The sequence below is a fragment of the Triticum urartu genome, chromosome 7 (genome assembly GCF_003073215.2).
Source record: "Triticum urartu cultivar G1812 chromosome 7, Tu2.1, whole genome shotgun sequence".
In the NCBI taxonomy this organism is placed as follows: Eukaryota; Viridiplantae; Streptophyta; class Magnoliopsida; order Poales; family Poaceae; genus Triticum; species Triticum urartu.
The window spans coordinates 22037702-22109790 of NC_053028.1; the positions used below are offsets into that span (position 1 = coordinate 22037702).

General features: G+C 46.4%; 4 protein-coding genes across 4 annotated transcripts; 2 read left to right on the forward strand and 2 right to left on the reverse strand.

Moving 5' to 3' along the window:
• Positions 1-17135: 17135 nt before the first annotated feature.
• On the reverse strand, positions 17136-18260 carry LOC125520478 (histone H1-like). The gene has a single exon (XM_048685419.1). It carries the CDS (start codon positions 18117-18119, stop codon positions 17334-17336), a length of 786 nt encoding a protein of 261 aa, XP_048541376.1. The 5' UTR covers positions 18120-18260; the 3' UTR covers positions 17136-17333.
• Positions 18261-19670: 1410 nt separating this feature from the next.
• LOC125519749 lies at positions 19671-22896 on the reverse strand. Its single transcript, XM_048684498.1, has 4 exons — positions 22742-22896; positions 21562-21706; positions 21151-21477; positions 19671-20539 (listed from the first exon to the last, which is right to left on the reverse strand). Exons 2-4 carry the CDS (start codon positions 21703-21705, stop codon positions 19895-19897), a joined length of 1116 nt encoding a protein of 371 aa, XP_048540455.1. The 5' UTR covers position 21706; positions 22742-22896; the 3' UTR covers positions 19671-19894.
• An 18691-nt stretch (positions 22897-41587) lies between these two features.
• Positions 41588-45000, forward strand: LOC125523797 (ankyrin-1-like). The gene is made up of 3 exons (XM_048688870.1): positions 41588-41953; positions 42768-43253; positions 43632-45000. The coding sequence occupies exons 1-3, from the start codon at positions 41755-41757 to the stop codon at positions 44894-44896; spliced, it is 1950 nt and encodes a 649-aa protein (XP_048544827.1). The 5' UTR covers positions 41588-41754; the 3' UTR covers positions 44897-45000.
• A 2040-nt stretch (positions 45001-47040) lies between these two features.
• Positions 47041-51078, forward strand: LOC125520690. Its single transcript, XM_048685654.1, has 5 exons — positions 47041-47212; positions 47553-48730; positions 50061-50370; positions 50449-50523; positions 50622-51078. The coding sequence occupies exons 2-3, from the start codon at positions 47558-47560 to the stop codon at positions 50070-50072; spliced, it is 1185 nt and encodes a 394-aa protein (XP_048541611.1). The 5' UTR covers positions 47041-47212; positions 47553-47557; the 3' UTR covers positions 50073-50370; positions 50449-50523; positions 50622-51078.
• The last annotated feature ends 21011 nt before the right edge of the window (positions 51079-72089 follow it).

Consider the following 72089-nt stretch of genomic DNA (forward strand, 5'->3'; position numbering starts at 1 on the left):
ACCTTAAGTGTGTAGACCCTGCGGGTTCGGGAGTCATGCAGACATGACCGAGACAACTCTCCGGTCAATAACCAACAGCGGGATCTGGATACCCATGTTGGCTCCCACATGCTCCACGATGATCTCATTGTTGGAAATATGCCCTAGAGACAATAATAAATTGATTATTATTATATTTCCTTGTTCATGATAATCGTTTATTATCCATGCTAGAATTGTATTGATAGGAAACTCAGATACATGTGTGGATAAATAGACAACACCATGTCCCTAGTAAGCCTCTAGTTGACTAGCTCGTTGATCAATAGATGGTTACGGTTTCCTGACCATGGACATTGGATGTCGTTGATAACGGGATCACATCATTAGGAGAATGATGTGATGGACAAGACCCAATCCTAAGCATAGCACTAGATCGTGTAGTTCGTATGCTAAAGCTTTTCTAATGTCAAGTATCTTTTCCTTAGACCATGATATCGTGTAACTCCCGGATACCGTAGGAGTGCTTTGGGTGTAGCCAAACGTCACAACGTAACTGGGTGGCTATAAAGGTACACTACGGGTATCTCCGAAAGTGTCTGTTGGGTTGGCACGAATCGAGACTGGGATTTGTCACTCCGTGTGACGGAGAGGTATTCTCTGGGCCCACTCGGTAGGACATCATCATAATGTGCACAATGTGACCAAGGAGTTGATCACGGGATGATGTGTTACGGAACGAGTAAAGAGACTTGCCGGTAACGAGATTGAACAAGGTATCGGGATACCGACGATCGAATCTCGGGCAAGTATCGTATCGATAGACAAAGGGAATTGTATACGGGATTGATTAAGTCCTTGACATCGTGGTTCATCCGATGAGATCATCGTGGAACATGTGGGAGCCAACATGGGTATCCAGATCCCGCTATTGGTTATTGACCGGAGAACGTCTCGGTCATGTCTGCATGTCTCCCGAACCCGTAGGGTCTACACACTTAAGGTTCGATGACGCTAGGGTTATAAAGGAAGTGTGTATGTGGTTACCGAATGTTGTTCGGAGTCCCGGATGAGATCCCGGACGTCACGAGGAGTTCCGGAATGGTCCGGAGGTAAAGATTTATATATGGGAAGTCCTGTTTTGGTCACCGGACAAGTTTCGGGGTCACCGGTATTGTACCGGGACCACCGGAAGGGTCCCGGGGGTCCACCGGGTGGGGCCACCTGCCCCGGGAGGCCACATGGGCTGTAAGTGGGTGCGCCTTGGCCTATATGGGCCAAGGGCACCAGCCCCAAGAGGCCCATGCGCCAAGGGATAAGGAAAGGAAGAGTCCTAAAGGGGGAAGGCACCTCCGAGGTGCCTTGGGGAGGAGGGACTCCTCCCTAGCCGCACCCTTCCTTGGAGGAAGGGCCAAGGCTGCGCCCCCCCTCTCCCTTGCCCCTATATATATGTGTGGGGGTGGGAGCGCAGCCATACCTTTTGCCTTTGGTGCAGCCCTCCCCTCTCCCAAGTCCTTCTCCTCTCCCGTGGTGCTTGGCGAAGCCCTGCAGGATTGCCACGCTCCTTCACCACCACCACGCCGTTGTGCTGCTGCTGGATGGAGTCTTCCTCAACCTCTCCCTCTCTCCTTGCTGGATCAAGGCATGGGAGACGTCACCGGGATGTACGTGTGTTGAACATGAAGGTGCCGTGCGTTCGGCACTTGGTCATCGGTGATTTGGATCACGATGAGTACGACTCCATCAACCCCGTTCACTTGAACGCTTCCGCTTAGCGATCTACAAGGGTATGTAGATGCACTCTCCTTCCCCTCGTTGCTAGTTTCTCCATAGATAGATCTTGGTGACACGTAGGAAAATTTTGAATTTCTGCTACGTTCCCCTACACTCATCGGATGAACCACGATGTCAAGGATTCAATCAATCCCGTATACAATTCCCTTTGTCTAGCTGTATAGTACTTGCCCGAGATTCGATCGTCGGTATCCCGATACCTTGTTCAATCTCGTTACCGGCAAGTCTCTTTACTCGTTCCGTAACATATCATCCCGTGATCAACTCCTTGGTCACATTGTGCACATTATGATGATGTCCTACCGAGTGGGCCCAGAGATACCTCTCCGTTTACACGGAGTGACAAATCCCAGTCTCAATTCGTGCCAACCCAACAGACGCTTTCGGAGATACCCGTAGTGCACCTTTATAGCCACCCAGTTACGTTGTGACGTTTGGCACACCCAAAGCACTCCTACGGTATCCGGGAGTTGCACAATCTCATGGTCTAAGGAAATGATACTTGACATTAGAAAAGCTTTAGCAAACGAACTACACGATCTTGTGCTAGGCTTAGGATTGGGTCTTGTCCATCACATCATTCTCCTAATGATGTGATCCCGTTATCAACGACATCCAATGTCCATGGTCAGGAAACCGTAACCATCTATTGATCAACGAGCTAGTCAACTAGAGGCTTACTAGGGACATGGTGTTGTCTATGTATCCACACATGTATCTAAGTTTCCTATCAATACAATTCTAGCATGGATAATAAACGATTATCATGAACAATGAAATATAATATAATAAAAACTAATTTATTATTGCCTCTAGGGCATATTTCCAACAGTCTCCCACTTGCACTAGAGTCAATAATCTAGTTCACATCGCCATGTGATTAACACTCACAGGTCACATCGCCATGTGACTAACATCCAAAGAGTTTACTAGAGTCACTAATCTAGTTCACATCACTATGTGATTAATACTCAATGAGTTCTGGGTTTGATCATGTTATGCTTGTGAGAGAGGTTGTAGTCAACGGGTCTTGCCATATTCAGATCCCTATGTATTTCGCAAAACTTTAGGTCATATCGTAGATGCTGCTACCACGTTCCACTTGGAGCTATTCCAAATTGTTGCTCCATTATACGTATCCGGTATCTCTAGTCAGAGCTATCCGGATACGTGTTAAGCTTGCATCGACGTAACTCTTTACATTGAACTCTTTATCACCTCCATAACCGAGAAACATTTCCTTATTCCTCTAAGGACAATTTTGACCGCTATCTGGTGATCCAGTCCTAGATCACCTTTGTACCCTCTTGCCAGACATGTAGCAAGGCACACATCAGGTGCGGTACTCAGCATGGCATACCGTATAGAGCCAATGACAAGAGCATAGGGGACGACCTTCGTCCTTCCTCTTTCTTCTGTCGTGGTCAAGCTTTGAGTCTTACTCAACTTCACGCCTTACAACTCAGGTAAGAACCCCTTCTTTGACTGATCTATTTTGAAGTCCTTCAAAAACATGTCAAGGTGTGCGTTCTTTGAAAGTATCATCAGGCGTCTTGATCTACTTCTATAGATCCTGATGCCCAATATGTAAACAGCTTTATCCAGGTCTTCCTTTTAAAATCACTCTTCAAACAACCGTTTATGCTTTTCAGAAATTCTACATCATTTCGAATCAACAATATGTCATCCACATATACTTATCAGAAATGTTGTAGTGCTCCCACTCACTTTCTTGTAAATACAAGTTTCTAGCAAACATTGTATAAACCTAAAAGCTTTGATCACTCCATCAAAACATATATTCTGACTCCGAGATGCTTGCTCTAGTCCATAGAAGGATCGCTGGAGCCAGCATACCTTTTAGCATCCTTAGGATCGACAAAACTTTGATTGTATCACATACAACTCTTTCTTACGAAAACTGGTAAGAAAACTTGTTTTTGACATCCATCTGTCAGATTTCATAATCGAAAAATACAGCTAATGCTAACATGATTCCAACGGACTTAAGCATCACTACGGGTGAGAAATTCTCATCGTAGTCAACTCCTTGAACTTGTGAAAAGACTCTTTCCCACAAGTCGAGCTTCATAGACGGTAACATTACCGCCCACGTCCGTCTTCTTCTTAAAGATCCATTTATCTCAATGGCTCGCTGATCATCGGGCAAGTCCACCAAACTCCATACTTTATTCTGATACATGGATCCTATCTCGGATTTCATGGCTTCTAACCATTTGTCGGAATACGGGCCCACCATCGCTTCTCCATAGCTCGTAGGTTCATTGTTGTCTAACAACATGATATCTAAAACAGGATTACCATACCACTCAGGAGTAGTACATATCCTTGTCGACCTACGAGGTTCGATAGCAACTTGATCCGAAGCTTCATGATCACTATCATTAACTTCCTATTCAACAGGCGTAGGCTCCACAGAAAACATCTTTCTGTGTTGCATCACTCTCTGGTTGAAGTAAAGGTTCGACAACCTCATCAAGTTCTATCTTCCTCCCACTCAATTCTTTCGAGAGAAACTCCTTCTCGAGAAAGGACCCATTCTTAGCGACAAACAATTTCCCTCGGATCTGAGATAGAAGGTATACCCAACTGTCACCTTTGGGTATCCTATGAAGATGTGTTTGTCCGCTTTGGGTTCGAGCTTCTCCGGCTGAAGCCTTAAGCATCGCAGTCCCAAACATTAAGAAACGACAACTTTGGTTTCTTGCCAAACCAATGTTCATACGGCGTCGTCTCAACGGACTTATATGGTGTCCTATCTAAAGTGAATGCAGCTGTCTCTAATGCATAACCTCAAAATAATAGCGGTAGATCGGTAAGAGACATCATAGATCGCACCATATCTCATAAGGTTCGATTACGACGTCCGGACACACCATTACCCTGTGGTGTTCCAGGTGGCTTCAACTGTGAAACAATTCCACAATGTCTTAAGTGTTTGCCAAACTCATAACTCAGAAATTCTCATTGATCAGATCGTAGGAATTTGATCTTCTTGTTATGATGATTCTTAACTTCACTCTGAAATCGCTTGAACTTTTCAAACATTTCAGACTTGTGCTTCATTAAATAAATATACCTATATCTACTCAAATCGTCAGTGAAGATGAGAAAATAGCGATATACACCGCACGCTTCAATTCTCATTGGATCACACGCATCAGCATGTATGATTTCCAACAAGTCACTTGCCCGTTTCATTGTACCTGAAAATGGGGTCTTAGTCATCCTTCCCATGAGGCATGGCTCGCATGTGTCAAGCGATTCAAAATCAAGTGACTCCAAACATCCATCGACATGGAGTTTCTTCATGCATCTTACGCCAATATGACCTAAGCGGTAGTGCCACAAGAAAGTGGTACCATCATTATTAACTCTACATCCTTTGGCGTGAACATGTGTATTACCACGACCGAGATTCAATGAACCATTCACATAGGGTGCATGACCATGAAAGGTATTATTCATGTAAACAGAATAACCATTATTCTCTAATTTAAATGAATAACCGCATTGCAATGAACATGATATAATCATATTCATGCTCAACGTAGACACCTGATAACTAATCCCGAAGGCAGATGGAGCGTGCGATGGTGATCTCATCAACTTTGGAAACACTTCCAACACACATCGTCACCTCGCCCTTAGCCAGTCTCCGTTTAGTCCGTAGCTTTTGCTTCAAGTCACCAATAATAGCAACTGAACCGGTATCCAATACCCAGGTGCTACCAGGAGTACTAGTGAGGTACACATTAATAACACGTATATACTTTGAAGTTGCCAGCCTTCTTATCTACCATGCATTTGGGGTAATTCCGCTACCAGTGACCGTTCCCCTTACAATAGAAGCACTTAGTCTCGGGTTTGGGTTCAACCTTGGGTTCCTTCACTGGAGCGGCAACTGGTTTGCCATCCATGAAGTTTCCCTTCTAGCCCTTGCCCTTCTTGAAACCAGTGGTCTTGTTAAACCATCAACCTTGATGCTCCTTCTTGATTTCTACCTTTTGCGGTCTTAAGCACCGCGAACAGCTCCGGGATCAACTCCATCCCTTGCATGTCATAGTTCATCACGAAGATCTAGTAGCTTAGTGATAGTGGCTAGAGAACTCTATCAATCACTATCTTATCTGGAAGTTTAACTCCCACTTGATTTAAGTGATTGTAGCACCCAGACATTCTGAGCACATGCTCACTAGCTGAGCTATTCTCCTCCATCTTGTTGGCAAAAGAACTTGTCAGAGGTCTCACACCTCTCAACACGGGCATCAGCCTGAAATCCCAATTTCAGCTCTTGGAACATCTCATATGTTCTATGGCATTCAAAACGTCATTGGAATCCCGATTCTAAGCCGTAAAGTATGGTGCACTAAACTATCAAGTAGTCATCAGGATGTGTCTGTCAGGTGTTCACAACATCCACAGACGATGTTGTAGGGGTTTGCACAACGAGCGGTGCATCAAAGACGTAAGCCTTTTGTGTAGCAGTGAGGACACTCCTCGGACTACGGACCTAGTCCGCATCATTGCTTACAATATCTTTCAACTTAATCTTTCTCTAGGAACGTATTGAAACAGGGAGCTACAACGTGAGCTATTTATCTACAACATATTTGCAAAGACAATTTAGACTATGTTCATGATAATTGAGTTCATCTAATCAAATTATTTAATGAACTCCCACTCAGATAGACATCCCTCTAGTCATATAAGTGAAACATGATCTGAATCGACTAGGCCGTGTCCGATAATCACGTGAGACGGACTAGTCATCAACGGTGAACATCTCATGTTGATCGTATCTTCTATACGACTCATGTTCGACCTTTCGGTCTTCCGTGTTCCGAGGCCATGTCTGTACATGCTAGGCTCGTCAAGTCAACCTAAGTGTTTCGCATGTGTCCCGAGGCCATGTCTGTACATGCTAGGCTCGTCAACACCCGTTCTATTCGAACGTTAGAATCTATCACACCCGATCATCACGTGGTGCTTCGAAACAACGAACCTTCGCAATGGTGCACAGTTAGGGGGAACACTTTTCTTGAAATTTTAGTGAGGGATCATCTTATTTAAGCTACCATCGTTCTAAGCAAATAAGATGTAAAACATGATAAACATCACATGCAATCAAATAGTGACATGATATGGCCAATATCATTTTGCTCCTTTTGATCTCCATCTTCGGGGCTCCATGATCATCGTTGTCACCGGCATGACACCATGATCTCCATCATCGTGTCTTCTTGAAGTTGTCTCTTCATCTATTACTTCTACTACTATGGCCAACGCTTTAGCAATAAAGTAAAGTAATTACATGATGTTTATGTTGACACGCAGGTCATAAATAAATTAAGACAACTCCTATGGCTCCTGCCGGTTGTCATACTCATCAACATGCAAGTCGTGATTCCTATTACAAGAACATGATCAATTTCATACATCACATATATCATTCATCACATCCTTTTGGCCATATCACATCACAAGGCATATGTTGCAAAAACAAGTTAGACGTCCTCTAATTGTTGTTGCAAGTTTTTACGTGGCTGCTATAGGTTTCTAGCAAGAACGTTTCTTACCTACGCGAAAACCACAACGTGATATGCCAATTTCTATTTACCCTTCATAAGGACCCTTTTCATCGAATCCGATCCGACTAAAGTGGGAGAGACAGACACCCGCTAGCCACATTATGCAACTAGTGCATGTCAGTCGGTGGAACCAGTCTCACGTAAGCGTACGTGTAAGGTCAGTCCGGGCCGCTTCATCCCACGATGCCGCCGAATCAAGATAATACTAGTAACGACAAGTAAATTGACAATATCGACGCCCACAACTGCTTTGTGTTCTACTCGTGCATAGAAACTACGCATAAACCTAGCTCATGATGCCACTCTTGGGGATCGTAGCAGAAATTTAAAATTTTCTACGCATCACCAAGATCAATCTATGGAGTAATCTAGCAACGAGGGGAAGGGGAGTGCATCTACATACCCGTGTAGATCGCTAAGCGGAAGCGTTGCAAGATCGCGGATGAAGGAGCCGTGCTCGCAGCGATTCAGATCGCGGTTGATTCCGATCTAAGCGCCGAACAACGGCGCCTCCGCGTTCAACACACGTGCAGCCAGGTGACGTCTCCTACGCCTTGATCCAGCAAGGGGAGAAGGAGAGGTTGGGGAAGACTCCGTCCAGCAGCAGCACGACGGCGTGGTGGTGGTGGAGGAGCGCGGGACTCCAGCAGGGCTTCGCCAAGCACTACGAGAGATGAGGAGGGAGAGGGGTAGGGCTGCGCCAACAGGGAGATCGAATCGTGTGTTGGGCTGCCCCTTTGCCTCCACTATATATAGGGGGAGAGGGAGGGCTGCGCCCCCACCTAGGGTTCCCACCCCAAGGGGTGCGGCAGCCCTAGATCCCATCTAGGGTGGCGGCCATAAGGGGGAGAGGGGGAGGCGCACCTGGGGTGGGCCTTAGGGCCCATCTGCCCTAGGGTTTGCCCCCCTTCCCTCTTGGAGGCGCCTTGGGCCTTGGTGGGAGGCGCCCCAGCCCACCTAGGGGCTGGTCCATTCCCACTATTGGCCCATGTATGCCTCCGGGGCCCGTGGCCCCTCCCGGTGGACCCCCGGACCCCTCCGATGGTCCCGGTACACTACCGGTGATGCCCGAAACACTTCCGGTGGTCAAAACCATACTTCCTATATATCAATCTTTACCTCCGGACCATTCCGGAACTCCCCGTGATGTTCGTGATCTCATCCGGGACTCCGAACAACATTCGGTAACCACGTACATACTTTCCCTATAACCCTAGCGTCATCGAACCTTAAGTGTGTAGACCCTACGGGTTCGGGAGTCATGCAGACATGGACGAGACAACTCTCCGGTCAATAACCAACAGCGGGATCTGGATACCCATGTTGGCTCCCACATGCTCCACGATGATCTCATCGGATGAACCACGATGTCAAGGATTCAATCAATCCCGTATACAATTCCCTTTGTCTAGCGGTATAGTACTTGCCCGAGATTCGATCGTCGGTATCCCGATACCTTGTTCAATCTCGTTATCGGCAAGTCTCTTTACTCGTTCCATAACACATCATCCCGTGATCAACTCCTTGGTCACATTGTGCACATTATGATGATGTCCTACCGAGTGGGCCCAGAGATACCTCTCCGTTTACACGGAGTGACAAATCCCAGTCTCGATTCGTGCCAACCCAACAGACACTTTCGGAGATACCCATAGTGCACCTTTATAGCCACCCAGTTACGTTGTGACGTTTGGCACACCCAAAGCACTCTTACGGTATCCGGGAGTTGCACAATCTCATGGTCTAAGGAAATGATACTTGACATTAGAAAAGCTTTAGCAAACGAACTACACGATCTTGTGCTAGGCTTAGGATTGGGTCTTGTCCATCACATCATTCTCCTAATGATGTGATCCCGTTATCAACGACATCCAATGTCCATGGTCAGGAAACCGTAACCATCTATTGATCAACGAGCTAGTCAACTAGAGGCTTACTAGGGACATGGTGTTGTCTATGTATCCACACATGTATCTGAGTTTCCTATCAATACAATTCTAGCATGGATAATAAATGATTATCATGAACAATGAAATATAATATAATAATAACTAATTTATTATTGCCTCTAGGGCATATTTCCAACAATAGAATGCGAAGATGTGTGCATGAGACTTTTTACATAATTATTTGACATTTAGAAATATGTTTTTCAGAGTGGGTTCATATACCCATGGCTTCATCTATGCACTTCTCACTAGAGTGGCCCCTAAACTATACCACTATAGCAACAAACAATCACCATGTCAACGGGTACATGCCACACTTGTAATTATGCATAACCACCCGAGTTGCGGGCATATTGTACTTTAGGTCCTTGGTTGTGCGGGAAATTGGAAAAACTATACCCAAGGGCCCACAGACCCCTACCAAACCCATGCATCTTCGTCGCCTCCCCTCTCGACGTCTCCGAGGCGAACCAGGTGCCACGCCGTCATGGAGGTTGACCCCGTCGTGGAGTTCGACGCTGGTGATCGAGGGCGGCATGGAGTCGTGTCTTCGGTCGGTAACTAGCGGAGTTCTCGCCTGAATATGGTATGTAGTTATTCCATGGTTGCATTCTGTTTGCCATGTACCGTCGTGCCCGCTTGGTTAGGTTTTTGAGTCGCCAGTGATCATACCTAGTTGTTGAAAGTTTTGGCTAACATTTAGCTAGTTTGTGTGTGTATCGGTAGCACGAGTAAGGAGGAACTCCTGGTAGATATTTGCTTGGAGGATTGAGGCTATGGTTATGTGATGTTGTGAGGAGATTGAGGGGCATTTATAAGAGGGTAGTTTCCACGGCATCAATGCAGGGATGTTTTGAGGGGATTTGTGAGGGAAAGCAAGCTCATTTAGAAGGGTGTGATGTTGATTTTGAGGGAACATTTGTGTATTGTTGTGTTTATTTGTAAGTTCAGATAATGGAATGACATTTATTCAGTTATATGCATATTGGTACCGAGTGGATTTTGGAAAAAAAAACTTGCTATAATATGAGAAAATAGTAGATTTTAGTTGTTGCGATATGAGAAAAAAGTGTAATTCAGGTGATGTTCAGTTCATGGTTCGGTTTAGTGCTCTTGTCGCGCATATGGTCAGTGCATTGTCGGTTATGAAGATGTGTAGTTCATATATAAATTGGATTTTTATTTATATATCTATTGAGAGCATTGTTGATTATAATAGTTTATAGTTCATATGTTTGAAATATGTTCAGTGCATTTTCATATGTTCATATGTTGTAGTAGTTTACAATAGATGTTGTGGTGCATGCTCATATGTTTAGCACATTGTATGTTCATATGTTCAACGGGTAAATTGGTCTTTGTTATAGTGATTTACAGTACATGTTGTTGGGGAACGCAATAATTTCAAAAAAAAATCCTACGCACACGCAAGATCCATCTAGGTGATGCATAGCAACGAGAGGGGAAAAGTGTTGTCCACGTATCCTCGTAGACCGTAAGCGAGAGTGTTATGACAACGCAGTTGATGTAGTCGCACGTCTTCACGATCCGACCGATCCTAGCACCGAAGGTACGGCACCTCCGCGATCTGCACACGTTCAGCTCGGTGACGTCCCGCGAACTCTAGATCCAGCTGAGTGTCGAGGGAGAGTTTCATCAGCACAACGGCGTGATGACGATGATGGTGAAGCTACTGGCGCAGGGCTTCGCCTAAGCACTGCAACGATATGACCGAGGTGGAAATCTTTGGAGGAGGGCACCGCACACGGCTAAACAATCAACTTGTGTGTCTATGGGGTGCCCCCTCCCCCGTATATAAAGGAGTGGAGGAGGGGGAGGGTCGGCCCCTCTATGGCGTGCCCAAGGGGAGTCCTACTCCCACTAGGAGTAGGATCCCCCCCCTTCCCTAGTTGGATTAGGAGAGAAAGGAAGGGGGATAGAGGGGGAAGGAAAGGGGGCACCCAATTCGGATTGGGCTTGGGGGAGGCGCCCCCTCCTAGGCTCCCTTCTCCTCTCTCCCACTATGACCCAATAAGGCCCATATACTTCCTGGGGGGGTTCCAGTAACCTCCCGGTACTCCGGTATATGCCCGAACTCACCCGGAACCATTCCGATGTCCAAACATAGGCTTCCATTATATCAATCTTTATGTCTCGACCATTCTGAGACTCCTCGTCATGTCTGTGATCATATCCGGGACTCCGAACTACCTTCGGTATATCAAAACACATAAACTCATAATACCGAACGTTAAGCGTGCGGACCCTACGGGTTCGAGAACTATGTAGACATGACCGAGACTTATCTCGGTCAATAACCAATAGCGGAACCTGGATGCTCATATTGGTTCCTACATATTCTACGAAGATCTTTATTTGTCAAACTGCATAACAACATACGTTGTTCCCTTTGTCATCCCGTAACTAACTCATTAGTCACATTGCTTGCAAGGCTTATAGTGATGTGCATTACTGAGAGGGCCCAGAGATACCTCTCCGATACACAGAGTGGCAAATCCTAATCTCGATCTATGCCAACTCAACAAACACCATCGAAGACACCTGTAGAGCATCTTTATAGTCACCCAGTTACGTTGTGATGTTTGATAGCACACTAAGTGTTCCTACGGTATTCGGGAGTTGCATAATCTCATAGTCATAGGAACATGCATAAGTTATGGAGAAAGCAATAGCAGTAAACTAAACGATCAAAGTGCTAAGCTAACGGATGGGTCAAGTCAATCACATTATTCTCTAATGATGTGATCCCATTTATCAAATGACAACTCTTTGTCCATGGCTAGGAAACTTAACCATCTTTGATCAACGAGCTAGTCAGGTAGATGCATACTAGCGACACTCTGTTTGTCTATGTATTCACACATGTACTAAGTTTCCGGTTAATACAATTCTAGCATGAATAATAAACATTTATCATAATATAAGGAAATATAAATAACAACTTTATTATTGCCTCTAGGGCATATTTCCTTCACATGTTCCACTTATAAGTGATTGTTCTGTGAACTAAGAAGTTCATCTTCCCAATCTAGGCACTCACTAATGGAGAAGAAAGTCATCTATTTTTTTAGTTGAGTTTGAGCATAATGAATTTTTCATAGGAAAAGGCACAAAGAGACCATACATTGGCTGCACACGTGATGTGTTTGACTACTGTCATGCAAAGACATGTTTAGTGGGGACGGTTAAGTATTACTTATCTAGGCTGAACTATTACCCCGCAGATCCCTTAATCAAGGTGTATTGGTGCTTGCTAGGGAAGGACATATATAGTGGATGGTCTTGTATGTGTGGACAGTATTGAAGAAATGGCTGCAACGGTGAGTGCAAGTAGAGAAGTCAAGACATTGGAGGTCCTAGTGGATGAGAAAACCAAGATCAGAACATAGTATGATGATGTCATACTTAATGGATTCCCATAAATGCCAAGGGTTATGACACTTAGAGAAATGCCAATGTCTTGTTAGTCTGGAGAGGGAACTTCTGATGGCAATGGTCCAAATGCAAGTGAGACAGAGGAACCATGGGATGCAAAGGAAGTGGTGGAAACAGGCGAAGGGTGAGACAATGAAGAATCTTTTTGTGGGCCATTGCTAGGTCAACAAATTTAGATAATTGGAACTTGAACAGGGGCAACCTCAGGGACCAAACCTTAGAAGCTTGCAACTGGTTGGATGGCAAGGCCCCAAACTTGTGGACGAAAGCATTTTTCTCAGATTTTCCCAAGTGTGACATACTGTTGAATGCTTCCTCTCAGATAGGAAGGTGTTGAGCCCTCAAGTGCAATGGTTTGCAGCAAGCAACATTTTCCCCTCAAAATGGATGACCTCAAGGTTTATCAAACATGTAGGAGCTTTCAACTACAACCAATGATAAGTATTTGCACACACAAATACAAAACTTGCCTTGTCCCCCAATGAAACTTGTAAGATTGTTAGTCTTACTAGCCTTGCCAGTTACAAGGATTAATGCAACTTGTGTTTGAAAAAATATAATTGCAAGGAAAATAAAAGAACGAAACGAAAAGAAATTACAACAAAGTTATTGAGGTTGAATGCAATGGGAAAAGAATGGACCAGGATCCATATGTTCACTAGTGGTTTCCCTGGAAAAAATAGCAAGGTGTGGTAAAAAAATTACACTTGTGTATCGATTAAATTACAGTTTTTATGATTATGACTATAGATGGCATTATTGCATACGGTCATCATGTCCGGACATCCATAGACCATTAATCCAGCTTCATCTACAACTAATACTCCACTTCGATACTGATATCCAGCATGCATCTCAGACTAGTAAGTAAAGAATAGAGTAGTGCATTACGCATAATGACGTGATGTTGATGATATATTGTCTTCACCCTGCGCTCAAAAGACAATTACCCAATAATATTTGTGTCGTAGTGGCAACATCACAACACAAGACCTTTTCACTTTCTATCATTGGGGTAGATTACTCTCAAGATTGAAGCCAACAAACATACACAACTCTCTCTTGGATATCATCCATCAAACTAGGCCAAAGAAAGGCAAATAGACTGAGAAATTTCTAATCTTTTGTAACATTACTATAGATTAATTCATGCAATTTTATTTATACCACCAAAGCATACATATTATTTTTATCACCAAAAAATTAACCAATCCTAACTATCAATTACAATTCAACTCTTTAAAAATATATAAGTGAAGCAAAAGAGTTCTAATCATTTCAGACAGGACTACTATAATGCTCTAAGAAGTATAAGTGAAGCAATAGAGCAATTCCACAAATGCAAGGACATGGAGTGCTATGCACATTTATCATGATGTGATGATTGATCATGAGCAGCAATCAAAATCAACATACACTGCAAGAATAACACATATCATGTGTAGCGCCCCGAGACCGGTGCTATGCAGATCCGGCACTATGCAGATCTAGCAACCTTGGCATAATATCGATCCTAGAACTCCACCTTCACAAAACATACATGTGAAAATGTGCACGCTAGTGTAACTATGGCGCTCTTGCGACCGCGGAAGCGGCGGCTGGGCGTGCGCCGCCGCCGCCTGGATCTCCGGCCTCCGACCTCCGTTGCGGCCGCCGACACCGGATCTGAGCTCCCCGCGGCGTGCTCTCCCACGACGGTCTCGGCGCTGCCCCGTCTCTCGGCTCGCCCAGTGATGCCGCTGTCGCGAACGTCTGCGGCGGCCGCCGATCTAGTGTCGTCTTCCACCGCTGCTGCAGTCGCCGTTCTCCCGCCGTCTGCGTCGATCCGTCAAGGGCTCGGTGCCGTGGTCTCCTCTGCTTCCCCGAGTCCAGGCCGGAGGTCCCTTACTCGTGAGTTCTCTGCTCCGCCGCTGCCGCCGCTGGGTGCTGCTGGCGATGTGGGAGCAGCCGTGAAGACCAAGCCATGCTCAGCGTCGAGCGCTCCAGTTGCTGTCTCCAACCCGTCTGCCGGCGTCCGCCCTCGACCACGGCCGCAACCCCCAATCTGCAGATTCAGGAAGGAAGACGGGGGTGTGAAGGCCTCGCTCACGCCATATCCCAGGCCTGCGGCAGCTGCTTCGGCCCCAATGCCCACCGCCCCCGTCCAGCTCGTCGGTGCGACCTCGGATGTGCTGCTGCCGGCTCCAGTCCCGCTTGCCGGTGCCGACTCGGATGTGCTGCTGCAGGCCCTCGTTGCCCCGGCCAATGTCATCGACAAGGACAATGCGAAGGAACATGAGTGCAGCGTCGTTGGCATGGGGGACGAACTGACCCGTGTGCCGCGATCTGTGTTCTGGGCCTCCGCTGGTGATGACGACGACGAAGATGATGAAGAGGTGCTAGCTCCCCAGACACCACCGGGTGCCACCAAGGCCCTCGAGTCGGGCGGGATGTGCGTGGAGCATGAGGCGGACACAAGTGGGCATTGGCAGGAGGTGCTTCCGCGGCGCAGCCTGCGTGTTCTGACATCGTCACCGTCACCGAAAGTGGCTCCACCACGTCCCATCCCCGCTTGGCTTTATGGTAGATGTTGCAAGTGCCTCGCTCATGGGCACCATGCGGCTCATTGCAGAGATCCGCTACGGTGCTCTCGTTGTTTGGAAAACGGTCACCGTGCGCGTGGATGCCGCAATCCCTGGCGTCCTCTAAGCTCGCTGGCATGCCTTGCCATGCCGCATGTGTCCTGCCCCGCCTCCGTGCATTGTCCCGCTCCTGCTTCATGCAAGGGTTCGATGAAATCCACGCTCCCCTCCAAGTCACTTCACCGTGGATCTTGGGCGTCTGTCGTCTCTGCTTCTGCTAATTCAACAACCCAGTCTGAAGTGGTGGTGCAGTCCGCTCTGGATCAGACTATGCTGCTCTAAGGTTGTCTAGCGCGGGTTGGAAGTTTTTTGGAGCGAGCGGAGGCTGCTCTGAGTGGACTCTCCGCTGTGTCGACTATGTTGAAGACTACTCTGACGTCGCATGCTCCTTGTGCAAACGGTGTTTGCTTTGGAGAGGACAAAGGGGCGGAGTTATTCAGATGTTTCTCCCCTCGTGGTGGAGACAACTCAGCATCGATGCCTACCTCGCCCCCTATATTGTCTTCCACCGAGGGCGAGTCCATGGCCGTTGTCGTGGCTCCGATGTTGAAGATCATGCCTGAGCTTAGGGAGCTTTGTATGAGTCTGTCAGTGGAGAATATGAAGATAGACTCGTCGGCGACCTCATGTGAGGAACATGACTCCTCTTTGTCATGTGTGCATCTGAAGAATGTGGATGCGTGTGGTGTGTTGGCACCGCCTTTTGAGAGTCGCTTGGTGACTGATCGCTCGACATCCGGCAAGACAGATGTTGCCTCGTGAAGGTGAAATCAAAGAGAAACAAACGCAAGAAGTGTGATGGCAAAGAGAAGGCATACGTGATTTCATGATGGGTAGTGCTCACATTCTCGTGTCTTCGTCGTGGCTTTGATCTTCTGAGTTGTTGCATCGATGTTCTCACCAAGTGTTGAGGGTTGTGAGTGTTGTGTGTTAGGAGCATTGGGTGGGCAGTGTATGTGTTCGTGGTGCTTCGTGCTCTGTGAGTAGCCCTCTTTTGGGTTGTTTGTATCGGTTTTCGCCCAGTTTTCCGTAAATTAACTGGTCAATTCTCTTCTTCTTAATTAATCGATGAGGCAATTCTTTTGCCTCCGTTTCGAAAAAAAAATGTGCACGCTATGTGGTGAAGCGTCAATATCACATCACAGACTTCGCACACAACAACAATAATACATATATACAATAATTCATAAAACAAGGGTTTTTTAATCAAAATCCAACTCATACAAGGGAAGCAAATAAACCTTATATAGGTGAGATTGCAAATTCCCTTAAGAAGGCTCAGAGTAAAAAAAATGGCGTCCATGACCCTGCCCAGACCGCTATCACACCTCGACCTCGGCAAATATAATGTCAACATAAGAAGCATCAAACATAGCAAGAAATGGAACATTTCCACATCTCAATAGCAACAAGAACAGATAGGGAATTGCACTTGAATTCATTTTGCAATTCGCATCATAACATCAACCGAACTGATAAACAAAATGTAAGAAACAGCATCAAACATTTTCAGATCTCAGTACTGAAACTACTAAATTATTTCAGTGTTTTACTTAAGATCACAGTATGGGAACAGACTATGTTCAGGGTTGATCAGACAATTCTTAAGGAATTCGATTCAGATATAGAAAGAAACATGGACACTGGAATTTCAGATCTCAGTAATCGCATCTCCAGACCACGCCTCAATACATCAACTGTTATTTGAGGAAGACTTTCAGATCTCAGTGCAGGAACAATTATTTCAAGATAATTCAGAGCTTACCAGAGACATTTGAGGGATTTGAATCATATACAGAAAGAAGCATGACAGATTGCATTCAAGCATTTCAACGAACACACGGCATGCTGCCTCTCCGAGATCACACCACAACCGGTAGAGCCAAGAACAGGGATTGCAAATGGAAACGGGCACCTATCCATCAGTGCTTCGACCTCGGCGACGTCCTCCTTGCCGCCGGCGCCTCAGCGGTCTTCCTCTTCGGTGATGTCTTCGCCTCCGGCGCCTTGGCAGTCTTCCTCTTCGGCGACGTCCTCGCCACAGCACCAGCAGCCAGCGCCACCGCCTTCCTCTTCAACGACTTCTTCGCCGGCGCCTCAGTGGCCGGGGCAGGAGCAGCCGCAGCGACTGCCTTCTTCCTCAGCAGGGCCTTGGCCGGAGCCGCGGCCGCGGGCTTCTTCTTCCCGCCGCCCTCCAGCTGCGCGGCGGCAATGCGGTCGAACTCGTCGGAGAGCTTCCTGACGCGCTTCCTCTTGGCGGCGGCGGCGATGGTGACGAGCGGCACCCCCTCGCCCTCCGACTCGCCGGACTCGGAGTCCTCGTCGTCATCAACGACCTCGCGCCGCATCGCCTTCTCCTGGGCCGCGACCTCCGCCTCGTCCTCCGAATCGTCGTCGTCGGAGCCGAGCGCGTCGTCGAGAGTGGCAGGGGCGGGCCCGTGCCCCGCGGCGCGGACCTTGGCGGACTTGGCGGAGACCCTGGCGTCGCGGCGCGCGGTGCGGCGGAGCTTGACGAGGTTGCCCTCGATGCGGCCCTGCAGGCGGAGGCGCTTGGCGCCGAGCCCGCCCATGGACCAGTGCGCTTCGCGCGCCCAGCAGAGGAGCGCGTCGGTGACGGGCGCCGGCGGGTCGACGCGGTCGCCGGGGAAGACGCGCGGGCGCGGCAGGCCGCCGCCGTAGAACCTGCCGGGACCGAGCGCGACCACCATGGTGAGTGAGATCCGGCTGAACTCTCCTTTCTCGAACTGTTGATCCGACGATCTCTCTGGCTCGGTCTAGCCCTGTGGATCTGGATGAAGGTGAGGAGGGAGGATTGCGGCGGAGGGGATGGGGATGGTTGAGAGAGAGAGGGGCCGGCGAGGGAGTTTATAGGTGGGAGGGAGGCGCGCGTGGCGGGAAACTGAGCCGGGAGCGGGGTTGGCGCCAAGAAAATGGCGGTAAAAAAAACTTGGCGCCGGGGTCTGCGCGGGAAGGCGCCGTGGCGAGGGGATGGAAATGGCGGGAGGCGGGAGCCCCCCTTCTGTCTATGCGCCTGGGTCCCACTTGGCAGGCCGTTTCCGTTCCCATTCCTCTCTATGCGACTGGGCCCAGCTTGGGAGGCTTCCTCGCCTCTCTCTGTGCAGTGGGCCCCGCTGTCATATCCTCGTTTGGTTTACACAAGTCGTTTGTTCATTTAAAACTTAATAGACAAAATATTTCTCTCTCATAAAAAAGTAGAAAAAATATTATTTGCCTTTAGTTTTAGGGACAATGGATTTTGGGAACTTGGTTCCACATGCGCCCATATAAATAATAAAATCGAAAGAAAAAAGCTAGAAGTTCAAATAATTCTGAATTTTTTTATACCCCTAGTTACGTGTGAAGTTTCACGAAGAAATGACATATGTGGTTTTGAAGGTATGATTATGTTTTCTTCACTAAGAGTATCACAGGTGTCTTTTTTTTGTGAAATTTCACATGTGAGTATAACATTCGACCAAGTTTCGTAACCTACAATATTATTAAAATTGTTTAAATTCTTTACTATTTTTAAAATTTTACTACCTCTGTCTGTCAAAAACGTTCTTATATTATGGGACGGAGGGTGTACTATTTAGAATGGATGATGGGTGCACGTGGAACCATGCTCACCTTTGTACTTTCATAGTGTTACCGGTTAATTATTTTCCATCTTCAAGAGCATCTCCAATATCATGTGATGGCAAAAACGCTGCTCAATAGATGATGTAAGATGCAAATATTTTTACCCGGGATAAGGCGTGATGTAAAATGGTATTAAGGCACCAAGATGCTCTCGAGCAAATTTTATATCACCAGGGGACCACGCGGCTGGAGCAAAAATTGCATCACCAAATGCTATTACCAAGTGCTCCAAAAGTGTGCTATTTTACATCATCATCTATTGGAGTTATGTAAAAAACCAATTTTAGGTGATGTAAATTTTACTCGAAGCACCACAATTTGATGATGTATTTTACATCATCTATATGTGATACTACTGGACTGTCGACATCCACACACTGCTTGTACAGAACTTATATCAAAGGCCTTGTGTTCGAAATTACTTTCTTGTGGTAGCAAATTATTCTCACGATTGTGCCTTTGTAACCATTAGCAAGAAAAAATGTTGTAGAAGAAGCGTACAGTCAAGGCTTGAATTTGCACTGTTAAAACACATCTTGTGTGTGTATATATATACATATAGGGAGGAAGCTTTATTCTGTAACAACCAAGGTTTCAGACACAGCATAACAAATTGCTTGAAGGACAACCACAATATAATTGTTTCTGTGTAATACGAGTATATATTAGCATCAGATTACAGATGCATAGACTGACGACACACCATGACATGGTACTATAGCACCTTATTCCACTTGTCTCATCCCAGAAAACATCACAAGCAGCTCTGCTTTCTAGGGACAGGCAAGGCAATTACATACACGATAAATAGAAATCGGTACCTGGCCGCTAAATTCCGCGGCTAAAAGCACATGCTAGGGGTTGGTGCAGGAGCACCGGCGTTAGCAGAGCCAGGCATCTTCAGCGCAAGAGGATCCCACGCCTTGCCCTCGGCGTCGCTGCAGCTGCCGCTCTTGTCTGGATACATGACAGTGACTGCGGTGGCGGGGCCGGCGGTGCCCTTTGCAGCCAGAGTCTTCAGGCGGATGCGCTCGGCCCTAGACCCGATGGTCTGCCCGAGGATGGAGGCTGCTATGGTGAACACCATCGCGGTCCTGGGCATGTTGACAGACTTCCTCAGCATCGCGATGAACGGAACGGCGGCGTGCACGGCAGCGAACCACTGGGGGGAGAATTTCTTGGTGTGCTCGCGCCACACCCCTAGAGGGACATTCGCTGCCATCCCGAGCATTGCGATGGCTACCATCTTTGCAGGCAGGGGCTGGGGACGGAGGGACTTCACGAGGGTTGTGCGTGCAAGGGCTGCTCGTGCAGCAACAATCGCAGGCGGGCACTTCAGCTTCATACCAGCTGGTGGCTGTAGTGCCTTGGCAACAAGGGGCAGAACACCACTCATTGCCCGGTAAGACCGAGCTAGTGGGCACTGTCCATTTTCTAGCCATTCATCACTCATTGCCTCGTGGGACGGTGGGTTGCCTCCTTTTTGCTGAAAGGAATACAGAGGGGAACATGAGTAAACTAGTTGGAACATGAGCAAAATCTTGGTTACGCAGCATTGCCTTTCTGATCAGCTCTAGCACTTGACTACCGAAAGATGCTAAATATGGAAAAGGAATGATAATTATTCACTTACAAGAAAAGAAAAAAAAAACACTTGTTACAAACAACAATCATGAAATTGGAACTTGGGAGAAAACAATGCATTGTAAGTCACAGTTAGCACGGAGAAACAGTTTAGATGGAAGTGGAAGTAATGGAGCACAAAGGATGACATATGCAGAGTGTAACTAATATTACATAGAATACCAAATGAAGTTGTTTTTCCTTTGTTTATACAATATTAATACTATCTGAATGTGGTTAATGAAGTGATGAGTTAACCGATCAGAACTTGGCTTTTATGCTGTATTAATAAGTTCCTTGCTATTTCTAAATCAACTGCTCCCTTGAGGGAGTAATAACATTTTACATTTCTATTACAGTAAAGCTGTGTGCCATGTGGCTCAAGGTTTCTTATTTGCAGGACAGTTAGACAGTAAGAAATCACTCGACAATTGCAAATTAAGAGGGAGAATGAAGAAAAAACAGAGGCATTACTTTCATGGAATTCTGATCTGGCTTGTTGGGCTTCTTCTGTGACTGGTCGAGATTGTTGGGCTTCTTGTTCTGCTTTTTGCCCTTGCCATTAAAGAAGTTAAACCCGAATGGTCCAAATGCTGATAGGCTTATGGTAGCGGCTCTAGCAGCCAATGGATTAAAGGGCAGAGCAGGTTCAGGCTTGACATCAGTGCTCTCACTGCGGTTCTCATCAGGCACATATGATCTTCCTGAAAGGGGAACTATCCCATCCTGTCCATGAAAAAGCTTGAATGCCGACTCAAAGCCTGGTCCATCCTCAAAGATCGGACCTTTGCCTCCTCGGGCCTGCAGAACAACACAGGTTGTCAAGGAAAATTGCACTACCTTTGGTCACTGTAATCACAAAACAACATAAGAGGCAGATCTTACAGCTACAGGCAAAGCAGAAGAAAATGAAAAGGTTGTAGCTCCATTGATGTTCCTCAGGAATGGGCATCTCTCAACACCGGGATGACCAGAAAAGTTCTCCGATGATGCTGAATCACAGAAAAGGCTGCTGAAGAGCATTTCCATCCTGGGAGAAGCCATATAAAATAAACATTAACTACAGAACAGAGAGAAGTGATTCATCCAGGATGAGGTTCAGGAAACCAAATAGATGCATCGTAATGTACTAAAGATAGTTCCAGAGAAGCGTAACTGATGAGCAGGAAACTCACACGCGTATCTGGACTAAATAATAATAAGAATCAGGACACACATTATCATTAGGGTAGCTGAAAAATCTAAGCATCTACTTGAACATACAGCCTAGCCACACATGCATGTGAGAGGCGGGACGGTCTATTAATAATGGTTCAGTCCAAGGACAGGAGTAGGCGTTAACATATAAGGCTGGTAGGTATCGTTGCTGTGTGCTTTAGGCACGATTGGTGCCAAACAGTAAGACGATCATTATCAGTTTCTTACTGTGCGTAGAGTTTGCTATTTCAGTAGCCACAAACTCCTGCATGACATACAAGATCATGCTCCAACACATTTGTCATATTCTTGTCAAAATACATCTATAGCACGAAAGATATCCGAATAACCATTGCTCCCCGTTCCGCTGCCATGGGGGATATCCGTGCTGATCATGAGCTGGAGTCCCAGAGCAGACCAGGCATGAAAACATCGTGCAGCACCCCGAGATCCCAGATCGAATGTGACAAAATACTCAGCAACCATGCCCGACCGGCGAGAGATCTGCGCAACCACCGGAATCGGACAACCACATGCCTTCCTGGATACCCACCCCGCCCAGGCCAAAGTCCCCTACCAGCAACTGGGCGGGGGGGACGCAGATTCTTCCTGATTTCGCCTGGACCGCAGTCGCCTAATCGAATTGGATCCGAGGGCACGGGAGCCCAGATCCGCCCCTGCTGTCCAGACAGGCGGAACCGAGCGCCCCGCGCCCGCGATCCCGTGCGCCCCGCCGACGGAGGGATCGCCGCCAGATCCCGCCCGAATCCTAACGCGTCGGGCGACGAGGCTACCCCGGCGTACGGCACCGGGAGCTACTCGCGGAGAGGGCTACCGGAAGGGAGGAGGCGGCGGTGGGTGGGGTTACCTCGCCGAGTCGCTGAAGAGCTGCTCGCCTGCGTGCTTGGCTCCGTCCGTGCGGTGGGGGGAGAGAGGAGTCGTCTGGTGGGCACAGCGCGGTGATGGGGAGAGGAGAGGAAGCGCGGCCGGCACGCGACAAGGCGACCGCGGACTTCCGGGAGGACGCGTGGGCCGGGTCGGGCCGGGTTCCGCCTCTCCTGGGGAAGAACTGGGCCGGGCCTGGGCTGCCGGAGAGGCTACGGTTCTTCTTCTCCGGAAGGGCCTATTTGCGATGACCCGGCTGTAGGAAAATCCTACTTGCCGCTCGTTGCGGCAAGTTGTCGACGCTCCGCACAGGGAGGTGCGAGCGAGCGACCGAGTGGGCCGGCCCGCTTTAGCGCTACAGCAGACACCGGTTTTGGGAACTTCTATGATGTTTCCAGCCGGTTTTTTCCTGGTTTTGGGAACCTCTAGAAGGTTCCTGAACTGTTTTTTTCTTTTTTCAGTTTCTTTTTCGTTTTTCTATTTCTCTTTTTTCTTTTTTTCTGTTTCTTTTCTGTTTCCTTTTTCGGTTTCTTTTTTTCTTTTAAAGTTTATTTTCAAAAAAAATCCGAATTTCAATTTCTTTTCTGTTTTTCAGATTTTGTTCACAAATTCCAAAAATGTTCCCATTTTACAAAATTTGTTCACAAATTCAAAAAATGTTCCCATTTTACAAATTTTTTTCACAAATTCAAAAAATGTTTCTGCTTTCAATTTTTGTTCCGAATTTTTAGAAAATGTTCTTTTTTTCAAAAATTGTTTGAATTATTTTTGTTCACTTTTTTGAGAAATTTGAAAGTAATGGCATGGATTTGAAAAAATGCATGTTTTCAAAAATTGTTCACAAATTTCAAAAAATGTTCTTATTTTTCAAATTTTTGTTCATGTATTAAAAAATGCCATCATTTTTGTTATTTTCATTTCTTTGTTCACATATACTGAAAAAATAGCATTTACAAAATTGTTTTCCGTTTCAAAATTTTGTTCTGAATTTTCAAGAATTGTTTCTGTTGGAAATTTTTGTTCACCAACTAAAAAAATCACATTCTCAGAAAATGTTATGGATTTCAAAATTTGTTCATAAATAAAAGAAATGCTCCAGTTTTTTAAAAAAAATTTGCATGTTAAAAAATGTTCAAAGAATTCAAAAAATGTTCATATTTATTAACATTTTGTTCAACAATTTAAAAAATTGGAATTTCCAAAAAAATGTTCCCGCTTTCCAAATTTGTTCACATCATCAAAATGGTCATGGTTTTCATAATTTGACCCAAAATTCCAGAAATGTTCTGGGGAATTCAAAAAACTATTCATGTCTTGAAAAATTTGTTCGTAATTTTGAAAAATGTTCGCGCTTTCAGTTTTTTGTTCCTGTTTTTCAGAAAATGTTTTCATTTTCGAGAAATTCTTCTTGATTTCAGGAAAAAAATGGCGTTTTCATGCTGTTCCTTTATTTTGAATTTTTTTGAGATTCCAAAAAAATTCAAGTTTAATTTTTCTCTCTCTATGAAATATGAAAATGTTTGCACCTTATGTTCATATAAGGCAGACTGCCATTTTATGTAAGAAATACCTGGAATTATGGTGGCTATTAGCGTTGCTCACTTGTAGTAGGTTATTATTCGATCTCTGGCGCTGTTGTATGTTTCTTAAGTCTGGCGCTTCAATCTAAACATGAGAAGTTGACTGTCGCAGTGGCTACCATGGCGCGCTATTGACCATGAGGTCCCAGGATCGATCCGCAGCTCTGGCGTGCTTTGTTTTTTACGTTTTTAATATCGCGATTGTGCCAACGGAAATGGGCCGGCCCAGGTTAGCGGCTCCCTGTGCGAAACGCCGGCACTTTGCCGCAACTAGCGGCAAAATAGGAAGTCCCCCGGCTGTACGTGTGTTTGTCTCGTGGGCAGAATGGCACGTCTGTCTTTTTTTTTTGCTAGTAAGTAATAAAGCGACATATATGCTCGAAAATGCATAGGAGCACCTGCAGGCTCACCCTCTCTATATCGAGTATTTAACCAAAAACTACCACATTTGCCGGAAACGTGACAGAAAACTACCACTTTATGTTTTTTACGTTTTTAATATCGCGATTGTGCCAACGGAAATGGGCCGGCCCAGGTTAGCGGCTCCCTGTGCGAAACGCCGGCACTTTGCCGCAACTAGCGGCAAAATAGGAAGTCCCCCGGCTGTACGTGTGTTTGTCTCGTGGGCAGAATGGCACGTCTGTCTTTTTTTTTTGCTAGTAAGTAATAAAGCGACATATATGCTCGAAAATGCATAGGAGCACCTGCAGGCTCACCCTCTCTATATCGAGTATTTAACCAAAAACTACCACATTTGCCGGAAACGTGACAGAAAACTACCACTTTATGTTTTTGTGCGAAAAACTACCAAATTTTTCCTAAGCCGTGGCAAAAAACTACCAACTCGCATAATCGCTCGCTTCGCCCGCGCTAACCCCTATTCTGACCGGTTGGGCCCGCCAACAGTTGCCACGCGGGCTAACTGACGCCCGGCGCGCGCGGACGGCCGTTAACGGCCCGTCCCCTGTCGGAACGGCCGCCGTCGGTCGGGTCAATAAGTGAGAGCGAGCGAGCTCAGCCACTCGCTCATTCTCTTCCTCCTCGCTCGCTCTCACTCGTCCTCATCCTCTCCCCTCTCCCTGGTGCTCTGAGCTAGGTCAGCCTGTCGCCGTCGCCGCCGCGGCCATTGCTGCCGGTAGAAGTTGAGGATGCCATCCTGGAATGACGAGGAGAGTTCGGACGAGGACATCAACATGGTTTCAATGGATCCTCAGCTCTTTGTAAGTGCATAATGGTGGAACAGAGTTAGGGTTAGGGTTAGTTCATCCAAGTTGGAGATTCCAAGTTGCTTTAGGTTTGATTCGAAGTTTCTTTTGCAGGAAACCCCTGACAGTGTGGTGGAACCATCTTTCTGTGGTTCTTACACTGAATCTGAGCCGACGTGCATGATGCATCATCAGAGGCCGAAGAAGATGGTGGCTTTTGAAGGTGCTTTGACTGGGAGGCGATTCCTGGGTTGTCCTGTGCAGTAGGTATTAAATCTTGTTTTGCTGGTGGAGATGTGTGGTGCAGCATGTGGTGCAGAGATGTGTGATGTGCAGAGATGTGTGTTGTAGTTAACTGAATTCAATACATGACTGAACCTTAGAACACCTACATGCAGAGATCTTTAGTGTACTGTGAACTGAATGTATTAGTTAGGTGTTTACTGAATATAGCTGTTACCTAAAAAAGAACAGAGTTAAATGAATTTATATCTACTGCTAAATATAGCTGTTAACTGAATTTATGTCTGATGCTAATTCAGAGAGCATATTGATGTAGGTGTGAACTTTGGTTATCTGTACTAAGTTTGTTACTAAGTGATTTGTGCTTAATTATAAATAATTGCTTCTGTAGGATGTAGGTGTGAACTGTGGGGTTGTGGACTGGGTGGATGGTCCTTGGCCAGAGATTCTACAAAGGTGCCTAACAAGGATTTGGGACATGTACCATGAGCAGAACTTGGGGAGGGTGCAGGACAAACAAGCCCATGAGAAAGAGGTGGCCAAGCTACAGAAGGAAATTGATTTCCTGTCAAACAACTACAGCCAGTTGGTGGAAGATTTATCCAAGCTTTTTGACTATCAAGATGGCAAGATTCTCATGACATGGACTATACCAGTCAGGCAATCAATGATCTAAATGCAAAGAAGAAACAACTTGAGGATCAAGCAAAGATTGAGATAAGTATGGAAAAGATGAAGCTTGCCAAGGAGCAAAGGTGCATTCTTCAAAGCCAAGCAGATATCATTCAGAACATGAGGAAGGCCATGAAGGAAGTGGAGGGGGACAGGGACCTACTTAAGCAAGAGAAGAAGAAGCTGGAGTATCTGATTGCTGATCTGGTCAATGCTGGGCATGCCAGCAAAGATAAGCTGGAGAGGATCAAGGCAATTATGAATGAGTGAAGTGCTTGGTGTGTGGGTTAAGTAATTAGTAGGCCTATATATATAGCTGGCCTTGGAATGTCATGCATGTTAGGTGTATATTTTGGGAAAGTTTTATGTGCTTTCAGAATGGTATGAGGGAGGGAGGTACTCTTATGGTTTAAGAACTAGTTGGTTTTATCTATGATGTAATGACTTTTATGTTAAGACCTACTATGCTAAGTGAGTACTCATGCTAAGTTAATTAAGTAAGAATGTTTTATCTATGATGAGTCTGTTTTACTCTGCATATATCATGTGTGGATAACTGACAGTAGTGACATAGTTGGAAGTAGAAAGCAGCAAGTAACATATATAGCAGAGTGCAAGTAGCTTAGATAGTGTGACAAATAACTTAACATATGTAGCAAGTAGAAACTAACATATATAGATAATCTGACATAGATAGATAGTACTACCATTCATAGTCTGACATAGATAGCAACTAGTAGTAGATAGTGCCTGACATAGATAGCAAGTAGATAGTGCTGACGAAACTGAGCCTAGGAACTTACTGAACTTATGAAAGTCCAGGACTGACGAAACTGAATTTTTTTGCACTGAACTAACTGAAGGCGGCACTTCACTCCTCCTTCTTCAGCATCTTCAGGCGCTGGGAGCGGCGCACTGCAGTCACGGCCGCCCTCTTCTTCTTGCCCACCACATCTTCCTCGCTGCCATCTTGTTCTTGCTTCACCACGACGCCGTCTGGGAGATCGACCTCCGGCAGCGCATCCACGTGGATTGGGAGGTTCCTGTCCCCCTCCACGGCATCGAGGACGGGAGCCAGCAGCTGCACTTCAGGCTCGTCGTCGGAGAGGACGACGACCTCATCCACCTCGTCAGATTCGTCAGACGACTCGTCCTCATCATCTTCACTGGACTCATCGTCAGAGGACTCGTCGTCTGAAGACTCGCCGTCAGAGTTGTCAGAGGGGCCAAGGACCCATGGATTGCGCCTGTCCCAGTAGGCGTTGTTGATTGGGGCTGGGAGCACGAGGACGGCGTCGGTGACGTGGTCCGCGGCGGCCGGCGGCGTGGTGGATGAGCGGTACATCCACCATCGGGCGCGTTGCCTGGGGTCGGGGGAGCGCTGCACCTCGCGCATCGCCCATAGCAGAAGGGACAGCGGCGGGATGGTGCGGCCGGCAGGGAAGGCGCGCTGCTTTTCAGCAGCTGTCATCACCTTCACGAGGCCGCGGGCGTGGTTCCTCATCATCGCTAGACTGGGGAACCAGCGCGCGATCTCCCTGTACTGCGCGCGCATCTCCTGGTTCTTGCCGGCGAGAGCTTCGATGGCCAGCTGCCAGTCCATGGCGACGGCGGTGGCGGTGGTTGTCGGCGGCGATTTCGACAGGAGAGAGGGGGAAGCGGAGTGGGCGGTGCGAGCGGCGAGTGGGCGAGTGAGCAGAGAGCGTGGTGGAATCCGAAACGGCTGAGTGAGCAGATGGCGGCTGCAGCGCACGCTGAACAGACGACGTGGTAGGCAACATATAATAAGTTTGGCCGATGTTATGCAAACAAATCACTAGCACTAGCCCATTGGTATTGAACGCATGGTTACAACCAACTGGTCCTGGGTTCGAGCCCAGGCCAGACATTTTTTGTGCATATTCTTTTTTCTAAAATGAATTTGGCAGTCACTTCTGAACTGTAGAAAGGGCAAAGTAAAACAAAAAAACAAATTAAAACATGCACCTAAACTGCACAAATGGCAAAGTAAAACAAATAAAACAAACTTAACCCATACATTCAACATTGCACATTGCACACAAGTTCACATGTCTGAATTTAAGCAGTCTAGTAGCAGAGCACAAACTTAGTACCATACAATCAAACTAAGTAGCAGAACACATTGCCACAAATTTAAGCAGTCTAGTAGCAGAGTTTCAATGGTTTCCACTAGCACTAAAATATAGTGCAAACTTGCTAGGGGGTTTCCTCTTCCTCTTGCCTGCTAATATCCCTGATTGTGCAGTGGATGCTCTTGGTGCATTGAATGTTCTTGTTGATGCTGATCCTCTTCGAGCTCTTGTTGATGCTGATCCTGTTGGAGGTGCTGGTGAAGACCTGGCTGCTCCTGAAGAAACAGTTGATGCTGAAGCTCTCTTATCTGCTGCTGTTTTTCTGTTCCTCACTGCTTTAGGAGGTGGAGTAGATGAGGCTGGCCTCTGTGAAGTTTGGTGTTGATGTGGTGGTTCTGGAGGTGGGTGACTAGCACTAGAGGAACCCCTAAAAATTTCTCTATTCTCCTGCATGACAGAATTAAGATAGTTAGTACATAATTAAACAACTATTAACTAAACAAAGAATGCAACATTTTTAAATGACCTGGTGTAAGTTCTTTCTCATCTGAAGACTTGGGTTTAGAGCTTTCCCACAGTAAGTAAATCTATGGCCCTGTAGACCACAATTGCTGCATGTAATTGTTTCCATCCTGCTTGTGTCTTTTGGTGCAGGCATCTCAAACTGGCCCTTTCTCCTAGCTGTTTGTTTCTTCCCTGCTTTTTCTTTGAACACTGGTGGCTCAATATCCTGAGTATGGGTGTCAGGCCAGAATCCAGGACCAGGGACATGGTACACTATGTCTTTGTATGCTTCAATATATAGTGGTTTTTTGAAAAATTCATGCACATAGTCCTCTGGGTGCATGTGAATCTTGCTCATTGCTGCTATTGCATGACTGCATGTCACACCTGTCATGTCCCACCTCCTGCAGTCACATGAGTTAGTAGCTAGGTTGACACAGTACTGATTTTCCTTACTAGACACTTGCCAAATGTCAGGACCAGCCTTATGTGCCTCACAAAATTTGGCATACTTCTTATTCTCCTTTAGTATCTCTGAATAGTTGGGTGTGATCATCCACCTGCTGTTCTCTGTTTTTTCCCTGGTCTTCTGCCTTTTGATCATTTGCTTAGTCCTTATTCCTTCAAACATAGTTCTAATTGGTTTAGCCCTAACATCAAGGATCATTTTGTTGAAAACCTCACTCAGGTTGTTCACAACAAGATCAGTTTTGCAATTGTAATCCATTGAAGACCTACACCAAGTCTCCTTTGGAATTTTTGAAAGCCACTTCCAGGCATCCTCACACTCTGCTTTAAGCTCTGCCATTGCTAATTCATGGCCATGTTTGGTGAATGAGTAGCTAGCCTTATCTACTAGCTTTTTTAGTTCTGCTCCTCTGAAACCAGCTGACTGAAAATTTGCATAGATGTGCCTGAGGCAGTATCTCTGAGGGGAATCAGGGAACACCTCATTTATAGCCTTAAGAAGACCCTGATTGTAAATTAATAACCATGGTCATGAACAAAAACAAATAAAGCCAGTAATAACTATATTTATGTGAACTACTGGCTAAGATAGGTTGCATACCTTTTGCCTGTCAGAAATAATGGTGTAGGTTCCAAATTTGCTTCCACTTCCAATGCAACATCTTAGCTGGGTTAAGAACCATGTCCAACTTTCTGAATCTTCCTTATCAACCACACCAAAGGCTATGGGGTAGATGTTGTTGTTGCCATCTCTTCCTGTGGCTGCAAGAATTTGCTGTCCAGTGGTTAGCTTGATGAAGCAACCATCAAGCCCTGCATCCATACCCAAATTAGCTACCAAAAAATTACAACAAGATATTTTGAACAAAATGCAGTTATATATTTACCTATAAAGGGCCTGCAACCATTAAGAAATCCTTGCTTTGATGCATGCAAGCAGTAGAACATGTACTTAAATCTAGGAGTTGGGGCAGGGTTTTCTGGGTCCTCAAATGTTGTAACTACACACCTGCTACCAGGGTTTGTGTCAAGAACTGCTTGTAGGTAGTCCCTCAGTCTGTAGTACTGCTCCTTCTGGTCACCTTGTACAACCTTAATAGCCTTCCTCCTTGCCCTATAGGCCACACTCTTTGATACATCAACTGAAAACTTGACTTTGCTGTTTTTAATAAGTGAATCCACAGGTGCTCTAGGATCTGCTCTAAGAGATGGCTCAACTTCTTTGGAAAGCCACTTAGTAGTAACTTTTGTGTTCTCTGCTGATGCTGGACAAGTGTGCTCCATGTTACACTTCTTAATGCAAAATGTTCTTTCATGAGCTATCCTGGAGGCACAGATGTAAAATTCACATCCATGCTCTCTCTATGAACACCAAACAATAATTCTTGTTGGAGTGTACCTATGGTAGTGAAAAGACCTCAAAGTCCTTATATGAAAATCTCTTAATGCTTCTCTGAACTGGTAAACAGAATCAAAACACAAGCTCTTGCACAAGAGTAAATGTGAATTGGGAATTGAAGGGTCAAAATATACTCTTTCCTTCATCTTTTTCTTACTACTCTTTGTCTTTGCCTTCTTCATGATGTATGGTAGTTCAACTTCATCTTCTTCTTCCTCATCACTTATGCCTGGATCACCAGCTAAACAAAACTCATCTGCTTCAGGAAACCAATCTTCAAAACATTTTTTCTCTACCTCATTGTGACATCTGCTAGTTGGCCCAGGGTTCTTCACATGTTTCACAATAGCAGTACTTTGCAATGGTGTTTCCTCTTCAGAGGCACACTCTATTTCCATTTGTTGAACAGCTTCAGCACTACCATCTGAATGAACTGAATCATCAGAACAAAATTCAGACACTTCAGTGTCTCCTTCAAAGTGGTTCAAATCTGCCTCTCTTTGAATCCTGCTCCTCTCAAGCTGAGCCTTTCTATCATCTATCTCATTCTGAAACTCAGATTGCTCCACAACCTTTTGCACACAACAACTCTCTTGAGTGTTCATGTAATTCTGAATAGCCTGTGTACTTATTGCAGGTTCAACATCTCTCACAACCCTTATGTTCACAACATTGACATGATTAAAAAACTCCAACATTTCATGAACACTAGATTCATTACCTAAATACTTTACTCTTTCAGATCCAATTTCCTCCTCCTTCACATAGTACATGTAATCACTCTGCCCATACCCTTCACTAGCAATGAGTGATTGTAGAGTAACAAAAGATATATCTGACTCATATATAACCCTTTTCACAGGGTTACTTCCTTCTAAATGAAACCATATCTCCCACTTCTTGTCAGCAAAACTGCAGAAATAGGTGCTCATGAATTCAATTGAAAATGACAGAGCTACAAATGCAATACAGTTTACTACACATGTCCAACAAGCTCTAACAAACACATATTACTAATTTGCCAGATTGAAGCAGCTAACCAATTCATGAGCAGCTAACCTGTTTGGCAGATTGAAGCAGCTAACGTAGCAGATGATATTTTCCATACCTGCAACCCATTGGCGATGACTGGGCGAGCTATGCCTCCTGCTGCTACGAGCCGGCCTGCGTCGAGAAGCTGGTGCTCCCCAACCAATTGTCGACTGAGCCCGCAGCGTCCAAACTTGTGCCGCCGCCGCCACCACCCATATCGCCGACGCCCCCCTCCGGAACCACCGCCGCCATCGTTGCCGCCGCCACCTAGTTCAGAGAGAGGGAGAGGACGGAGAGAGTGTAGCGAGAGGGGAAAGGGTCAGATCTTGACCCGCACCCGACCGACGGCGGCCGTTCCGACAGGGGACGGGCCGTTAACGGCCGTCCGCGCGCGCCGGGCGTCAGTTAGCCCGCGTGGCAACTGTTGGCGGGCCCAACCGGTCAGAATAGGGGTTAGCGCGGGCGAAGCGAGCGATTACGCGAGTTGGTAGTTTTTTGCCACGGCTTAGGAAAAATTTGGTAGTTTTTCGCACAAAAACGTAGAGTGGTAGTTTTCTGTCACGTTTCCGGCAAATGTGGTAGTTTTTGGTTAAATACTCCTCTATATCTCACCATTGAGTAAGCATAGGGATTTGTACCTCTATATTAGTCTGCATGTATTCCTCAATTTTAATTGGACGTATAGTTTCTTTTAGGATAGGTATTTTTCTATAGTCTTAACGATCCCTGACAAGGAATAAATGCATCTAGGTGTGAACACATCTACATGTGGACGGTTGGACACTTGGACTGGACATCTGATAATGCCCCACATGCATGTAAATTTTAAGAGCCCTACATTTTGAATCATATAAACACATCTACATGTGAACACATCTTCTCGTGATCAGTGATTTTGTCGAATCATATAAACACATCTAATATTTAGTTGGACACTTCACAGCTTGTGGAGTACCAAGTTCCTAGGAAATTTCTTTCAATACTAATTCCTAGACAATTATGCAGGTAAATCTGAGAGATTTTTCAACACATTTCATGTTGTTTTTTATCTTAAGTAAAAAACTGAGAACGTCATGGTAATAGTTCTAGAAACTTTTTCATAATAATCTCAGTTTTTTCTAAATACGAGGAATTATTTTTTCTAAAAAGCTGAGAATTTAATAATAAAATTCTAAGAAAGGTGCAATTAATTGTCAAAATCAAAACAAATGTATCCCGTCACATAGACAAATGAAATTGCTACAGGCCATCGGTGGAAGAGACAGTTTGTATCTTTACATTTTTACAGTGCTTCATCCTGGTTCTTTTTATTGAATGGACGTGCACCAAAAGTCTTTGCCATTCATTGCTCCGTTGAAATCTTTGCTATGTTTGTCAGACACAGTACCTCGAATTGAATGACTATGGAGAGCATTTACTGCTGCCATATACACATGCACTCTGTATTGCGCTCTCGCTGTCAATTAAACTAAAACTACACCGATCCCCAAACGAACAACTAGTGGCTTTGATTCAAGGGGTGTGCGTCGCCGTGTGCTCCTAATCCGTGTCCCATATATGCTAGCTAACTATAGTTATTGTGATAAGACTGCTTGTGTGGACGGATGAGTCTCCAAGCCACCATCTTGGTCGATAAGCTCGTGGACGATGTAATGCTGTTTTAAGTTAATATAAACAATAAAGCTAAATTAAAAAAAAGCTATTCATGATGGCCTTCGCAAAAAAAAAGGAAAGGATAAACATATGCCACCATGGCCACTTGTCTTTTTTTTGGCAACGGTCACTTGTCTTTTTGTGTTGCCCACCATGATGATGGCATGGTACAAGTATGGGCCTCACTGCTCCAAAAGCTTGCTTGCTTGATGGCCACGTCATGGTACAAGTCTAAAATAGACCGGGATCAGAGAGTTTGATGTGCTGATTTCAGGGATTTAAAATTCAGGATTCAGTTTATCTTCCATCTACAAATTCAAGGTTTATTTTAGACTTTTTCCTTCGCAAAAAGAAGGAAAGGATAACGTATGCCACCATGGTCACTTGTCCTTTTTTCTTTGAACAACGGCCACTTGTCTCTTGTGGCCCACGATGATGATGGCATGGTATGAGTATGGGCCTCACGGCTCTAGAAGCTTGCTTGGTCGGTGGCCATGTCATGTCCCCGTCATCGTCCCTATCGGCCCTCTGTTTCGTGCCGTTCATCATCGGGCCAGCTCGACACAATGTCGTTTTTTCACTCTCCCACATTGCCATGGCGTCGACTTATAACTCCCTCCCACCACCTTTTTGTGATTCCGTCCCGTTCTCCCATGCGAAAATGAGTCCGGCCACCTTGTGTTACATCAAACTATTGCTTTGTTGGCTCATTTCTCTACATTGGCCCACGTCCTAGGCTTAAATTTATGACTGTATTTTATCACTTCCTCTGGTCATGGGCGAACCGGTCAATAGTGGTAATATCTCTTCCTTGTTGTCCCGTGTAGGTAGTCAAAAAGTTGAAGGCATGGATGTAAGAATCACCAATAGTACAACGACACAGGATATCAAGGAATTGCTGCTCAAATTTGGAGTTTGCGGAGGACTATCATAGTTGAGGCGCCATGGACCATAGGGACAAAACAAAAGTTGATCCTAAAATAAAAGGCGAAAACAAAAGTTCTGAATAAAGTAAAGCAAAGGATCTCTTCTGCCATCAACGATAATTCCTGCGAGCCAAGATATCCTATAACTATGGCCTCAAATTTAAATATGTTATGTTTTAATATTTTTCTCTAATTGTTCCACGTGCCAGGTATCATACTTTAACCCGCAAAAAAAAGTATCATACTTTCAACAAGCATGCGTTTCGCGTCTGTACGAGAACTACTCGTAAATTTTACGTAAAATCCTTTACGATGGGCTGGGCCTGGCCGACGTGTTGTAGACAGAATATAATCAGGAAGAGATGAGAAGATTGCAGAGCAAACTTACATTCTCCCTGCCATGCATGCGTATGTTCATAAAGTCGAAGCCATGGTACATCTATGCGGGTGTGCCAAACTTGGCGAGGATGTCGCTCATGCCCTTGATAGTCACCGAAAAAGCATGGGAAACAATCTTTTGCTCGGCCATGTTTTGAGGTACAGATGACTCTATTTTCATTACTTTATTCTCCCTACAAATCCCTTCCTTGGTTCTTCTATGGCTGAGGGCATCCGCCCCCCTCTCTCCCTCCAGTCGACGATGGTGATATCTCTCCCTTATTATCCTATATAGCTTCCGCTTGTCTTGCAGTCGATCAAGGTGTTGGGGACTCCGGCTTGCGATCGACCGGTTGTGGGGATTCGAAATCGTGAGATTCGAACAAGATGGGGTGAACGAACAAGATGGGGTGAACATCGCGAAGGAGAGCAATTATATGAGGCGGAAGCTGTAGCGCAGGAGCCAGGAGGACATACGAGATATGGAAAAAGATATGAATCCTAATCGAACTACGGCCCGAAGAATCGTTGGATGACGTATGCAGAAAAGACGGACGAACACCAAAAACAGACGAACAACTCTGGACTTGAACAGTGAGCAGGTTGTCGTGATGTATTTGGAAAGGACAGACCTCGCCCGATTGAGATTGCATGGTCTGGTAATAATATGTTTGGCGAGCTGTTTGTTTTTACAGGTTAACCGTTCGTGGGTTTCTTCTCGCTTTAACGTGCGTGAAGGAGATGTGCGTGTGGTTGAACGGATGGAACCGACGACGTATGAAATTTGTTGGACGAAAAAAGGGAATAACCAATCCTCGTTGATGAATTATACCAAGAACATCATCCTACTGTATTAGTAAATAAATAAATATATATATGAAAATTATTTACAAATTCCTGAAATTTTATAAATCATGATTTTTTGAATTCATGAAAATTATTTACAAATTCCTGAAATTTTATAAATCATGATTTTCTTGAATTCATGTTAGAAATTCATGAACATTCTTTACAAATTCCTGAAATTTTATAAATCATGATCATTTTTTGAATTCATGTTAGAAATTCTTGAACATTTTTTTAAATCATGAACATTTTTTGTAAATGAACAAACATTTTTAAAACCATGAACATATTGCGAATTCGCCTTACAAATTTGTAAACATTGTTTGAAATTGTGATTTTGTTGGAAAATCATGAACATTTTTGTGAATTTGCAGAATTTGGGAATAATTTTTGAAGTTCACATTTTTTATTTGTTAAACAATTTTTCAAATACATATACATTTTTAGAATTCATGAACTTTTTTTTGAAGCCATGATTTTTTTAAAAACGTTAGAACAATTTTTAAGTTGTGAACATTTTTCTATTTTTTGTTAACATTTTTAGAAAATTCATGCACATTTTCTTGTATTCACAAACATATGTTTTATATTCGTGAACATTTCTTGAGTTCACGAAAAATTTCAAAATCATGAATTTTTTGACATTTGTTTCAAAATCATGAATATTTTTTTGAATACGTGATTTTTTAAATCATGAATGTTTGTTGAATTATGAACATTTTAGGATTTTCTGCACATTTTAATAATCATGAATATATTTTTAAAAATTCATGAATATTTTATGATTTTTGTACTTTTTTTTGCAAATTCTCTTTGTTTTAGAAAATAGGAACTTTTTGAAATCCTGAATTATTTTTAAAAAGAAGGACAAAAAACAAAAAGGAAATAAAATAGCGGGCATCCTTACCCGCACTGGGTCGGCCCAAAAGGGCACTTGGGGGAGCTTGGGTGTGCGCTTGCTGTCTTTCTGGGGCGTTATGTGCCAAATAGGAGGTTACGTAAAAGGGCAGATCTCTTTTCCCCCTCCCTTTATGACCGTGAAGCAGGCTTATGATGGAGTTGAGTAGGCTTACATTCAAGCAGTTATGTTAAAGTTGGGTTTCATTGAAAGGTGGGTTGGCATTGTTATGAGCATAATAACCTTGATGAAATTCTCAGTACTGTTTAATGGCAAGAAAGTTCATGAATTCAAACCATCTCGTGGCATTTGACTGGGGTGGGGGGGTGGGGGTGGGGCCGATCTCTTCATATTTGTCTTTGTTGGCAGCATATGTCCTTTCGTGCGTCCTAAAAACAAAAATAGATTCATCCAATCTCCGTGGTCTGCAAGTGGCTCCGTAACGGTAAACCATTTATTATTTGCTGGTGACATCCTACTATTTTTCAAGGCTAATGGTGTGGGAGCATCCGAGGTGCGCCTGGTGTTGAACACTTATTGCTTGGCTACATGGCAAATGATTAATTATGACAAGTCATCAACTTATTTCAGCAAAGGAGTTTCTGAAAATGTTACGATAGAGATTAAGGGCTTGCTTAAGTCCTAGATGAGACTTCGAATGAAAAATATCTTGGGATGCCATCTAGCATGGGATCATCCAAGAACGTGCTTTCAAATACTTAAAAGATCGACTGTTGAGCAGAGTTTAGGGTTGGAGTGAACGAACCATGTCTACGGTTGGGAAAGAAGTTTTGGTTAAGGCAACAACCTAAGCAGTACCAGTTTACTCCATGTCATGCTTCAAACTCCCAAGGGGACCATGTGAGAATCTTAATATGTTAATTAGAAATTTTTGGTGGGAGGTGCGGGTAAAGATGGTCAGCGAAGGCCACATTTAGTTTCGTGGAAGGATATGACACGTCCCAAAGGTATGGGAGGTCTAGGGTTTATAGATTTTGAGCTCTTTAATTTATCTCTGCTTGCTAGGCAGATCTGCCGCGTATTGCAGAATCTGGAGTCCTTAAGTGCTCGTATTCTGAAGAGTGTCTATTTCCCTACCACTACTTTTTTTTGCAAGAAAATTTAGGATCACGCCCAAGTCAAATATGGAGGGCGACTATTGAATGGAAAGACGTTTCCAAACAGGGGCTAATTAAAAGGATTGGCAATGGCCTGGATACCAAGTTATTGGAGGATAAATGGATCCCTAGAGACGAGACAATGAGGCAGTATGGATGCCTGAGCAATGAACTGGTCGATGCCACCTCTGCAAGGTGGGATCTGCAACGGCTGGTGGAAGTGTTGGGAATCGTTGCATGGAAAATAAAACAATTTCTACGCACACGCAATGATCTATCCATGGAGATGCATAACAACGAGGGGGGCGAGAGTGTGTCTACGTACCCTCGTAGACTGTAAGCGGAAGCGTTTAACAACGCGGTTGATGTAGTCGAACTTCTTCTAGCTCGGACCGATCAAATGCCGAACGTACGACACCTCCGAGTTCCACACACGTTCAGCTCAGTGACGTCCCTCGCCTTCTTGATCCAGCAAGACGTCGATGTAGTAGATGAGTTCCGTCACCATGATGGCGTGGTGACGATGATGGTGAAGTGATCTCCGCAGGGCTTGGCCTAAGCACTACGAAAATATGACCGGAGGTGTAAACGATGGAGGGGGCGCCACACATGACTAGGCAATTGTCTGGTATGTGGTAGGGGCGCCCCCCACATATATATAGGTGGGAAGGGGAGAGGAGAGGCCAGGAGGCGCCCCAAGTAGGACCGAATCCTACTTGGGCTCCTCCCAAGCCGCGCGCCCCCCTGCCATATATATCGGAGGGGGGAGGAAAGAGGGGGAGGGCGAAGGAAGGGGGAATCCTATTCCCGTTCTTTTCTTTCCTCCTTCCCCTTTCCATCTCCACCTTGGCCGACCCATATGGGGGGGGGGGGGGGGCGCAACAGCCCCTTGTGGCTGGTGCATTTCCCCTCTTGGCCCATGAGGCCCATATCTTTTGCCGGGGGTGCCCGGAACCCCTTCCGGTGACCCGATATGTACCCGGTACCCTCTGGAACACTTTCGGTGTCCGAATACCATCGTCATATATATCAATCTTTACCTCTCGACCATTTCGAGACTCCCCGTCATGTACGTGATCACATCCCGGACTCCGAACAACATTCGGTCACCAAATCACATAACTCATATAATACTATATCGTCATCGAACGTTAAGCGTGCGGACCCTACGGGTTCGAGAACTATGTAGATATGACCGAGACACCTCACCAGTCAATAACCAATAGCGGAACCTGGATGCTCATATTGGCTCCTACATATTCTACGAAGATCTTTATCGGTCAAACCGTTATGATTACATACGTAATTCCCTTTGTCCATCGGTATGTTACTTGCCCGAGATTTGATTGTCGGTATCTTCATACCTATTTCAATCTCGTTACTGACAAGTCTCTTTACTCGTTCCGTAATACATCACCTTGTGACTAACTCCTTAGTCGTTTGCTTGCAAGCTTATGATGTGTATTACCGAGAGGGCCCAGAGATACCTCTCCGATACTCGGGGTGACAAATCCTAATCTTGATATATGCCTACTCAACAAACACCTTAGGAGATACCTATAGAGCATCTTTATGATCACCCAGTTACTTGTGACGTTTGATAGCACACAAGGCTTTCCTCCGGTATCCGGGAGTTGCATAATCTCATAGTCGAAGGAATATGTATTTGACATGAAGAAAGCAATAACAATAAAACTGAACGATCATTATGCTAAGCTAACGGGTGGGTCTTGTCCATCACATCATTCTCCTAATGATGTGATCCCGTTATCAAATGACAACACATGTTCATGTTTAGGAAATCATAACCATCTTTGATCAACGAGCTAGTCAAGTAGAGGCTCACTAGGGACACAATGTTCATTTATGTATTCACACATGTATTTAGGTTTCTGATCAATACAATTCTAGCATGAATAATAAACATTTATCATGAATAATGAAATATAAAATAACAACTTTATTATTGCCTCTAGGGCATATTTTCTTCAGGAAGTGTTTCTCACACATTGATATCCCGATATTTGACCATGGAACTTAAAAAAGAATGACATTTCTTAGCAAGATCGGCGTACAAAATGTTAACTTCCAGTAGACAGAGAAAAGAGGCTTGGCTAGATGGTACTGCGGGGATCATCAAGCATTGACACAGACATGGGCTCGTGAAGCAACTATGGGAACCTCAATGTCGGTGCTAAAATCGACAGATCTCGGATAGTGGGTCCCAAGCTTGGTGATCTGAGCTAGATTGTAGGGACATGATGTTTTTCCAGGTTCGGGCCCTCTTGATGAGGTAAACCCTACATCTTGCTTCTTATATATTGATTATGATGGGGTATAAAGTACAAATTGATCTACCTTGAGATAGTATGAGTTTACCTAAGCTCTAAACATTGCCAATGTGTACGCCTATGCCTCTACGGACTAAACTCCACGTCGGGGGTACCTAGGGTTTACACATGGCCGGTTACACTGTAGCGATAAACATGCCAGCTATTCAAAATACGCTTGAAGTCTACGCGAAGCCTCCAGGAGATCTTCATCTTGATTACTCCGAGGGCCAGGGCCAACATGGCCCATTCGTCAACCGGGTCCTCGGCCCAGCCCATATCCGGTGGACCGATGTGGCAAGCACCCCCTAATCCAGGACACCAACACTCAGTCCCTGGGAAATTAGAATGTTTTCATGGCAACTGCAAAGCACTCAATTTCAAATGAAGATGTTAGGGCTCATCACCATATGTCTACAATAAGCGTTTGTGGCTTGTGTGGTGCACAAGACTCATGGAGACACTCATTGCTTGAGTTTACCATGTCAAGATGCATTTGGGCATAGACAAATGAAGAGTTGGCGGATCAATTAATTGCAACAACCGACCCTAGTGCCAAGCAGTGCCTTTTCTCACTACAAAGCACGTTATCGCATGAGGCGTTTGTGAAGCTGACCGCCACGCAGTGGGTGACTTGGCCGCTAGAAGGAAAGCAATTCATGAAGGGATATTTCAAAGCCCTCACACAACACATGCTTTTATCAGCTGGTTCATCATCAAGATAGACATGTTAAAACAACCAGCAACTGGTACCAGGGCTATGACTACACCATCCGGACCAAGAACTCGCCCTAGCGCGCCACCGGTGGGATATGCTAAAATAAATGTTGATGTTGGTGTATCAAGATCAAGAGGGACCGCAACAACTATTTGTGGTGACCATCACGGGAATTATTAGGGAAGCTCTTCTCTAGTCATATTCAGAATGCACGACGCCACCATCCTCGAGTCAGTTGCGTGCCGTGAAGCTCCGTTGTTGCCAAAGACTTGAGTCTCCCAAGTTTTATTATAGCCTCAGATGTTAAACAGGTGGTCAGTGATCTGATGAATGGCAACCGAGGCCGACATGGTGGAATCATGGACGAAATCAAATCCCTAGTTTTACTTGTAATTTTTGTTTTGAAGGTCGCTTAGTTAATGAGGAAGCTCATAAGTTAGCTAGATTCTCTCTTTTGTTAGGTCAGGGTCGTCATGTGTATGCAATCCCATGACCCGAACGTTATCTTGTGGCTTTCCATGAATAGAGCGTTGCTTTACCCCTCAAAAAAGGCACTCAATTCGTCGACATAAGGACGTACGCGACGACTCCGGTATCCCACTCGTTCGTAGTCAAATTTCTACGCGCCGCGTTGCTAGAACCTATGGTGCAAATAGATACAAGAGCCGTGTGTGTGTGGTCTGTACTTGGCCAACATTCAAGTTTCATGCCTGTCCTCAGGACGCGCAGGACCTGACCGGCCGCTGTCATTTCGGCCGCAAACGCGACGCGCAGCTGACTGTGGAAATGCTGACTTGGCGACGACTTGCTATGCATTGCATCCATGGCGGCTCCTCTGTGAACCACGAGCCTGTTGCCAGACACTTTCACAGCCCATCGCCATATATCCGCGTCGCGCAGACCGCGTGATCAGACCGGAATAGTCATCAGTCGATGGACCTCGGGCATCACTCCATCCAGCTCAGTGCGGGTCCTGGCTCGCCGGCTACCGCGACGGCGCCGCAGCCAGGCGATGGCGGCACGATGAGCCCCGAGCTGTACCTTGCTCTGTGCCGGGGGAGAAAGAAGGAAGCCATGGCGCTGCTTCGGCAACAGCACGGTGGCGCCGCCGCTGCTGCTAATCAGGTTGCCGGTAATGTCTGCCTTAACTGCTAGTCTGCTACTTTTTTATTTTTTTTTGCGCATAGTATGCTACTAGCTGGATCTCCGGTCATCCTCGTGTACACATAATTGTCACTTAGAGCATCTTCAGCCGTCGGAGGCCCCCAGGATAATTACCGGGCCAAAAATAGCACGTCTTGAGGGTAAAACGTTTTCGCCGGATGAAACGCGAGTATGTTTTCCTAGCCGTTGGTGCCCTCAAGAAAATCATGAGGCAAAAAGTGATTGGCTGGGCAAAGAAAAAGGGCTCGTAAGGGAATATGATTGGTTGTTGCTTTCGCCGGTGCCCCCAACAGCCCCCTAAGGCGCTGGGTTTCTTCTGTATTTGCCGGTGCTATTTTGAGGTTTTGGGGCGCTTGGGGGCATGACTAGGCCCTTTTTACATTGCCGGCACACAAAAAGTGGCCCTGAGGGGCTCTAGGGGTGTGGCTGGAGATGCTCTTATATGTTTTTGTACCTAACTGAGATTTACTAATCTCATGTGAAATTTCATTCAAACTGGGAACAAGCGTTTTTTAGGAGGGAGCCCAAATGTTTGAATGGTAGCCGAACATGCATACCAGCATTTTATTCAACGGGATTGCTAAGTCTCGGTCTAAGTATATTCATATTTATGGGATCTTATGTTAAGATCCGTGTATTTTTTTTCGTTTTTGTTATCATTTTCTTACATGTTATGGCACGTAACATAGACTTGGTTATGCCCTAGCCGATTGAGATCTAACCATACTAATTAGAAAAACATGGTAGAGCAAGAACCCCATATTATGTTTGAATTGTTTCAGGCATACATCAAGTCAGCGCGGAGGGGAACACCGTTCTTCATTTGGCCGCGGAGCACGGACATGACAAGCTCATCCATGGTCTCATGAGCTTCGGGGACAGGAGCTTGCTCTCTTCCCGGAACTCGACTCTGGACACACCTCTACACTGCGCGGCGAGGGCAGGGCATGGCAAGGCCGTGTCCCTCCTCGTCCAGCTCTCGTGCGAGGGCGGAGATGATAGCACCTTGTGGTGCAAGAACGAGGCAGGGAACACGGTCCTTCATCTGGCGGCGAGGCTCGGCCATGGCGCATCAGTTGAGGCTATCGTTTCCGTGGCGCCGGGGCTAGCCTCTGAGGTTAACAACACCGGCATGTCGGTGCTGTACTTGGCGGTGATGAGCGGATCTTTGCCAACCGTCAGATCGATAACGACCAGGTGCAGCAACGCGTCGGCTGCCGGCTTGAGCTCACAGAATGCTCTGCACGCCGCCGTCTTCCAGGGCTCAGGTGAGCTAGCTAGCTTGGGAGCTCCTTGTTGATCCATGGACTCTGAAAGTGCATGCAGATTTGTTAGAGCATGGTTAATAGTATAGCCAGCTAATGGCTACATGATATTGCCATGTCATTTATAGCCAAAGTTATAGCCGACACGTATAATAGTTAGATGTAAAGATGTGCTACTTTATTAATGCATGACCCACGTTCCACTCTCACATAGTGCAAGCGCTTGTTGTAGTTGGCTCTTATTCTGTAGCCGGCTCCTCTTTTCTTTTCTCTTCCCTTTCATCCATGTCAGCAGAAATATAATATTTAAATTTTATAGCCCGCTTATATAAGCTTATTGTATTATACTTGCTCTTATACCATCGATCTGAACATTGTCAGAAATGGTGAGGCTACTACTGGAGTGGACGCCATGTGGCCCATCCCTGGCTAGCCAAGCCGATGACACCGGCAGCACTCCACTTCATTTCGCCTCGTCCACCGGCGACCACCTCTCCGTCGTAGGCGCCATCCTACGCGCCGTGCCGCCGTGCGTGGTGCGCATGCGGGACTCCGGCGGCCTCTCCGCTCTCCATGTCGCGGCGGGGATGGGCCACGACCGCGTCGCCGAGTCGCTGATCAAGGCCTGCCCCGACGCCGCCGAGCTCCGGGACGACCACGGCGGGACCTTCTTGCACGCCGCGGCCAGGGGAGGCCACCTCAAGGTGGTGCGGCTGGCCATCAAGAAACGAACGCTGCGCGGCCTCCTGAACGCGCAGGACGGGGACGGCAACACGCCGCTCCACCTGGCGGTGGCCGCGGGCGCGCCGGCCGTTGCGGAGGCCCTGATGGGGAAGGGCAAAGTGCGGGACGACGTCATGAACAATGACGGCCAGACGCCGCTGGACCTCGCTGTGAGATCGACCAGCTTCTTCTCCATGGTCAGCCTGGTGACGACGCTGGCCGCGTTCGGAGCGCAGTCCTATCCCAAGAGGCGGGACCGCGTGCAGCAGTGGGACGGCCGCGAGATAACGAAGGCGATAGAGAAGACGTCTGACAGCCTCGCGGTGATCGCCGTCCTCGTCGCCAGTGTCGCCTTCACCGCCGCCAACAGCCTGCCCGGCTCATACGAGCAGAGCGGCGGCGGCACCGATCCCGAGGGGAAGGAGGTCATCAAAGGCATGGCGGTCCTCCAGAACGAGGCCATCTTCAAGTGCTTCCTCATCCTGGACAGCTTCGCCCTGGTGACCTCCGTGGTCGCGGTGGTGCTGCTCCTCTACGGCAAGGCGTCGCGCTCCGCCGGGTCGTGGAGAACCTTCGCGGCGGCGCTGCATTGCCTGTGGCTGTCCCTGGTGAGCATGGTCCTGGCATTCTACGCGGCCCTGGCCGCCGTCACGAGCACGGCGGCTGTCCGCAGCATCGCCAACGACATCATACGCAATGCCCTTTTCGTGCTGTTGGCCGTGGTCTCGCACTTTGTCAGCCCTCGGGTGTCGTCCTGCACGCTATCCAAGTACCTGTGGCAATGTGGCTCTAGAGGACGTTGCAGTGTCGTCGTGCAGCAATATCCACTCGTCGGCGCTTTTGTACGCAACCTGATTCTGTTCAGGATTGCAAATTATGTTGTAGTGCTTGTGGGCGTTACCACGGTCTTAGTACTTCAGTGACCATGTGTCAAGAAGGGAGATGAAGCATTTTATATAACAAGAATATTTTGAATATTCATATGACCCGTGTACTATTTTATATGAGAGATTTCCTTATTTGGCCCTATTTGAAAAATGCACTCTCGTATTTTGTTGAGTATTACTAGCACACATGCCCGTGCGTTGCAACGGGAGATAAAATTGAAGTGTCCATCAAAACACTCATCAACATATCATGATGGGGTAGGGATGCGCATGCTGAGATATAGAAGAATTGCAAATCATGCTGTAATGTCAATTACTACTGGGCATGAATGTGAGCACCGAATAAAAAGGGAAGGTTACTTGAATTGGTCAATTTCGCTTTAACCATGACAACCAACATTCGATCGAATGGTTAGGAGGGCAGTGATACCCCAATCCAGCCGGGATTAAACCCCAGGTCGGACGCATTGATGTCCATTAAGGCGAAATATTTTTCAGTTGGAAACTACATTCTCGTGGATAGTGAGGCGTTTGTGATGACTTCATCAATTTCAAAACCCATCGGTGTTGTTGCTAGTGCTTCTAGGGGCATGATATGCGTGCATATGTTCATAAGGCTGAGTGTATGTACGTGTTTATGAGTGTCGACATCTATACTATGTTTTTTAAAAAGTTTCACTTAAACCTTTGCATGCATTAATTTAATGTGCCTGTGGTTGCAACGGTAGAAAAAATCATCACACATTTCTTGTGACTCATTAATGTTGCCACTTTTCATGTTCGCTACCGCGGTTGATGATGGTATGATTTCTAGTGTCCCCAATTTATAAAAGTTGATGAAACCGCATTTATGTCCTCCGGCGAAGTCTCATTCACCTTCACACTATCATTGGGTGAAAGCGTAGTGGTAGATCGAAATGGATTGGTTCTATAGATTTTATTATATTCGAACGCAAGCGGTGTTTTACTACGTTCATTTTTTTTAGAGAATGTTGGTTGTTGGTTTACAAGATTATCTTCTCTTTTTTTGAACTATTTGAACTTGACCCAAAGTCTCAAACATAAACATTTTACATACACAACAGGGGCTCTTTGTCTAAAACAAATGCACAGAACCGCACGCACACATCTTCCCGTTCACCATTGACAATAAAAAACTTTTCTATGTTTCTCTTGAGTAAAAAGCTTCCACCGGCCGGTAAACACACACCCATCATTTATTGATTAAATCAGAGATCGAGCGGTGCCACGTACACACCTCATCACGGTCATGCGGCGCCACGTACACACATGTCCCTAGTCCAGTAATCATAGGAGAAGCGCAAGTATAACTTCTTAAGTACATGTTACTATTCAACTTGCATGTCCATTTAAGGCCGAAACCTGAATCTTCATGTAAGCAGAATGTGAATCATGAAATCAGATAATAAGAACTTGGTATCAAGGCCTCATTGTGTGAAATCCTTGATCATCACAAAATAGAAAACAACTCATCCAATTTAAGATTTTGCAAGCTGAAAGGCAACAGATAATAAATGTGCCCGCGCGTCCCAGCGGAAAAATAAAATCCGTCGCATGTTTCTAGTGATTATGGAGTATATAGTTGACGAAGTCGCATTCATGTTCTCCAACGACGGCTCCTTCAGCTTCGCACAATCATCGGATTGAAGTGTTGTCTTTGGAATTTTTTTATATATAATTGTGTAAAGATTTGAAAGCCTTTAACAATTAGTCATCATGCTTTTTTCCTTCTTGAAAAATACAGTATAAACACAGACGGAATAAAGAATAAGAGGATGCATACATTGTTCTGCTATACATGCCGTGTAGATTGGAATGCATGCAACAAAAAGAATTGGTAGGCGATGGTTCACGCAAGCTGGAAAGTACGACAACGAAAATTGCATCGTATAACCAGCTATATTTTTTCTCCGAGTAAAATCCACCACTGGTCCTAAAAGTATTCAAGCTGTGTCACTTTAGTCCTAAAACTATGAAAATGCATATCTAAGTCCTACTTCTTTCTAAAGTGTGCCACCGCCGGTCCTAAACTCGCCGGAGCAAGCCTGACCTGCACCCGTGGCAATTTGACCTTTGCCACGTCCAATTGAAGTGCCACGTTGGGAAAACAGCTTCACTCGATACATTCCAATACCCCGCCCTGAATTTCTTACCCTCATATTGTGCCCCCACCGTGTTTTCTCTGCTTCTCTAGCACACGCACAAGTCACAGGCGACTGGGGCGCAGCGGCAGCCGGCGGACATCGCCAGAAGCAGGCGGCCGGCGGAGCGGGTGCTTCGCGCGGATGGCCCCACAGCGGCGTGCCCCCGGCGATCCCCCACCAGTGTACTGTACGACCCTAGCCCTAATCCTCTAAATCTTTGCCTAAATCCTTTCCCAATCTCTGGAGTATTTGACCTTTGGTCCGATCTATGCTATCAAGTGGTTACGTGGTTGGATTGTACTGCTATGGTTTGTACAGAGTTTGGATTGTACTGCTATGGTTGTACAGGCGGCCGGCTATTAACTGTCTTTTGCTTCAGAGTTTGAACAAAAACTCTGAATGTATGGTTGGTATGACACCGATATTGATACTGGACACTTGTTAATTTGGAAATACATGATATATGTATTTATGCAAGATCATTCCCTGTTAATTATGTGACAAATTTCAATATTTTTCACTGACAGGACCGATGGAAGAGCGATTCTCTGTAGAGATTAATCACGCTGGTCTGTTTTGCGGTTCTGGAATGAACAAGGCATATTTCGATGGCCGGGTTGATCACTTTGATGGTTGTGAGGTAGAAACCTGGTCTCCATTGTGGATATATCATTTTGTGGGGCAGCTTGGGCATGATCCAGCTAGGGTGGAGTTGTACTGGTTACTTCCTGGAAAACATTTGCATGATGGGCTTCACATAATTCAGAGTGATGCTGATACTCTGATGATGAGTGCCGTTGTTCCCAAATTTCAGTATTTCCAACTGTATGTGGACCAAAAATATTTATCGGATGATATCTATGTAATTGTCTCTCCAACATTGCCGGTGGTTCTTAGCCCTCGAACAGAGATAAACGTGCCAATATTTTGTGATGCTGCTGCCAACCCAAATAGTAGGCGAAGGTGCAAGGTCAAAGCAGTCAAGGGCAATTTGCAAAACTGTTTCTCACCCAATACAAAAGGCAGTGGAGATAAAGATAAGGATGACTCGGATGACAGTGATAGCAATTATGGCGACAATTTGGTTGACTCGGACAATGAATTCGACAAGGATGATGATGATCTCTTCGCAGAGTGGGTTGATGAAAATTATGAGGATGTGAAAGGAAAGAAGAAGGCGAATTTTTTTGATAGTGATTATGACACGGATGAGCTTGATCTGCCAGCCTCAGACTCTGATTATGAGCCAGAGGTAGTTGATGAAGAATCAAAAGAAGAAGATGCAGAAGATAACAATAAGAAGAAAAAGAAGAAAAAGAAGAGGGTCAAACTGAGAGCTTTCAGACCAGAAGAAATGCAAGCTCCAAACTTCACTTTAGGGATGTCATTTTCTTCAGTAGTTGAGCTGAGGAGGGCAATTCAAAATTATATCATACAAGAGAGAGTTGAAATAAAATATGCAAAGAATGATTTGCAAAGAGTGAGGGCTCACTGTGTAGGAGGATGCCCTTGGTATTTGTTTGCAGCACCTGATAGCAGGACTAAAAATTTTGTCGTTAAAACTTATGTGGGCACTCACACATGCAGTAAAGAGTGGGACATCAAACAATTCACTGCTAATTTCTTAGCTGCATATTACATTGAAACTTTTAGGGCAGATGACAAGATGACACTATCAAATTTTGGAAGATTGGTGCGGAAAGATTTCAACATGCCCGCCTCTAGGAGCAAGCTGGCAAGAGCTAGAAGAATGGCATACAATGAAATCAATGGAGATGCAGATAAGCAATACGAGCAACTCTGGGACTTTGCGACTGAGGTTAGGCATAGAAATCCTGGAAGCTCCATGTTCATGAGACTAAAAGATGGTGGTATCTTTGATAGTTTATACGTGTCACTAGATGCATGTAAAAGGGGATTCATGACAGGGTGCAGACCTCTTATTTGCGTAGATGGGTGTCATATAAAGACTAAATATGGTGGTCAATTGCTCACAGCAGTAGGTGTTGATCCGAATGATTGCATCTTTCCTATTGCCATGGCAGTTGTTGAAGTTGAGGATACTCCCACATGGAAATGGTTCTTGAACACTCTGAAAGAAGACCTTGGCATAAATAATACTAGTGCATAGACAATAATGAGTGATCGACAAAAGGTAACTCTCGTATGTGACTAAGATATTATACTTCCTAAATGATAATGTTTAGTGTAATACATGTTGATCACTTGGATGCCCTTTTCATGATAATGCAGGGGTTGATCAATGTTGTCGGTGAGCTTTTCCCTCACTCAGCACATAGGTTCTGTGTGAGGCACCTATACCAGAATTTCAACAAAAAATTCAAGCGGGAGAACTTGAAGAACAAGTTGTGGGCTATTGCAAGATCCTACAATAAGCTTGATTGGAGAAAACATATGGATGACATGCAGGTATTGAACCAGGATGCATATAACTACTTAGAAGCAATTGAACCTAGCTCATGGTGCAGAGCTTTCTTCACTACATTGCCCAAGTCTGACTTGCTACTGAACAATACATGTGAAGTGTTTAACAAGTAAGTGTTTTCAACACATTTTGTTGCATGATACTCATTGCACTTCCTTTTGATGCTGAACTCCCTTCACTTTCCATACTCAAGGTACATCATTGATGCAAGAGAAATGCCTATAAGATCCATGCTACAGAAGATTTTCAACCAACTCATGACAAGATATTATACCAAGAATAATGAGGCTGAAGATATGTGTGGAATCATATGTCCAAAGATAAGAAAGAAACTGGACAAACAAGTCGAAATGGCCAAAAATTGTGAACCTCTACCAACTGGGAAAGGAATTTTTCTAGTGCATGGTCTGACAGGAAAATATCCTGTAGATATTCACAAAGATAAGTGTGAATGTGGGAATTGGCAGTTGAGAGGAATTCCTTGCAGGCATGCAATTTCTTGCTTCAGGTACGAGAGGATCAATCCAGAGGATAAGGTGTGTCTTTCACATAGCATTGATGCCTTCAAGCAAGCATATGGCCAGATTATTATGCCTTGTAGAGATGAAAGAACATGGCAAAAGGTCAACGGAATTGAAATGAAACCACCTCAGTATGAAAAACATGTTGGTAGGCCATCTAAGAAGAGAAGACAAAATCCTGTTGAGATGGAAGAAGGAGCAAAGATGAGCAGACATGGCACTATATCCCATTGCAGTGTGTGCAATTCAACAGAGCACAACAAAAGGAAGTGCCCAAATAAAGGTCAACAAGGGCAATCACTCAGTGTTGATAAGAGACCACAAACACAAGGAGGATAAAAGAGGAAGCTACAAGTGAAGAGAAACATTCTTACACAGGTACAACAACATTTTGTTTCTCTATTTAGTAGTTAGCTCATTTCATTCTTGCAACTATTGCTCATACTCTATTTATAGGAATCTGGTACAACAAGTGTTGGACATAGGAAGCAACGCACTCAAACTACCGTGCTTGAAACACTCCTTCTTCAAGTATGTTATTCTTTCTTAACATCTCATTTCCCTGAAATGTGTTGCATTGATGTTTGATGCTTCTTTGTTTATAATGATGCTTCTTTGGTTATAAGCAGGCTCAAGCATCGCAGCAATCTGTGTCACCAGGCCCTATTCCAGAATCTGCCTTCATTGCTCGCAACAGAGATGCTTTGCAGCTCACTACAGCTACCACATCCACTGTTGGCTTAAAGAAGAAGCAAAAGAAGAGGGTTACAAAGGCCAGTATCACTGAATATAAGTGAACATGTTCTCACTTTGGACAGAGAGCTTTTTGGACAGACAACAACTCTATTTTGGCTAGTATTTAGATGATGCCAGCTAGGTGTTGAAGTAAACCTCATGCATGTGTTGCTGTGGGTTTATCTGCACCTTCATATGTGCATTTTGAGGTTCTCATGTAATAGAAACCTAAATTACTAGCTTTTATTTCGAGCGCCAGGTAATTCACTATTAGTTATATGTACCCAATGCACTTCGTATTACTGTTGTGAATGTGGCCAATGCTATCAGTTGTGTCAATGTTTCAGATGATATTGTGTTACAGCTTCTATGTGTGTTGTAGTTGAGACATCGGTTCAAGCACAACAATTTATTGCATGGTTGAAGTGAGCTACCAGGGTTGGTCCTCACCATGGTTGAAGTGAATGAAGCATGTGAGCTTGCAGCTATGGAAGAGGAGAAAATGAGGAAACAGAAGTGAAGTGAAGAAAGGAGCAGCCTTTCTGTGTTATGTACGTGCAGGGGGTAAATGCAAGCCCACCAATCGTTTATGGCGGGAGTTTTGCCGCCAAAACCGAGTCATCTGACGTGACAAAGGTCACTTGGTCCGGTGAATTTAGGACCGGCGGTGGCACACTTCAGAAAGAAGTAGGACTCAGATATGCGTTTTCATAGTTTTAGAACTAAAATGACACACCTCAAATACTTTTAGGACCAATGGTGAATTTTACTCTTTTTCTCCCAAACATACGTGTCAACGCGCAGCACACACTTTTTCACCCAAGCTGAACACGTACCAACTACACGTGGCCTCACCCAAATCTTATCCTCTCTCTTCTGCAAAACGCTGGACCATTCCTTCCATCTCATCCGAGTGAGCCTCGCAGGCCTCTCCGCGCGTCGCTAACCCGGCCATCCGCGCTGCTCCGTCCACAGCCCGCTGCAAGACCTGACCGGACGCGTGCAGGCAAGCTGGCCGGCCGGTCGCTGGTCGTGCTGCATGCTGTCGCTCCGAGAGCTACAGCTGCGGGTGCGTGTTGAGCGGCGCCCAACTGAAGGCGGGGTCCGGCTGCCGTGGTGCCTGGCCTGGAGCTCGCGAATCGCCTCGATGGGATGATTGGTCGTGGTTCGGTTCTCGTTCAGTGGTCGCCCACATCTCCGACGCCGCCCCGCAGAACTCAAGCTCGAGGCCGACCGGCTCGCCTCCGCGCTTAGAGCCCGCCAGATCTCCAGCTCCCCACAAGCTCCACCACCTCTCGGCCACCCCCGCGCCCCCGCCCGCCTCCGGATCCCCCACCGCTGGGCCACCCCCGCGCCCCCGCACGCCTCCGGATCCCCCACCGCTGGGCCACCCCCGCGCCGGGATCCCCCCTCCCCTGCTCCACACCACCAGCGGCCATGGCGGGCATCCCATGACTGGCTGCTCATCCGGCCGTGCAGTCTAGCCGTTGCCTCGATCCCACGTGCCGCCGGTATGACCCCCCTCGTCCTCCTCTCGTTTGCCGTAGCGCCACCAGTAGGAGGAGCCCTCGCCCGATCCAGCGCCTCCTTCACCGCTCCGACGGCCCCTCGCCACCAGCCGTCGCCGGCGACAACCACAGCAGGCTGCCGCCCCGCGCCGTCCCCCTGTTGTCATCTCAATGTCGAGCTCCCACGCCTCTCTCTCTCTTTCTGGCTGCTCATGCCGCCATGGCCGCGCCGCGCCTTGCCTCCTCCTCTTTGCCGCGCACCACTCTCCCATGGCGATGTTGCCGCTGCTCTTGTACTGATCCTCAGCCGCCGAGCGTCGCCTCCCGCTCGTCCTTTGCTGCATGGCCACGCCATCGCCTCGCCTATGCACATCCGTGTAAGACGACGGGAGGATAGCGGGGGGAATTCAAATGAGTACAGGTTTTTTTTGCAAAATTGAAACGTTATATAGAGACTCACTAAAATAGGGACTGCGGGTTAATTTCTTATAAATCGAGGGACTTTTATGCAAAATAGCTAGCAACGACGGACGACCAGAAACCCAATTCTCTTTATAAAGACTAGCAAAAGAGCCCGTGCGTTGCAACGGGAGAGGAAACATAACACATGCTCTTAACCCAACAACCATCACTCAAGACCACAATAGGTCCATCTTCTTTATTTTTACAAGGCATCATATTTCTGTTGCCGCTTATCCTCCTTCTCACCCTCGCCAGCGATGGCCTCGGTGTTCACACAAAACAAAACAAAAACGTGTTTGAATATGGTTAATCCTAAGGCGTCTCTCTCCCTCTCTCTCTCTCGCTATCTCTCACTCCCGCGATGAGAAAAATGGATCTTGTGTTATAAATTATAATTTTGCTTCCAAAACAATATTTTAACAATATTTAAAGGTAAAATTAACAACATATTTAGATTCCACACATTTTTCTAATAAAATTTCATATATAATATGTTAAAATCGAAGTTACGGTTTAAAAGATACGGATAATTTAGAAAATCATTTGTTTGACTTAAATATATTCTAAAATAATATTTATCATACTTAACATGTAAAAATAATCTCATATTCATATTCTACATATTTTTCTAATCAAGTTTCATATATAACATGTTCAAATCGGAGTTACGGTTTAAAAGATATGGATGATTTAAAAAAGCATTTGTTTGACTTATATATGATCCGCGGATGAATTACCTAAAACATTAGGGTTTTTTTTGGAAAATGTAAAATAACGGTTCGGGTGTGACTTAAATCCAGACCGCGGGTTGATTTCATCAAAACACAGGGACTTTTCTAAAACATGCCATGACGGACGACCGAAACCCAATTTACTTTAGTATTATATATAATAATAAGGTAAAGATGATGATGATGATATCCCTTCTAACATATTTGATCCTACAAAATAATTTTGTCTCTATTTGGTCCTCTGTCTAAATTTTATTTTTATATCACGTTTTCATCCATTTTCCCATTAGACGGCGTTAACTGGCACGGGAAAAGACCATTGTGCCCAGAGCCGGTCCTGAGATTTTGGGGGCCCGGGGCGAGACTAAAACTTGGGGCCCTAATATAGACATCACAACAAGAACATATGTATATATGATATATATTATCATGCCTCCAATGTCCTAATCCATTATATGCTAAGGAATCCTGACTCCTATTAATGCTAGAGTTGAAGATCTTACGGAAAAGGCAAAAAGTTTGTCGGCATCATGTGAATAAACTAGCTATTTTCTATCATGTTTCCCTGCTTAATTTCCTATGATAGTGAGATATGATAAATGTCTTCCTGCATTGTCTACATGGCATTACATTTTTTTTGACCTCTTCCATTCTCAACTAAGATATCTCTTGCTTTATTATCAAAATTATCCAAATTCTTGGGTCATAAATATCAGTAGTATAAACCGGTTGTTCAACAACAATAGCGAACTGGACTGTGCATGTGCATTCAATGAATTACTTGCATTCTTAGAGCCACTTACAGTGTTATCGGCGATGTTGATGTCACCATTTTCTTCTTATTCATCAGCTTCCCAATATCCATTAGTTCGTTGCTCTTCCTCTATGGCGAGAAACTCCAACTCATCATCTGGATTTATCGAAGTAGAGGAAGCACCAGTATTGCTCTTGAAAAATGTGTGAATATCTCCTCGTTGTGATTGTACCAAGTCACACAATTTTCTTATTTTTCCTTTTACCGCTATCAGATGCATGGTTTCTTCCGATCGACATGATAAGGTACAATGCTGAAAATAAATAGAACAACTGAATCAGCTGTTGAACAGTTCTGCCGTGCCGCTTATCTGTACAAGGAGCCGCAATATGATTATGATATACCTCGGGTAGAAGAATGGGTAATGGACGGAGAGCAAAGCAGGATGGCACGGGGCGTCGGGGCACCAGGGAATTGAAATCGGCGGCGAACTGACGATGCGAATCAGGAAGGAAATTAGGATTTAGGAGAAGAGAGATCAAGGGAAAATGTGCGCCGAGGGCGCACTCGCGAATAAACTTAGCGTCGGCGGTCCCTGGGACTCGTGTGAATGCATGATGGATTAGGAAGGGCATCAATCACTCCTTTTTTTACGTGAATGAACGAAGGAAGAATCAATCGCTGCCTCCGTTGCCTTGTTGACTGCGTGCGTACGAGCGTCAGCCTGCGTGAAGCGTGTTGCATGAGACCCAGCCGGCCAGCCCATGGATATATTGCCATAGCCTGCTTAATACCTGGGGAGGGGCCCCTGGATCTTGGGGGCCCGGGGCGGCCGCCCCCCTGCCCCCCTCAGGGCCGGCCCTGATTGTGCCTTCATGTTCACAAAAGCCAAAAATTGCTTGACTTGCGACCGTCCCTTTCTTCTTCCTACAAGATGAATGTAAGATTTCAGTTGAACTGGTTTAGGATCTGAACTCTGTCTATATGTCTGTCTATCCATGAGTGTTGCAAAAATTTACTCTGCATCTTTCAAAAGATTCTGTTTCACTGACGAAACTTGCACACATACAGTAAACCCAAATGCATGTAAACCTGAAGACAATCCAAAATCAGACACCGACAGCCAGTTCAGATATAAGTGCACCATTGAAGGGTCAAAGATACCAATTGGGGGAGGGGTGGTGAACATAGGCGGCTACCAAAATTCTCTAGAAATACAACTGCGTGATACAACCCTATATGATACGTCACAACTAACTTTTGAGCTACACAAGAGAACGGAAGCAAGTAGAAATAACAAGTAAAACTAGGGCAAAGAGACAATCGAAGCGGTGGAGACGATGATGTGATCCAAAGTTCACACACTTGGGGGTGTGCTAATCTCTGTTGGAGAGGGGGGAACAACGAATGCTCCCACGACATCAAATGTTCCATCTTCTTCTCTGAGAACCACAAGCAACAAATGCTTTGGCTCCCTTTCACTAGGGGTATATCTTTGGGCAAGCTCCAAACTCTCACAAACAAACCCGAGGCACAAGCACATGACTTGGAAGCTCCCGGGAAACCACAACCATCTAGGATTTTTCACAAACCCAAGAGTAAAAAGACTTGCAAGGATCTCGCAAGGAATCGATGAACTCGAGTTTTGATTGGATGGAAGTGTAGATCGGGTGCTCCTCTTGCTCTCTCTCTCTCTCTCTCTAAAATATGGAGGGGATTCAGTGGGTAGAGAGGGAGGAATCAAAGTTGTAAGATTTTGAATCAATGGTGTGAGCAGTGTTGAGTTCGTCCCCTTTTGAAGGAGGAAGAAGGTGACTTTTATAGTCAGACTAGATATCTTCCCGTTATTGCCCTCCTAGTAAAGTTAGATATTCCGACCAAGTCGGATGATGTGACATAGATTTCGAGGCAACCTCTGAGGCTGACCAGTGGTTGGAAAGAGAGCCTTGGCTCAGTGGTTGGGCATGCGGTTGTGCAGCCTAACGACCCGAGTTCAATTCCTAGAATTGACAGGTGATGCCCAGGGGTTTTCCCCCATTTATTGAGGATCAAGTTTGGTATGTGGTGGAACCACTCATCAAAAAATATCTTGATACTCATTTAAAAAATTCCGAGGATCATGTTTATCTTGGTACTCATACTAAAATGGCCGTATGCATCCCTAGTTGGTGCAGAGGCCGGGGAAGTGAAATTCTCCCCCATTTTTTAAGGAGCCGCCTCTTCGTCAGAGCGTATCTCGTAGGGTATTCCGTTTGCCTGGTTTCCCTCGATTGGGTACGCGGTGTGCGACAAGAGTCAGGGCTGGAGCTCCTGCGATGGCAGGGCGTGGGCACCCGCAGCAGACCAAGGCCAAGGTCACGGCCCCTGGTGCTGCGTCCGCTACACCAGCGCCTGGCCGGGGCGCCGCACATGATGTGCAGACTGCAGGGCATGTAGCCGGGCGGGCCGGTGTTGCGGCTGGGCGGGGCGGGGCCCCTGCTGCCGGGCGTGGTGGCGTCCTATCCGCCGGACGGGGCGGCACCCAGGCTGCCGGACGCGGCGGAGCACCAGTCACCGGACGGGGCAGAGCACCAGCCACCGGACGGGGCGGCACTCATGGTCAGGATGGTTTTGTCGGCGACGGCCGGGGCTTTGGTGACGATGGCTTTTGGTATAATAGATATGGTAAATGGGGTGATGACGGATACAATGCGTACGGAGGGGGGCTGCATCGTGGATCTTCGTCGGGCGGTGGACGTGGTTCTGGATGGTATAATGGTGGCGGACCGGGACATGGTTTTCAAGGACCTCCCGGGAATTTCGTCGAAGGGGTGGTCGGCCCAACCAACCGGTATAACCGGGGAGTTCATCATACTTTCCGAGGCGGGAGAGGAGGGGGTCGGCGTCCACCTTCACCGCGGCCTCCTCCACCGCCAGCTGCTACGGACGCGTTGGCGCCGCCAGAGCCTGATGCTTCAGTGCAGGCGATCTCACATGCACTTCCCGAGGTGGCTGTAGATACAGTCCGGGCCTTGGATGCGGTCAGCATTCCGGTGACCAGTACCGGAGTTGTTCAGGTTGGCGATGGCAGTTCTGATAAGGGGCCAGATAAGCGTGATGGTGAGAAATTATCCAAATGGGCTATTAAGAACAAGAAGCTACCGTGTTATCAATTTGGTGAGCCAGGACATTTTATAGCAGAGTGTACCACAACATTATGCGATTATTGTTGTAGATCGCAGCATGTCACCGATGCCTGTCCGCTTCTTACTGGCCCCAAGCCAGTGGCCACTATCTATGGCGTTTGCTGTCAGGAGCTTATGTTCTTTGAGACACCCGAGATGGCACCTATGATGCATGTGCATGAGAGTTCCTTTCCCGCTGTTGTCAAGGTCACTAATAGGATTTTGACATAGGCATAGATTGTGAGACAGCTACAGGACTTAGTACCAGGTAATCATCAGTGGGACCTTGTCAGACTGGAGACCCAGACTTACAAGGTTGATTTCCCTACTAAGGAGGATCAGTTACATATCCTTAAGTGGGGAATGTGTAGGGTACAGAGCAGCAATATTGTTATCACTTTTGATGAATGGAAAGAAAAGGAGCCCGAGGGTACACCGTTAGAAAAGGCCTGGGTTCGCTTTTTTGGTGCACCTCGCAAATACATTAATCATTTCCTGGTTGCTTGGAGTTTGGGATCCCTCATTGGTAAGACGAAGCAAGTTGATATGCCTTATACTCGCGCACATGGAGCAGCGAGGTTGCTTGTCAGTGTCGTCAGTGTGGAGTTCATACCGGACGTGGTCAAGTGGACGCATGCCGGGGTCACATACGTGTTAGAGCTCGAGATTGAGGATACACTCATACCTCCGGAGCGAGATGAGATTCAGGACATGGACACGACGGAGGGTGGTGGGGCACCCGGTAATCAGGACAAGGGGCCTGAGAGCACACCACGGGAACCGTCTAAGGAGCTGGAGTCGCAGCGTAAGGCAGATTCTTCGGCCAATAAGGCGTCTTCTTCTTCTATGCCACCGATGAGTACCCTTCGGTTTGGATCTTTTGGAGCGCAGTCCGCGCCTAGCAGATTATGGAGCAACAGAGTTGAGACGGATGATCCTGAGGAGCTTGAGTTACCGCCGGTGATGCCCTCGGCTGTTGTTGCGCCTGAGGTTAGGGCACAGAGAGTTGACCCAGGGACACATGAGGCCTTGGGTAGTGGTTTTTCTTTGGTGGTTGGGGGGGCGGTGGGCAGGAGGCCCGCAACCCCAACCCGTCTGCGTTGGTCCCCTGCCCTCCTGACACGAGGCGCGGGTTGGAGGACCTCTCGGCCTCACCACAGGGTCGGCCCGGCCAGCAGGGTCAGGTGCACGGGCAGGTGGCCCGGACCTCCTCTCCGACGTCGTCCCCACGCCATGCGGGTGCTTGGGGGGGGAGGAGACTGTCGAGCAGGTGGCTCCACGGTCTCCTTCTACCACCACCTCGGTTGGTGATACCCGCTCGACTACTCCTTTCCCTTCGTCACCAACAACTAGGGAAGGGAGTCGAAGTGGGGAGCACACGCCTCGGGAGAGGTCTACGGAGGAGCTTGTTGCCTTCGGTGGGATTGCGGATCCGGTCCCGGCTGGCAGGCGTGTCAGCCACCGGATCCAGGGACAACCAGGTGCTGATGACATGCAGCTAGCGCGTGCCAAGAGGGCGGCCATGCTTCGTGATGTCTAGACAGCTACAGGTTATCTTCAGAGCTACTGCTTGGATCCGTACATGGTCCTTACTCACTCCTATGGACTCCAGGGAGCCTTTGGTTACTGGGTGCAACCAGTGGGAGATGGTAGCACGGGCTATATTCAACCGGTTCAGATGGCGGTCGAATAGCAGGATAGGACTCTAGGAGTCGTATCATACATATTGCCGTACCAGTTGTGATTCTCAGCGTGTACTTTTTTATTTTTTATTTCCTTTGCTCCGCTTGCGAGCTGTAATACTTTTATAACTTTGTGCTACTCTGCGAACTTTTGATAAGATGGCCGCATGCATCATTATGATGCAGAGGCCGGGGGTAAACCTCCATTTTCAACAAAAAAACTAGCTCCGAATAACTGATATATCCACCGACAAGTTGGATAATGGGTCAGACATTCCGACCCAATGTCCGAGCCTGGATTAGGAGCAAAAACAGCTAGACATTGGGCACTCTTTCTCACATGAGTTGTGGATGGTATTTGACTTTATGTTTTTTTTCTGTGAAAAACTTTTAATCTATTCATCTTCAAACATGATAGTACAACGAACACTAGAAATAATAAAAATTATATTCAGATCCGTAGACCACCAAGTGGTGACTACAAGCACTGAAGCGAGACGAAGGCGCACCACCATCATCGCCCTTCCCTCGCTAGAGCCGGGCAAACCTTGTTGTAGTATACAACTGGGAAGTCGTCATGCTAAGACCCCTTAGGACCAGCACACCAGAACAGCAACCACCGCCATTGAAGAGTAGCATAGATCAGAAGGATCCAACCTGAATACACACGAACAGAGAAGAACTACGACAAGATCCAAGCAAATCCACCAATGACAGATCCACAAGAGACACACCTCCACAGACCCATGGACAATTCTAGATGCACCATTGAGATGGGGACTATGCGGGGAGAACCTTATCATCTTCAGAAAAGCCGCCGTCGTCTCGTTTTCCTGAGCAAAACACAAACCCTAATAAAACTTGAAGGAACATCTAAAGGCAGAGCTCTCCCGCCGACAAGGGCCGGGATCTACCGCGCCGTCACTGCCCTAAGGCGACCGAAGACGAGGAGGACCGATGGCGGAGCCAGCAGGAGACAGAGGAAACCTAGCCTTTATTTGACTTTATGTTCAACTCTACATGAGATTCATCGTGCATCCTCCCTCCCATAATAGCACATCATACCTATGACTCGAAAACAAGAAATAGTCGATGAAAAATGACGTGATGTCTTTCTTTATCCTCTTTGCTTAGGGGGTTGCCGACCAACCAAATGTTTCACTCCAAAGATGTATACACTAAAAGATGCTTCAAACAAGATTAGTCACCTAATCACTATTGCCATTAACACCAAAACATTCATTAGGGGTGAATGTCCTTTCAAGCATAGATGCAAGTTCGAACAATAGTTCTTACAGAGAAAGAGTGTGATGCACCCTACTCGGCATCAAGCATGATAAACACCGATCATCAAAACAGTTCATACATAATAAACTGTCAAAAGCATGCAACAACATGTACATATCCAAGTGCTACATGGGACGTCGTGGCAGTGGGGGCACAATCATGAGCGAAGTAGATAAGTGGAAGGGCACAATCACATGAGGATAATACGATTTTAGTCCAATGTTCGCTTCATTGTACTCTTCCGTCCATTTTTTGTATGTATGCCACGAGATTCTGCAATCTACCCACCAATTTGTACTCTTTTCAACTAGCCATCAACCCGTGCTCCTGCACGGGCTAGAGATTTTTAGAAGTTTATAATATGGTACATAGAAAGTCTATAATCATTATTTTATTCAAATATTATAGAATGTATGAAATATTTATAAATATATTTTATTCTTACTAGTAGAAAACAAGGCTTTGGTTGGGGCCTGGCCAGCCCATTAGTTCCGATTCTGTCACGAAACGGGACCCATGGGGGCATACGTCCTGGTTCGTGCGCCCAGGGGGCCGGCTGGGCCTTGGGAGACATTTGTCCCAGTTCGTGTGGACACATTTGTCCCGGTTCTAGGCACGAACCGGGACCAATGGTCCTTGCTCCATCAAGATATCAGCAACAAACAAGATAAATGTTGCGAAGAAGGAGCATCACCATCGCACAGGGTCAGGTGGCTACCTCAAAGCCCGGCCGTTGTGGGCCAAGGCTGAGAATGACCTTCTTGATAAAGGGGTCGAACCAGAGACATTGAACTGGCCAGACCGTTCAAGGACTTGATTCTTCGGGGTTGGCTAAACCTTGGATCCTGTAATAGGGAAGTGTGTTTGGACGAACGAGCAACTGCGAATATCCGTCACGAAGCTTCAGGACTATATCGCCGCAGCGCAGGAAGGGACGTTCGTTCCAGACAGAGAGAACGATGAGCTCACAATGGCCCTCGGGAATTCTGAGCACCCTGGACGGACACGAGGCACGTCAGGCTCCGTTCCGTGGAAGGTTGTGTTTCCAGACACAGGCGGTTACAAATGCCAGGAGAGGAGGAGGAAAGTGGAGCATACCCAACTGCAGAAGCTGCACGCAAGGGTACAAGCGCTAGAGGAACGAGAAGCAGTTCACAACAAGCGACCTGCCGAAGCTACCCTGCCATCTCAGCAGAGAATCAGCGTGGCTTCCACCGAGCTGCTTCAGCTGGAGCCTGTCTTCACGACTCCTGCTAGCTACCCCGTGGATGCTATCACAGAGTCTCAACATTGCCACCTTATGACGCAATGGCAGAACTTCAAAGTCAAGGCACTGTCGGCTCTGTTCGACCTCCTGAACCCGGCGCAACTTTTCACTGCCGTCCAATTCTAGAAGGATATCCTAGGGTGACGGTGGACGAAATAACGAAGGGATTTTAGAGCTCTAGCTTGACCACCCTACTGGTGAAGGAGAGACTCGGCTGGATTCTGCTCTGAAGACTTCATGCCTATGGCGGAAGGAGCTCATCAACCTTCTGAATGGACGCCTCCGCCTCCTCCTCCTCCGGCGAGTCAGGGCACTCCGCCTCCTCCTCCGGTGAGTGATCAGGGCACTCCACCTCCTTCTCCGGCACGTGGCGGCACTCCGCCTCCTTCTCCGCTTGCACCGGTGCGCCCGAGCAGCCAGCCTCCTCCTTCTCCGCCTTGTCAGCAAGGGCAGAAGAGACCCGCCATCGCTCCGGCTGCTCCGGCGCGTCGTAGTCCTTCTCCTCCGCCTCATACGCAAGGAAAGAAGATAGCCGCAGCCGCTCCGTCTGCTCCGGCGTCTAGCAGTACATCCAGAGGCGGGAGGCAATACAGATTCGGTCCATCTCTCAAGCCTTTAGAGAAGTTACCATACAAGAGGACCATGGAGGAAAACACGAAGATCATGGAAGCCGAAGTGAGGGACTTCTTTGAAGCAGTGAAAGCAAAGAAACATCCACCTCCGGAGGAGAAGATAGATTCGGTGAAAGCAAAGCGCACTATCGATGCCCTGAAGAAACCACCACCGTCTCCGCCGAAAAACAACTATGAGCGCATTATAGAAAGGTCATATATCGAAGCAGAGCGGTCGGGAAGTACTATCAGTGATCGAAGGTTAGCAGGACGACGAGATGGGAAAAAAATTGCCCAGCTCGGCGAACAAGTGAACCAATCGTGCCCCCCCGCTCAAGGTGTCTAGCGATATCATCGCTAATCATCCGGAGATTTTTCCCAATACCAATCTTGGAGATTACCTGCCCGACGATGTACATTATGATACAATGGAGGTGGATGAACACAAATATCATTACGGGAAGCCTCTCGTCAAAGATGAAAGATCTCTAACAACGATGATGAGAAGATTCCATAATTGGTACATGAAAACCTGCAGAGAGTCTGGGGGAAGGATACTTTGACGCTGAGAGTTAAAGAGGGGCACGACCTCGTTGGAATTGAACTATTGACTCTTCCATTTGAGGAGTTCTTCCAGTTTTTCAATCAAAAGGCCCTCAATAAATTAACGGTCACTTGCTACTGTCTGTAAGTACTACTTCTGTCATTAAGTCTCTATATATAGTTCAGCTCTTTCATTGCATGTATATATGATTATCCTCACTATATTATGCATATTGAAGATTGCCGAATGCAGAAAAGCAGAAATCTATGATATTGGGTTCATTAACACAAATCTCATAGACGAATTTACGGTTAAATTTCATGCCAAAGACACCGAGGACAACTTGCTCAAATCGTTGCTAATAAATCAAAACAAAGATACAATACCCTTTCCTTACAACTTCAAGTGAGTGTTGCTGTCTTGTGCATATTCGGTTTCCCTTATTACTCGAGGTTATAGTAATGTAATTGATGAGTTATGCATGCGTGCGCAGGTTCCACTATATTCTCCTAGAGATTAAGCTTGAGCAGGGACTTGTAACCGTCTTAGACTCGAGATGAAAAGATCCCGAGGAATATGCGGACATGACTAAAATTCTCAAGAAGTAAGTTCAATCGATCCTTATCGCACCATATCGACAACTTTGTTCATTTCCTGATATCAAGTAATTGTTTTCTTTGTCTCGCGGGGTTTGGAAAGTATTCACCGCACAAGCTCCGGGACTGCTGAGGGAGCTGCGATTTAAATACCCGAAAGTAAGTACTACTAGCTAGCTAGTTCCATGCATCTCCCGTTGATTCTAGCTACTTTCATCAATGCCATTTATAATGCTCCATTATCAGTTTGATTGATCTCTATTTCTCGTAAAGTCCTTGTGGCAGGAACCCGGGAATGATTAGTGTGGATACTACGTGTGCGAGTTCATCTACAACGTGACTTGCAAAAATAAGCGGGGCTACTCTAAAGGACAATATGAAGTGCGTAAGCAATAATATTCACAATTTCATTTTATTACACCATCATTTCTGTTGAGTTTCATTCATATATATGTACTAACCCTCTTCTTCAAATTAGACGTGGCAGATTCGGGATGATCTCCTACCACAAGATCGCATGAAAGCAATTCAAGAGGAATTGGCGGGATTCTTTCTTGATCACGTCATCAATAAAGCCGGAGAATACCATGTGGAAGTTGAGTTCAGATGTTAGGGGATTGTATATATTGTATATATGTAGCCAGTAGCGTCGGATAGATATACGAAAACTTGTTGTTCTCCCAATCTCTCGGAGAAGGAGAGGTCGATATCACTTCTCTCTGTATGCATATGTTCATGACGAACTTCTGTACTTAATGGTTTCCTTCATTTGCTTACTAACTAGCGTGTCGAGGGCCTCTCTATATGTATAGTACGTAGCGTCGACCAAGCACGAAGATAAGAGAGGACACTTCTCTCTATTAATTAATTAGCTACCTAACACAATATATGAAACACCTAACTTAACCCTACAACCCCCTCCCCTTAGAAAAAAAACAAAAACCCTAGCCACTGAAGTGCTGACGCGTGGTAGCATATTGGTCCCAGTTGGTGCTACCAATCAGGACAAAAGGCCGCCTGCCAGGGCAAGCCGCATCGGCCACGTGGAGCCCCATCTGTCCCGGTTGGTGTAAGAACCGGGACTAAAGGTATAGGGCTTTAGTACCGACTCTTTAGTCCCGGTTCCCCAACCGGGACAAATGGGCCTTACGAACCGGGACAAATGGCCCTTTTTCTACTAGTGTCTCTATTTTGAAAGCTTATAATATACTCCCTCCGTTCCTTGATATAAGGTGTATAGATTTTTGAGAAAAATTCCAAAATATAAGCTGTATTGCGTTTCACCACTCGTTTGAATAATTTTTAAGGGATTTGATTACATTTCCTTATATAGGTCAAGCTCCTCTATTTTCTCATGTCAATTAGTCAGGTGCAATCTTGCCCAAAACTTGTGAAATTTTCCCTCCATGTGCGTTCTTTAATTTCCGTGCCAAAAACTATACACCCTATATTTAGGAACGGAGGGAGTATTGTATTCAATACATGATGAATGACTAAATACATATGAAAATGACTTTTCCTTTTTATCATTATTATACATGTAGCATAATTGATTTTACTCTATGGATTAATATTTACAGGGTTATTCCATGCTTGCCCATCTACGCCTTGCTATTGTTGGGGAACGTAGCATGAAATTTTAAAAAAATTCTACACTCACGCAAGATCTATCTAGGAGATCCATAGCAACGACAGGGGAGAGTATGTCCACGTACCCTCGTAGACCAAAAGCGGAAGCATTAGGTTAACGCGGTTGATGTAGTCGAACGTCTTCACGATCCAACCGATCTTAGTACCGAACCTACGGCACCTCCGTGTTCAGCACACGTTCAGCTCGATGACGTTCCTCGAACTCTTGATCTAGCAGAGGGTCGAGGGAGATTTCTGTCAGCACGACGGTGATGGTGATGTGATCCGCGCAGGGCTTCGCCTAAGCACTACGACGCTATGACTGGAGGAGTAAACTGTGGAGGGGGGCACCGCACACGGCTAAGAGAACAATTGATTTCCTTTGGGGTGCCCCCTGCCCACGTATATAAAGGATGGGAGGGGATGCCGGCCGGCCCCTAGGGGCGCGCCAAGTGGGGGGAGTCCCACTAGGACTCCTAGTCCTAGTAGGTTCCCCCTTCCTTCCAACGGAGAGGGGAAAGGAAAAGAGGGGGAGAGGAAGAAGGAAAGGGGGGCCGCACCCCCACCCCTTGTCCAATTCGGATTGGGCTTGGGGGGGGGGGCTCCACCTCCCGTGGCAGCCTCCTCCTCTCCAGTATGGCCCATAAGGCCCATTAACTTTCCGGGGGGTTCCGATAGCCTCCCGGTACTCCGATAAATCCCCAAACCTCTTCGGAACCATTGCAGTGTCCGTATACAACCTTCCAATATATGAATCTTTACCTCTCGATCATTTCGAGACTCCTCGTCATGTATGTGATCTCATCCGGGACTCTGAACAAACTTTGGTCACCAACACACATAACTCATAATACAAATTGTCATCGAACGTTAAGCGTGCGGACCCTACGGGTTCGAGAACTATATAGACATGACCAAGACACATCTCTGGTCAATAACCAATAGCGGAACCTGGATGCTCATATTGGTTCCTACATATTCTACGAAGATCTTTATCGGCCAAACCGCATAACAACATACGTTATTCCCTTTGTCATCAGTATGTTACTTGCCCGAAATTCGATCGTCGGTATCATTATACCTAGTTCAATCTCGAGGCCCACCTTCCGTGCCCATCTTCTGGTATATAGGTCATTTTGACCTAGAATAAACAAGGAGAGGACTTTCAGGACGAAGCGCCGCCGTCTCGAGGCGGAACTTGGGCAGGAGCACTTTTGCCCTCCGGCGGAGCGATTCCGCCGGGGGAACTTCCCTCCCGGAGGGGGAAATCATCGTCCTCATCATCACCAACAACTCTCCCATCTTGGGTAGGGCAATCTCCATCAACATCTTCAGCAACACCATCTCATCTCAAACCCTAGTTCATCTCTTGTGTTCATTCTTGTTACTAGAACTATAGATTGGTGCTTGTGGGTGACTAGTAGTGTTGATTACATCTTGTAGTTGATTACTATATGGTTTATTTGGTGGAAGATTATATGTTCATATACAATATGCTATTTAATACCCCTCTGATCTTGAGCATGATTATCATTTGTGAGTAGTTACTTTTGTTCTTGAGGTCACGGGAGAAATCATGTTGCGAGTAATCATGTGAACTTGATATGTGTCCGATATTTTGATAGTATATATGTATGTTGTAATTCCCTTAGTGGTGTCATGTGAACGTCGACTACATGACACTTTACCATATTTGGGCCTAAGGGAATGCATTGTGGAGTAGTTATTAGATGATGGGTTGCGAGAGTGACATAAGCTTAAACCCTTTTATGCGCTATTTCATAAGGGACCGATTGGATCCAAAAGTTTAATGCTATGGTTAGAATTTATTCTTAATACTTCTCTCGTAGTTGTCGATGCTTGCGAGAGGGTTAATCATAAGTAGGAGGTTTGTTCAAGTAAGAGCAGCACCTAAGCACCGGTCCACCCACATATCAAATTGTAAAAGTAGCGAACACGAATCGAATCAACATGATTAAACTAACTAGATGAAATTCCCGTGTACCCTCAAGAACACTTTGCCTATTATAAGAGACTATTTTGGCCTGTCCTTTGCATCAAAAGGATTGGGCTACCTTGCTGCACTTTTGCGACCATTATCGTTACTTGCTCGTTACAAATTATCTTGCTATCAAAGTACTCTGTTACTTACAATTTCAGCACTTGCAAACATTACCTTGCTGAAAACCACTTGTCATTTTCTTCTGCTCCTCGTTGGGTTCGACACTCTTACTTATCGAAAAGAGCTACAATTAATCCACTATACTTGTGGGTCATCATTTATTCACTTGTCATTGCACGAGAGTACTGTCGTGGTTCTAAGTCTGACAGTAATGTAGGGGGGTAAGTATGGAGAGGCAAGATCCTAGCTATGGAGTAGTTGTAAGCACACGAGGTTTACGAGTTCAGGCCCTTCTCGGAGGAAGTAATAGCCCTACGTCTCGGAGCCCGGAGGCGGTCGACTGGATTATATGTGTATGAATTACAAGGGTGCGAACCCTTTACACTGAGGAGGGGGTGGCTTATATAGAGTTCGCCAGACCCCTCCGGCCCTCAGTTATGCAGGGTTTAAAGTACATTAAGGTTGGGCATTACTGGTAACGCCTCTAATAAAGTGCTATGATGACCATAAAAGCTACTCAATGACCGACCGTTAGCGTGCGGAGTGGCTTTAGGTCTCCTGGCCGTCGAGTGGTTGGATCTTGGTCGAGTGATTACTTCGTGGTCGAGTGTCTTCGAGTCTGTCGAGTGGAACACCTCCTAGTCGATTGAAACGTGATTTCTTCTAGGGATGTCCTGGGGTAGGGCAGTTAGGACAGGTCCATGACCCTACCCTAGGTACATGGCTTCATCATTAGTCCCCGAATGGATCGAGGTTTGAGTGGGGAAGGAGTTGAGAATTCTTTGTGCCATGAGTACATCTTGTTTCGGATCAATGAACACGGGTGACGTCACCAACTTCTTTTCAGTCGCCTTGATCCATTTTTAGTTTTCTTTAGTCGAGTGAATTTCTTTACTTGTAGATTCCCGAGTGGTTGCGTGGAGGAGATCCTCCATCTGATGAGTTGTTCTGCTGCCCGCGGATTTCGTGGGATTTGGATTTTGGGAAGCGCGCGGGACGGGGGATGCCGCAGTAATCGAATGGGATAGAACGGAGCCTCCTCGATCTCCGCGCCACCTTTTTCGCCACGTATCGCGTGCGCGACTGCTGCGGGATTTGACAGGATCGCCTGGGCCTACAGGTCAGTCACTCGGAAGCGACCCCATATAAGCTGCCGGCCCAGGGCTTTTGAACAGTGCGCCTTCACTTTTCCCCTGCCCTCTCGAATTCTTCCGCCGTCTCTGTTCTCGTCTGAGCGCTGCCGGCCTGTTCGAGCTTCGTCCGCGGCGACGGTGAAGGAGAAGACGACGGCCCTGGAGCATGTGAAGAAAGTGACGGCGCAGGTGAAAACGAGGAAGTCCGGTCGGGCGGATCTTCTTCGAGGTCCGCTCTGCCCAAGGACTAGATCCAGGGCGATTGGATGCCCTCGGCGATTCGGCAAGATGACATCGATGATCTGATCGATGGGGGATTCATTCCCCATGGATCTGCGCGTCTCCCGGGGAACGAGATCGAACCTCAGCCTCGCGAGGGTGAGTGCGTCCTTCTCACCACCCACATCGATCGCGGATTTTCTCTGCCTCCTCATTCTTTCTTCCGGAGTTTCTTGAACTTTTTTGGAGCGCAGCTCCATCACTTTACTCCAAATTCCATCGTGTATCTCGCTGCCTTTGTATCTTTGTGCGAGAATTTCTTGGGTTGTCGTCCCCATTGGGGCCTCTTCAAGCACATTTTCACTTGTCGTTCCCAGTCGGTTAAGAAAGCCAAGTCGAGTGACAAAAAGACACAAGTGATTCAGATGTGCGGGGGTCTTGGGATCCAAATGAGAGGCAAAAGTTCTTTTCCAGCTATGACTTTTCCCGAGTCAGTCCACGGGTGGCAGTTGACCTGGTTCTACTGCAAAGACCAGGCGACTCCAGGACAGGCGACGGGCCTTCCCCCTTTCTGCCTAAACCGAGCAGAAAAACCTTCCTCTCTGAGAGTGACACCAGAAGAAAAGGCGCAAGTCAAAGTGCTGGTCGGTCGAGTGGTTCAGCTTGTCCGCGACGGGGTGACTGGCATGGATTTATTAGAGGTCTTCCTCCGGAGGCGCATCCAACCGCTCCAAGCTCGTGACCATCCGATGTGGATGTATTCGGGCCTCGATGACACCACTCGGATTCATCCGGAGGAGGTCGACGATGAGATGTTGGAAGGGTGGTTGTCGAGTAGCACGGGGAACAAGTATAACCCCCGAGGAGCCAGGAGGATTCCCCCACTCGACCAAACATACGAAGTAGACTAGGTCCGATTGTGCATCTCTGACTATAACCTTGCTTTCTTCATTTTGTTCTCTTAGAATCAGTCGATTGACTTTTGTCTTGTTTGTTGTCTTCCAGGCCATTACTGATATGTACTCGATGCCCAACAGGGCGCAAGAGCAGGCCGAGGAGGGGGAGGCGAGCGGAGGCGAAAGTGGGGAGGAGTGGCAATCTGACGGTGAAGGGGAGGAGGATGATGACGACTCCAGTGGAGAGGAGGAGGAAGAAGTCGATCCTCCCCGCACGGAAAGGCGATCCAAGCTCACACACGACCCTGCGCGCGAACATGGTAAGGCGACTGTGCCTGTTGGGCAGTCGTCAAAACACCCTCGGACGTCTTCCCCAGCGCCGACTGAAAAAAGCTCCAAAGCATCCACGAGCGACTCCGTCAAAGCCGCCGAAGGCCCTGCCCAAGATGAAGATGACCGTTCCCACCATTTCCGGGTAACAGCAAAACTTGCTTTTTCTTTTTGTTGAACATGGACGGACTCTTGGTCAACTCATTGACTAAACTGACTGGTTTCTGAAATCTGTAGTGCTGCTACCTTCGAGATCTCTGCCAAGAACGATGACCAGGAAATGGAAGATGCTGTTACCTCCAACCTTGGTATAATTTCTGTTGTTGCACTCTTAGTCAATTGACGGTCTCTTCTGGTCGATTGGATTTTCATCTTTAACTTTGGATTTTTCTTATAGCTCCTCCTCATGTCATTGATCTCCCTGATGATGATGATTAAGTGCCGCTGAGGGCGAGGAAGAATAGGAAGGCGTCAACTGGCAAGACCTCACAAACCGCATCAGCGCCTGAGGCAGTAGTTCATGAGGGTGGTAATACCACTCGGACTTCTGTGTCTTTCGCTGTGCCTCTGATGAGTGTTCGGCCTTCATCGTCGACTGCTGATCCGCCCCTCCCTTTTTGCCACACACCACGTCCTCGAGGATCAAGTGGGTGCTGCTAAGGAGGCTATACGCCAGGCGGGGATCATGATGGAGCAGGTGAAGGTGGTCCGGGAAGCCAGCCAAGCGGCCTATGATGCTAGTTCAGCCCTTCAAAGCAATGTCCAGGTTAGTTGATCATCGCTTGTTCTGTTAGGATATGCTATCTGAAGACTCTCTTTTCCGAAGATCTTTGTATCTGTACACCCACTGGGTGTGTCGATTGAATTTTTTGGACTAGTGGGGGCACGCTGAGTGCACCCACTAGGTGTAGTCCCCGAGACTACGGTGGACTGCTGGCAGTCGACTGTAGTCTTTATATTGTGTTGCTTCACTCAAACTTCTTCACTCGGTCTGGTCAGTCCATGTCGAATGGAATCTTGGAACTAGTGGGGGCACGCTGAGTGCACCCACTGGGTGTAGTCTCGAAGACCATGGTCGACTGCGGGCAGTCGACTTTTTTTTGGTAGATCATGATGAGATCATAACCTCTTAGTCTCTTTCGGTCGAACCAGTGGGGGCACGCTGAGTGCACCCACTGGGTGTAGTCCCCGAGACTTCTGTCGAATATTTTTGATTCGGCTGTAGTCTTAGAAACGTCACGATTTTTCTCTTAGTTGCTCGGAAGCAACCCACCTTTGATATCTGTTGACTGATTCTTCGCAGAAATCCTGCGAGCTTGTGGCTCGCTATACTGAATTGGAAAACAAACAGATCCAGCTCAACCTTGACTTGAAGCTTGCCCAAGAGAACTTGCAGAAGGCGAGAGATGAAGCAAAAGGTATGGCTGGTGAGAATTTGACGACTGTCCTTTCTTTTCTGCCCATTCTTGATGTTGATCTCATTGTCATTTCGCAGATAAAATGGAGGAGGCTCTGAAGAAGAAGGACCGTGATCTTGCCGAAGCGCAGAAGGCGGCTTTGGAAAAAACGAAGCTTGCGGAAGAAAAACTTGCTTCAGTCGGTAACCTTGAAGAGGAGAACTCCAAACTGAAAGCTGCTCTCGACGCGGCCAACCAAGAGGTCAGCCGTCTGAAGAATGATAAGATAGCTCTGAGTGACAAGGCAAGTGAACTGGCAGGGAAGAGGAACGATCTAGAGGCTTATCTTGGAGGGCTCGCCAAGAAGTTATTCGTCATGCTTAAAGGTAATATCTCCTACCTGACTGACCTGTTGTCATCAATGTAGAGCCACTGACTTATCTTTGGATTGTGCTTACAGAATTTTGCCAGAACTTCGAGGAGGAGACCAGTCGAGTGGAGACGAGCTTGGACCCCATTAATTCTCCGGTGAAGGATGAGGCTGCTATGAACGTGCTCCGACTGGAGTCTCGTGTTGCTGGTGTGGTTGACTACCTTGCTCGACTGAAGGTTGCGGCGTCGCGGATCGACACGGCGCTCTGGCCTGGAACGACGCTTCAAAATGACCTCGAGTCTCTGATGACTCGACTGAATGAAGTTCCAGGTCGAGTGCAGGAATGGAAGAAATCTTCTTCTAGGTGCGGCGCTGACGTCGCTCTGTCCTTGGTCCGTGTTCATTGCAAGGAGGCGCGAGAGGAAAAGCTGGCTGCTATCCAAGTTGCCAATACCAGGAAGCACAACTTTTAGCCTTTCATGGAGACCTTCATTGCTGCTGCCACTCGGATTGCTGACGGGATTGACTTGGACCAGTTTGTCGCACCCTCCAGTCCTCTGCCTGAGGAGTAAAACTTCTATGCTTCACCTTAAAGTTGCCTCGGAATGCCGAGTGGATTTTGTAACCGTTAAACTCTTTCGGGCTGAATGCTCGAGT

Bases quoted from the DNA above. Each gene is read 5' to 3' on its own strand.
- LOC125519749 (XM_048684498.1), bottom strand. From the start codon at position 21,705: ATGGAAATGCTCTTCAGCAGCCTTTTCTGTGATTCAGCATCATCGGAG. The intron at 21,478-21,561 runs GTAAGATCTGCC...GTTGTTCTGCAG, and splicing joins CTTCTGCTTTGCCTGTAGCT to GCCCGAGGAGGCAAAGGTCC. The intron at 20,540-21,150 runs GTAATGCCTCTG...TATTCCTTTCAG, and splicing joins CAGATCAGAATTCCATGAAA to CAAAAAGGAGGCAACCCACC.
- LOC125523797 (XM_048688870.1), top strand. From the start codon at position 41,755: ATGGACCTCGGGCATCACTCCATCCAGCTCAGTGCGGGTCCTGGCTCG. The intron at 41,954-42,767 runs GTAATGTCTGCC...GAATTGTTTCAG, and splicing joins TGCTGCTAATCAGGTTGCCG to GCATACATCAAGTCAGCGCG. The intron at 43,254-43,631 runs GTGAGCTAGCTA...GAACATTGTCAG, and splicing joins CGCCGTCTTCCAGGGCTCAG to AAATGGTGAGGCTACTACTG.
- LOC125520690 (XM_048685654.1), top strand. From the start codon at position 47,558: ATGGAAGAGCGATTCTCTGTAGAGATTAATCACGCTGGTCTGTTTTGC.
- LOC125520478 (XM_048685419.1), bottom strand. From the start codon at position 18,119: ATGGTGGTCGCGCTCGGTCCCGGCAGGTTCTACGGCGGCGGCCTGCCG.